The 60000-nt window shown below is 39.3% G+C and overlaps 2 protein-coding genes across 2 annotated transcripts in view; one reads left to right on the top strand and one right to left on the bottom strand.

The window, feature by feature from the left end:
- LOC139758275 (glutamate receptor 3-like) overlaps positions 1-7873 on the top strand; it is a 50715-nt gene extending 42842 nt beyond the window's left edge. The window contains exons 6-7 of the mRNA XM_071679485.1: positions 2630-2759; positions 7727-7873. Of these exons, the coding sequence (XP_071535586.1) occupies positions 2630-2759; positions 7727-7846 (250 nt within the window). The 3' untranslated portion in view covers positions 7847-7873. The remainder of the gene's footprint in view (positions 1-2629; positions 2760-7726) is intronic.
- An 8148-nt stretch (positions 7874-16021) lies between these two features.
- LOC139758578 (uncharacterized) lies at positions 16022-59259 on the bottom strand. The gene is made up of 5 exons (XM_071680098.1): positions 59046-59259; positions 49320-49500; positions 35574-35673; positions 18911-19040; positions 16022-16254 (listed from the first exon to the last, which is right to left on the bottom strand). The coding sequence occupies exons 1-5, from the start codon at positions 59208-59210 to the stop codon at positions 16162-16164; spliced, it is 669 nt and encodes a 222-aa protein (XP_071536199.1). The 5' UTR covers positions 59211-59259; the 3' UTR covers positions 16022-16161.
- Between the last annotated feature and the right edge of the window lie 741 nt (positions 59260-60000).

The following is a 60000-nucleotide window of genomic DNA, read 5'->3' as shown; positions in this document are numbered from 1 at the left end:
AGAAAAGAAGAGTGAATGTTGGGGTGAAGAGGGTGGTGAGAGAAAGTGAGCTTGGGAAGGAGACTTGTGTGAGGAAGTGCCAGGAGAGACTGAGTACAGAATGGAAAAAGGTGAGAACAATGGAAGTAAGGGGAGTGGGGGAGGAATGGGATGTATTTAGGGAATCAATGATGGATTGCGCAAAAGATGCTTGTGGCATGAGGAGAGTGGGAGGTGGGTTGATTAGAAAGGGTAGCGAGTGGTGGGATGAAGAAGTAAGATTATTAGTGAAAGAGAAGAGAGAGGCATTTGGAAGATTTTTGCAGGGAAAAAATGCAATTGAGTGGGAGATGTATAAAAGAAAGAGACAGGAGGTCAAGAGAAAGGTGCAAGAGGTGAAAAATAGGGCAAATGAGAATTGGGGTGAGAGAGTATCATTAAATTTTAGGGAGAATAAAAAGATGTTCTGGAAGGAGGTAAATAAAGTGCGTAAGACAAGGGAGCAAATGGGAACTTCAGCGAAGGGCGCAAATGGGGAAGTGATAACAAGTCGTGGTGATGTGAGAAGGAGATGGAGTGAGTATTTTGAAGGTTTGTTGAATGTGTTTGATGATAGAGTGGCAGATATAGAGTGTTTTGGTAGAGGTGGTGTGCAAAGTAAGAGGGTTAGGGAAAATGATTTGGTAAACAGAGAAGAGGTAGTAAAAGCTTTGCGGAAGATGAAAGCCGGCAAGGCAGCAGGTTTGGATGGTATTGCAGTGGAATTTATTAAAAAAGGGGGTGTCTGTATTATTGACAGGTTGGTAAGGTTATTTAATGTATGTATGACTCATGGTGAGGTGCCTGAGGATTGGCGGAATGCGTGCATAGTGCCATTGTACAAAGGCAAAGGGGATAAGAGTGAGTGCTCAAATTACAGAGGTATAAGTTTGTTGAGTATTCCTGGTAAATTATATGGGAGGGTATTGATTGAGAGGGTAAAGGCATGTACAGAGCATCAGATTGGGGAAGAGCAGTGTGGTTTCAGAAGTGGTAGAGGATGTGTGGATCAGGTGTTTGCTTTGAAGAATGTATGTGAGAAATACTTAGAAAAGCAAATGGATTTGTATGTAGCATTCATGGATCTGGAGAAGGCATATGATAGAATTGATGGAGATGCTCTGTGGAAGGTATTAAGAATATATGGTGTGGGAGGCAAGTTGTTAGAAGCAGTGAAAAGTTTTTATCGAGGATGTAAGGCATGTGTACGTGTAGGAAGAGAGGAAAGTGATTGGTTCTCAGTGAATGTAGGTTTGCGGCAGGGGTGTGTGATGTCTCCATGGTTGTTTAATTTGTTTATGGATGGGGTTGTTAGGGAGGTGAATGCAAGAGTTTTGGAAAGAGGGGCAAGTATGAAGTCTGTTGGGGATGAGAGAGCTTGGGAAGTGAGTCAGTTGTTGTTCACTGATGATACATCGCTGGTGGCTGATTCATGTGAGAAACTGCAGAAGCTGGTGACTGAGTTTGGTAAAGTGTGGGAAAGAAGAAAGTTAAGAGTAAATGTGAATAAGAGCAAGGTTTTTAGGTACAGTAGGGTTGAGGGTCAAGTCAATTGGGAGGTGAGTTTGAATGGAGAAAAACTGGAGGAAGTGAAGTGTTTTAGATATCTGGGAGTGGATCTGGCAGCGGATGGAACCATGGAAGCGGAAGTGGATCATAGGGTGGGGGAGGGGGCGAAAATTCTGGGAGCCTTGAAGAATGTGTGGAAGTCGAGAACATTATCTCGGAAAGCAAAAATGGGTATGTTTGAAGGAATAGTGGTTCCAACAATGTTGTATGGTTGCGAGGCGTGGGCTATGGATAGAGTTGTGCGCAGGAGGATGGATGTGCTGGTAATGAGATGTTTGAGGACAATGTGTTGTGTGAGGTGGTTTGATCGAGTAAGTAACGTAAGGGTAAGAGAGATGTGTGGAAATAGAAAGAGCGTGGTTGAGAGAGCAGAAGAGGGTGTTTTGAAATGGTTTGGGCACATGGAGAGAATGAGTGAGGAAAGATTGACCAAGAGGATATATCTGTCGGAGGTGGAGGGAACGAGGAGAAGAGGGAGACCAAATTGGAGGTGGAAAGATGGAGTGAAAAAGATTTTGTGTGATCGGGGCCTGAACATGCAGGAGGGTGAAAGGAGGGCAAGGAATAGAGTGAATTGGAGCGATGTGGTATACCGGGGTTGACGTTCCGTCAGTGGATTGAATCAAGGCATGTGAAGCGTCTGGGGTAAACCATGGAAAGCTGTGTAGGTATGTATATTTGCGTGTGTGGACGTATGTATATACATGTGTATGGGAGTGGGTTGGGCCATTTCTTTCGTCTGTTTCCTTGCGCTACCTCGCAAACGCGGGAGACAGCGACAAAGCAAAAAAAATAAATATATATATAAACATATATATATATATGTATATATATATATATATATATATATATATATATATATATATATATATATATATATATATATATATATATATATATATATATACATATATATATATATAGCTTGTTTTCAGACCAGGAATAAGGTACCTTGGTTAAGTAAATTGTATTTACTATCTGTACATTTCTCCGATGAACCCCATTGCCGCTGAAGTAATACTTGTAATTTTCTTTGGTATAGGATCATGGTAATGGCGGAGTTTGGACTTATTGACCTGTACCTGAAACAGAGTTCTCCAAATTCAAGTATGTGTGCTCGCCCTCCAACAAAGGTTACAGTTTCCCTGCCGCTGGCCTTTACTAACTTATGGGTAAGATGTGGAATAAACATTAAAGAAACATGTATATCTTACGCTAGTGTAAAGATCTCTACTTTAGAAATATGAAGGACATACGTTTACCTATATATATATATATATATATATATATATATATATATATATATATATATATATATATATATATATATATATATATATATATATATATATATATATATATATGTTGAATGTGTCTGATGATAGAGTGGCAGATATAGGGTGTTTTGGTCGAGGTGGTGTGCAAAGTGAGAGGGTTAGGGTAAATGATTTGGTAAACAGAGAAGAGGTAGTAAAAGCTTTGCGGAAGATGAAATCCGGCAAGGCAGCAGGTTTGGATGGTATTGCAGTGGAATTTATTAAAAAAGGGGGTGACTGTATTGTTGACTGGTTGGTAAGGTTATTTAATGTATGTATGACTCATGGTGAGGTGCCTGAGGATTGGCGGAATGCGTGCATAGTGCCATTGTACAAAGGAAAAGGGGATAAGAGTGAGTGCTCAAATTACGGAGGTATAAGTTTGTTGAGTATTCCTGGTAAATTGTATGGGAGGGTATTGATTGAGAGGGTGAAGGCATGTACAGAGCATCAGATTGGGGAAGAGCAGTGTGGTTTCAGAAGTGGTAGAGGATGTGTGGATCAGGTGTTTGCTTTGAAGAATGTATGTGAGAAATACTTAGAAAAGCAAATGGATTTGTATGTAGCATTTATGGATCTGGAGAAGGCATATGATAGAGTTGATAGAGATGCTCTGTGGAAGGTATTAAGAATATATGGTGTGGGAGGCAAGTTGTTAGAAGCAGTGAAAAGTTTTTATCGAGGATGTAAGGCATGTGTACGTGTAGGAAGAGAGGAAAGTGATTGGTTCTCAGTGAATGTAGGTTTGCGGCAGGGGTGTGTGATGTCTCCATGGTTGTTTAATTTGTTTATGGATGGGGTTGTTAGGGAGGTAAATGCAAGAGTTTTGGAAAGAGGGGCAAGTATGAAGTCTGTTGGGGATGAGAGAGCTTGGGAAGTGAGTAAGTTGTTGTTCGCTGATGATACAGCGCTGGTGGCTGATTCATGTGAGAAACTGCAGAAGCTGGTGACAGAGTTTGGTAAAGTGTGTGGAAGAAGAAAGTTAAGAGTAAATGTGAATAAGAGCAAGGTTATTAGGTAAAGTAGGGTTGAGGGTCAAGTCAATTGGGAGGTGAGTTTGAATGGAGAAAAACTGGAGGAAGTGAAGTGTTTTAGATATCTGGGAGTGGATCTGGCAGCGGATGGAACCATGGAAGCAGAAGTGGACCATAGGGTGGGGGAGGGGGCGAAAATTCTGGGAGCCTTGAAGAATGTGTGGAAGTCGAGAACATTATCTCGGAAAGCAAAAATGGGTATGTTTGAAGGAATAGTGGTTCCAACAATGTTGTATGGTTGCGAGGCTTGGGCTATGGATAGAGTTGTGCGCAGGAGGATGGATGTGCTGGAAATGAGATGTCTGAGGACAATATGTGGTGTGAGGTGGTTTGATCGAGTAAGTAACGTAAGGGTGAGAGAGATGTGTGGAAATAAAAAGAGCGTGGTTGAGAGCAGAAGAGGGTGTTTTGAAATGGTTTGGGCACATGGAGAGAATGAGTGAGGAAAGTTGACCAAGAGGATATATGTGTCGGAGGTGGAGGGGAACGAGGAGAAGAGGGAGACCAAATTGGAGGTGGAAAGATGGAGTGAAAAAGATTTTGTGTGATCGGGGCCTGAACATGCAGGAGGGTGAAAGGAGGGCAAGGAATAGAGTGAATTGGAGCAATGTGGTATACCGGGGTTGACGTGCTGTCAGTGGATTGAATCAAGACACGTGAAGCGTCTGGGGTAAACCATGGAAAGCTGTGTGTGGACGTATGTATATACATGTGCATGGGGGGGGGTTGGGCCATTTCTTTCGTCTGTTTCGTTGCGCTACCTCGCAAACGCGGGAGACAGCGACAAAGTATAAAAAAAAAAAAAAAAAAAAAATATATATATATATATATAATATATATATATATATATATATATATATATATATATATATATATATATATATATAATATATAATATATATATATATATATATTATAATATAAAACTGGAGGAAGTAAAGTGTTTTAGATATCTGGGAGTGGATCTGGCAGCGAATGGAACCATGGAAGCGGAAGTGGAGCATAGGGTTTTTTTTTTTTTTTTTTTTTTTTTTTTTTTTTTTTTTTTTTTTTTTTTTTTTTTGGGGGGGGGGGGGGGGGGGGGGGGGGGGGGGGGGGGGGGGGGGGGGGGGGGGGGGGGGGGGGGGGGGTAAGTAACGTAAGGGTAAGAGAGATGTGTGGAAATAAAAAGAGCGTGGTTGAGAGAGCAGAAGAGGTGTTTTGAAATGGTTTGGGCACAAAGATGAGAGAAGATGAAAAGATAGGTGATGAGGACCAAAGAGGGAAAGGAAGATGAGTGAAAATTGTGTCCGAAGAGTGGAGGAACAGGAGAGGAGAGATGATGGATGGGGATGGAACATAGATGAAGGCAGATGTGATGATCGATGTGGTATACCGGGGTTGACGTGCTGTCAGTGGATTGAATCAAGGCATGTGAAGCGTCTGGGGTAAACCATGGAAAGCTGTGTAGGTATGTATATTTGCGTGAGTGGACGTATGTGTATACATGTGTAGGGGGTGGGTTGGGCCATTTCTTTCGTCTGTTTCCTTGCGCTACCTCGCAAACGCGGGAGACAGCGAAAAAGGAAATATATATATATATATATATATATATATATATATATATATATATATATATATATATATATATATATATATATATTTATATATATATATATTTTTTTTTGTCGCTGTCTCCCGCGTTTGCGAGGTAGCGCAAGGAAACAGACGAAAGAAATGGCCCAACCCACCCCCATACACATGTATATACATACGTCCACACACGCAAATATACATACCTACACAGTTTTCCATGGTTTACCCCAGACGCTTCACATGCATTGATTCAATCCACTGACAGCACGTCAACCCCGGTATACCACATCGATCCAATTCACTCTATTCCTTGCCCTCCTTTCACCGTCCTGCATGTTCAGGCCCCGATCACACAAAATCTTTTTCACTCCGTCTTTCCACCTCCAATTTGGTCTCTCACTTCTCCTCGTTCCCTCCACCTCCGACACATATATCCTCTTGGTCAATCTTTCCTCACTCATTCTCTCCATGTGCCCAAACCATTTCAAAACACCCTCTTCTGCTCTCTCAACCACGCTCTTTTTATTTCCACACATCTCTCTTACCCTTACGTTACTTACTCGATCAAACCACCTCACACCACACATTGTCCTCAAACATCTCATTTCCAGCACATCCATCCTCCTGCGCAAAACTCTATCCATAGCCCACGCCTCGCAACCATACAACATTGTTGGAACCACTATTCCTTCAAACATACCCATTTTTGCTCTCCGAGATAATGTTCTCGACTTCCACACATTCTTCAAGGCTCCCAGAATTTTCGCCCCCTCCCCCACCCTATGATCCACTTCCGCTTTCATGGTTCCATCCGCTGACAGATCCACTCCCATATATCTAAAACACTTCACTTCCTCCAGTTTTTCTCCATTCAAACTCACCTCCCAATTGACTTGACCCTCAATCCTACTGTACCTAATAACCTTGCTCTTATTCACATTTACTCTTAACTTTCTTCTTCCACACAATTTACCAAACTCAGTCACCAGCTTCTGCAGTTTCTCATATGAATCAGCCACCAGCGCTGTATCATCAGCGAACAACAACTGACTCACTTCCCAAGCTCTCTCATCCCCAACAGACTTCATACTTGCCCCTCTTTCCAAAACTCTTGCATTCACCTCCCAAACAACCCCATCCATAAACAAATTAAACAACCATGGAGACATCACACACCCCTGCCGCAAAACTATATTCACTGAGAACCAATCACTCTCCTCTCTTCCTACACGTACACATGCCTTACATCCTCGATAAAAACTTTTCACTGCTTCTAACAACTTGCCTCCCACACCATATATTCTTAATACCTTCCACAGAGCATCTCCATCAACTCTATCATATGCCTTCTCCAGATCCATAAATGCTACATACAAATCCATTTGCTTTTCTAAGTATTTCTCACGTACATTCTTCAAAGCAAACACCTGATCCACACATCCTCTACCACTTCTGACACCACACTGCTCTTCCCCAATCTGATGCTCTGTACATGCCGTCACCCTCTCAATCAATACCCTCCCATATAATTTACCAGGAATACTCAACAAACTTATGCATCTGTAATTTGAGCACTCACTCTTATCCCCTTTGCCTTTGTACAATGGCACTATGCACGCATTCCGCCAATCCTCAGGCACCTCACCATGAGTCATACATACATTAAATAACCTTACCAACCAGTCAACAATACAGTCACCCCCTTTTCTAATAAATTCCACTGCAATACCATCCAAACCTGCTGCCTTGCCGGCTTTCATCTTCCGCAAAGCTTTTACTACCTCTTGTCTGTTTACCAAATCATTTTCCCTAACCCTCTCACTTTGCACACCACCTCGACCAAAACACTCTATATCTGCCACTCTATCATCAAACACATTCAACAAACCTTCAAAATATATATATATTCTTTTTCTTTTAATACTATTCGCCATTTTCCGCATTAGCGAGGTAGCGTTAAGAACAGAGAACTGGGCCTTTGAGGGAATATCCTCACCTGGCCCCCTTCTCTGTTCCTTCTTTTGGAAAAAATAAAATATATATATATATATATATATATATATATATATATATATATATATATATATATATATATATATATATATATATATATATATATATATATATATACGTATATATATATATATATTGTTTTATTTCATATTTCCATTTTCTGTTTACACTATCTTTTTAATCTTTCTCATTCTTTTTCAGGGCATGTTTGTTGTCCTCACTGGCGGGTATGCTGTTAGTCTGTTCATATTCAGCACTGAACTCCTCACCGCTCATCTTATACCGGTGTTTCAGAATGTCATGGATATGATTCCCAAATGACCTGTACTTTTCTGAATAAAGCAAAACTCTAGAGATACTGTGAACTTATTTACAGTAAATAAAACACCATTGGTGTATAGATAACAAAGTAAATAAAAAAATTATTGATTTGAGTGGAGCTACAAATCTTATCAAACAAATCCTCTTCGTGAGGCTGGAATCAAACCTTTTGCATTCCATGTCACGAAAGGATGATCTGTGCCACCAACTCATAATAGAAAACTTAATGTGATTCAACTGCAAATTCTACCGGAGTAACTGTCAGTTTTATGCAGCATGCTAAGGGATGTAAATTTCATCGGCAAAGAAAACTGCTTAAGAAATTCTTATAGCAATAAATATCCAAAAAACACAATTATAAGAATCACTGAATATCAGATTTTACAATATATAAAGAAAAACATACTGCGCGATGATTGAGACGAACGCGCGTAGAATGACAAATATAAAGCTCCATATTGTCTCGTCTATGACTGGTTTTAGAAAATGGAAATAAAAAAGAAAAGAATGGTTTATATATATATATATATTCTTTTTTCTTTTAAACTATTCACTATTTCCCGCGTTAGCGAGGTAGCGCTAAGAACAGAGGACTGGGCCTTTGTGGAATATCCTCACCTGGCCCCCTCTGTTCCTTCTTTTGGGAAAAAAAAAAAAAAAAAAAAAAAGAAAGAAAGAGGGGAGGATTTCCAGCCTCCCGCTCGCTCCCCTTTTAGTCGCCTTCTACGACACGCAGGGAATACGTGGGAAGTATTCTTAATCCCCTATCCCCAGGGATAAATATATATATATATATATATATATATATATATATATATATATATATATATATATATATATATATATATATATATATATATATATATATATATATATATATATATATTTATATATATATATATATATATATATATATATATATATATATATATATATATATATATATATATATATATATATATATATATATATATATATATATATATATATATATATATATATATATATATATATATATATATATATATATATATGGATCTGGAGAAGGCATATGATAGAGTTGATAGAGATGCTCTGTGGAAGGTATTAAGAATATATGGTGTGGGAGGCAAGTTGTTAGAAGCAGTGAAAAGTTTTTATCGAGGATGTAAGGCATGTGTACGTGTAGGAAGAGAGGAAAGTGATTGGTTCTCAGTGAATATAGGTTTACGGCAGGGGTGTGTGATGTCTCCATGGTTGTTTAATTTGTTTATGGATGGGGTTGTTAGGGAGGTGAGTGCGAGAGTTTTGGAAAGAGGGGCAAGTATGAAGTCTGTTGGGGATGAGAGACCTTGGGAAGTGAGTCAGTTGCTGTTCGCTGATGATACAGCGCTGGTGGCTGATTCATGTGAGAAACTGCAGAAGCTGGTGACTGAGTTTGGTAAAGTGTGTGGAAGAAGAAAGTTAAGAGTAAATGTGAATAAGAGCAAGGTTATTAGGTACAGTAGGTTTGAGGGTCAAGTCAACTGGGAGGTGAGTTTGAATGGAGAAAAACTGGAGGAAGTGAAGTGTTTTAGATATCTGGGAGTGGATCTGGCAGCGGATGGAACCATGGAAGCGGAAGTGGATCATAGGGTGGGGGAGGGGGCGAAAATCCTGGGAGCCTTGAAGAATGTGTGGAAGTCGAGAACATTATCTCGGAAAGCAAAAATGGGTATGTTTGAAGGAATAGTGGTTCCAAAAATGTTGTATGGTTGCGAGGCGTGGGCTATGGATAGAGTTGTGCGCAGGAGGATGGATGTGCTGGAAATGAGATGTTTGAGGACAATGTGTGGTGTGAGGTGGTTTGATCGAGTAAGTAACGTAAGGGTAAGAGAGATGTGTGGAAATAAAAAGAGCGTGGTTGAGAGAGCAGAAGAGTGTGTTTTGAAATGGTTTGGGCACATGGAGAGAATGAGTGAGGAAAGATTGACCAAGAGGATATATGTGTCGGAGGTGAAGGGAACGAGGAGAAGAGGGAGACCAAATTGGAGGTGGAAAGACGGAGTGAAAAAGATTTTGTGTGATCGGGGCCTGAACATGCAGGACGGTGAAAGGAGGGCAAGGAATAGAGTGAATTGGAGCGATGTGGTATACCGGGGTTGACGTGCTGTCAGTGGATTGAATCAAGGCATGTGAAGCGTCTGGGGTAAACCATGGAAAGCTGTGTAGGTATGTATATTTGCGTGAGTGGACGTATGTATATACATGTGTATGGGGGTGGGTTGGGCCATTCCTTTCGTCTGTTTCCGTGCGCTACCTCGCAAACGCTGGAGAGAGCGACAAAGCAAGAAAAAAAAATATATATATATATGTATATATATATATATATATATATATATATATATATATATATATATATATATATATATATATATATATATATATATATATATATATATATATATATTTATATATATATATATATATATATATATATATATATATATATATATATATATATATATATATATATATATATATATATATATATATATATATATATATATATATATATATATATATATAATTTTTTTTTTTTCCAAAAGAAGGAACAGAGAAGGGGGCCAGGTGAGGATATTCCCTCAAAGGCCCAGTCCTCTGTTCTTAACGCTGCCTCGTATAGCGGGAAGTGGTGAATAGTATGAAAGAAAATGAAAAAAGTTATATATATATATATATATATATATATATATATATATATATATATATATATATATATATATATATATGTATATATATATATATATATATATATATATATATATATATATATATATATATATATATATATATATATATATATATATATATATATATATATATATATTTATCACTGGGGATAGGGGAGAAAGAATACTTCCCACGCATTCCTCACGTGTCGTAGAAGGCGACTACCGGGGACGGGAGCGGGGGGCTACAAACCCTCCCCTCATTGTATTATAACTTTCTAAAAGGGAAAACAGAAGATGGAATCATACGGGGAGTGCTCATCCTCCTCGAAGGCTCAGATTGGGGTGTCTAAATGTGTGTAGATGTAACTAAGATGAGAAAAAAGGAGAGATAGGTTGTATGTTTGAGGCAAGGAACCTGGAGGTTTTGAGTAGGAGTTAAACGAAGCTCAAGGGCAAAGGATAAGAGTGGTTTGGGAAATTCTTGGGAGTGAGGTGACAAGAGTAAGGGAAGGAGTAGCACTACTCGTCAAACAGGAGTGGTGGGAGTATGTGATAGAGTGTAAGAAAGATTGATATGGGTAAAACTGAAAGTTGATGGAGAGAGATGGGTGATTATTGGTGAATATGCACCTGGGCATGAGAAGAAAGATCATTAGAGGCAAGTGTTTTGGGAGCAGCTGAATGAGTGTGTTAGTGTTTTTGATGCACAAGACCGGGTTATATCGATGAATGATTTGAATGCAAAGGTGAGTAATGTGGCAGTTGAGGGAATAATTGGTATACATGGGGTGTTCAGTTTTGTAAATGGAAATGGTGAAGAGCATGTAAATTTATATGCTGAAAAAGGACTGGTGATTGGGAATACCTGGTTTAAGAAGCGAGATATTCATAAGTATACGTATGTAAGTAGGAGAGATGGCCAGAGAGCGTTATTGGAGTACGTGTTAATTGATAAGTGCGCGAAAGAGAGACTTTTGGATGTTAATGTGCCGAGAGGTTAAATTGGAGTGATGTCTGATAATCATCTTGTGGAGGCGAAGGTGAAGATTTGTATGGGTTTTCAGAAAAGAAGAGAGATTGTTGGGGTGAAGAGAGTGGTGAGAGTAAGTGATCTTGGGAAGGAGACTTGTGTGGGGAAATACGTGGATATACTAAGTACAAAATGGAAAAAAGGTGAGAATAAAGGAGGTAATGGGAATGGTGGAGGTATGGGATGTATTTCGGGAAGCAGTGATGGCTTGCGCAAAAGATGCTTGTGGCATGAGAAGGGTGGGAGGTGGGTTGATTAGAGAGGGTAGTGAGTGGTGGGATGAAGAAGTAAGATTATTAGTGAAAGAGGAGATAGGGGCATTATGTATGACTAAAGATTATTAGTGAAAGAGAAGAGAGAGGCATTAGGACGATTTTTGAAGGGAAAAAATGCAAATGAGTGGGAGAGGTATAAAAGAAAGAGGCAGGAGGTCAAGAGAAAGGTGCAGGAGGTGAAAAAGAGGGCAAATGAGAGTTGGGGTGAGAGAGTATCATTAAATTTCAGGGAGAATAAAAAGATGTTTTGGAAGGAGGTAAATAAAGTGCGTAAGACAAGGGAACAAATGGGAACTTCAGTAAAGGGGGCTAATGGGGAGGTGATAACAAGTAGTGGTGATGTGAGAACGAGATGGAGTGAGTATTTTGAAGGTTTGTTGAATGTGTTTGATGATAGAGTGGCAGATATAGGGTGTTTTGGTCGAGGTGGTGTGCAAAGTGAAAAGGTTAGGGGAAATGATTTGGTGGATAGAGAAGAGGTAGTAAAAGCTTTACGGAAGTTGAAAGCCGGCAAGGCAGCAGGTTTGGATGGTAATGCAGTGGTATTTATTAAAAACGTGGACGAATGTATTGTTGACTGGTTGGTAAGGTTATTTAATGTATATATGATTCATGGTGAGGTGGCTGAGGATTGGCGGAATGCTTGCATAATGCCATTGTACAAAGGCAAAGGGAATAAGAGTGAGTGCTCAAATTACACAGGTATGAGTTTGTTGAGTATTCCTGGTCAATTATATTGTAGGGTATTGATTGAGAGGGTGAAGGCGTGTACAGAGCATCATATTGGGGAAGAGCAGTGTGGTTTCAGAAGTGGTAGAGGATGTGTGGATCAGGTGTTTGCTTTGAAGAATGTATGTGAGATATCCTTAGAAAAACAAATGGATTTGCATGTAGCATTTATGGATCTGGAGAAGGAATATGACAGAGTTGATAGAGATGCTCTCTGCAAAATTTTAAGAATATATGGTGTGGGAGGCAAGTTGTTAGAAGCGGTGAAAAGTTTTTATCGAGGATGTAAGGTATGTGTACGTGTAGGAAGAGAGGAAAGTGATTGGTTCTCAGTGAATGTAGGTTTGCTGCAGGGGTGTGTGATGTCTCCATGGTTGTTTAATTTGTTTATGGATGGGGTTGTTAGGGAGGTGAATGCAAGAGTTTTGGAAAGAGGGGCAAAAATGAATTCTGTTGTGGATGAGAGAACTTGGGAAGTGAGTCAGCTATTGTTCGCTGATGATACAGCGCTGGTGGCTGATTCATGTGAGAAACTTCAGAAGCTGGTGACTGAGTTTGGTAAAGCGTGTGGAAAAAGAAAGTTAAGAGTAAATGTGAATAAGAGCAAGGTTATTAGGTACAGTAGGGTTGAGGGTCAAGTCAATTGGGAGGTACGTTTGAATGGAGAAAAACTAGAGGAAGTAAAGTGTTTTAGATATGCGGGAGTGGATCTGGCAGCGGATGGAACCATGGAAGCGGAAGTGAATCATAGGGTGGGGAAGGGGGCGAAAATCCTGGGAGCCTTGAAGAATGTGTGGAAGTCGAGAACATTATCTCGGAAAGCAAAAATGGGTATGTTTGAAGGAATAGTGGTTCCAACAATGTTGTATGGTTACGAGTCGTGGGCTATGGATAGAGTTGTGCACTGGAGGGTGGATGTGCTGGAAATTAGATGTTTGAGGACAATGTGTGGTGTGAGGTGGTTTGATCGAGTAAGTAATGTAAGGGTAAGAGAGATGTGTGGAAATAAAATGAGCGTGGTTGGGAGAGCAGAAGAGGGTGTTTTGAAATGGTTTGGGCACATGGAGAGAATGAGTGAGGAAAGATTGACCAAGAGGATATATGTGTCGGAGGTGGAGGGAACGAGGAGAAGTGGGAGACCAAATTGGAGGTGGAAAGATGGAGTGAAAAAGATTTTGAGTGATTGGGGCCTGAACATGCAGGAGGGTGAAAGGCGGGCAAGGAATAGAGTGAATTGGATCGATATGGTATACCGGGGTTAACGGGCTGTCAGTGGATTGAATCAGGGCATATATATATATATATATATATATATATATATATATATATATATATATATATATATATATATATATATATATATATATATATATATATATATATATATATATATATACATATATATATATATATATATATATATATATATATATATATATATATATATATATATATATATATATATATATATATATATATATATTTATACATATATATATATATGTTGTTGTTCGCTGATGATACAGCGCTGGTGGCTGATTCATGTGAGAAACTGCAGAAGCTGGTGACTGAGTTTGGTAAAGTGTGTGGAAGAAGAAAGTTGAGAGTAAATGTGAATAAGAGCAAGGTTATTAGGTACAGTAGGGGTGAGGGTCAAGTCAATTGGGAGGTGAGTTTGAATGGAGAAAAACTGGAGGAAGTGAAGTGTTTTAGATATCTGGGAGTGGATCTGTCAGCGGATGGAACCATGGAAGCGGAAGTGGATCATAGGGTGGGGGAGGGGGCGAAAATTTTGGGAGCCTTGAAAAATGTGTGGAAGTCGAGAACATTATCTCGGAAAGCAAAAATGGGTATGTTTGAGGGAATAGTGGTTCCAACAATGTTGTATGGTTGCGAGGCGTGGGCTATGGATAGAGATGTGCGCAGGAGGATGGATGTGCTGGAAATGAGATGTTTGAGGACAATGTGTGGTGTGAGGTGGTTTGATCGAGTAAGTAACGTAAGGGTAAGAGAGATGTGTGGAAATAAAAAGAGCGTGGTTGAGAGAGCAGAAGAGGGTGTTTTGAAATGGTTTGGGCACATGGAGAGAATGAGTGAGGAGAGATTGACCAAGAGGATATATGTGTCGGAGGTGGAGGGAACGAGGAGAAGAGGGAGACCAAATTGGAGGTGGAAAGATGGAGTGAAAAAGATTTTGTGTGATCGGGGCCTGAACATGCAGGAGGGTGAAAGGAGGGCAAGAAATAGAGTGAATTGGAGTCATGTGGTATACAGGGGTTGACGTGCTGTCAGTGGATTGAAGCAAGGCATGTGAAGCGTCTGGGGTAAACCATGGAAAGCTGTGTAGGTATGTATATTTGCGTGTGTGGACGTGTGTATGTACATGTGTATGGGGGGGGGGGGCCATTTCTTTCGTCTGTTTCCTTGCGCTACCTCGCAAACGCGGGAGACAGCGACAAAGTATAAAAAAAAAAAAAAAAAAAAAAAAAATATATATATATATATATATATATATATATATATATATATATATATATATATATATATATATATATATATATATATATATATATATATATATATATATATATATATATATATATATATATATGTATATATATATATATATATATATATATATATATATATATATATATATATATATATATATATATATATATATATATATATATATATATATATACATATATATATATATATATATATATATATATATATATATATATATATATATATATATATATATATATATATATATGTATATATATATATATATATATATATATATATATATATATATATATATATATATACATATATATATATATATATATATATATATATATATATATATATATATATATATATATATATATATATATATATATATATATATATATATATATATATATATATATATATATATATATATACATATATATATATATATATATATATATATATATATATATATATATATATATATATATATATATATATATATATATATATGTATATATATATATATAAACCATTCTTTTCTTTTTTATTTCCATTTTCTAAAACCTGTCATAAACAAGACACTATAGAGCTTTATATTTGTCATTCTGCGCGTTCGTCTCAATCATCGCGCAGTATGTTTTCCTTTATGTATTGTAAAAACTGGTATTCAGTGATACTTATAATTGTGTTTTTTGGATATCTATTGAGATAAGAAATTCTTAAGCAGTTTTCTTTGCCGATGAAATTTACATCCCTTAGCATGCTGCATAAAACTGTCAGTTACTCCGGTAGAATTTGCAGTTGAATCACATTAAGTTTTCTATTAGGAGTTGGTGGCACAGATCATCCTTTCGTGACATGGAATGCAAAAGGTTTGATTCCAGCCTCACGAAGAGGATTTGTTTGATAAGATTTGTAGCTCCACTCAAATCAATAAGGTTTTTATTTACTTTGTTATCTAGACATCGTTGGTATCTTATTTACTGTAAATCAGTTCACAAAATGTCTAGAGATTTGCTTTATTCAGAAAAGTACAGGTCATTTGGGAATCATAACCATGATATTCTAAAAGATCGGTATAAGATGCGCAGTGAGGAGTTCAGTGCTGAATATGAGCAGACTAACAGCATACCCGCCAGTGAGGACAACAAACATGCCCTGAAAAAGAATGAGAAAGATTAAAAAGATAGCGTAAACAGAAAATGGAAATAAGAAATAGAACAATATATATATATACATATTTATATATATATATATATATATATATATATATATATATATATATATATATATATATATATATATATATATATATATATATATATATATATATATATATATATATATATATATATATATATATATATGGAAAAAGGTGAGAACAATGGAAGTAAGGGGAGTGGGGGAGGAATGGGATGTATTTAGGGAATCAGTGATGGATTGCGCAAAAGATGCTTGTGGCATGAGAAGAGTGGGAGGTGGGCTGTTTAGAAAGGGTAGTGAGTGGTGGGATGAAGAAGTAAGAGTATTAGTGAAAGAGAAGAGAGAGGCATTTGGACGATTTTTGCAGGGAAAAAATGCAATTGAGTGGGAGAAGTATAAAAGAAAGAGACAGGAGGTCAAGAGAAAGGTGCAAGAGGTGAAAAAAAGGGCAAATGAGAGTTGGGGTGAGAGACTATCAGTAAATTTTAGGGAGAATAAAAAGATGTTCTGGAAGGAGGTAAATAGGGTGCGTAAGACAAGGGAGCAAATGGGAACTTCAGTGAAGGGCGTAAATGGGGAGGTGATAACAAGTAGCGGTGATGTGAGAAGGAGATGGAATGAGTATTTTGAAGGTTTGTTGAATGTGTCTGATGACAGAGTGGCAGATATAGGGTGTTTTGGTCGAGGTGGTGTGCAAAGTGAGAGGGTTAGGGAAAATGATTTGGTAAACAGAGAAGAGGTAGTAAAAGCTTTGCGGAAGATGAAAGCCGGCAAGGCAGCAGGTTTGGATGGTATTGCAGTGGAATTTATTAAAAAAGGGGGTGACTGTATTGTTGACTGGTTGGTAAGGTTATTTAATGTATGTATGACTCATGGTGAGGTGCCTGAGGAGTGGCGGAATGCGTGCATAGTGCCATTGTACAAAGGCAAAGGGGATAAGAGTGAGTGCTCAAATTACAGAGGTATAAGTTTGTTGAGTATTCCTGGTAAATTGTATGGGAGGGTATTGATTGAGAGGGTGAAGGCATGTACAGAGCATCAGATTGGGGAAGAGCAGTGCGGTTTCAGAAGTGGTAGAGGATGTGTGGATCAGGTGTTTGCTTTGAAGAATGTATGTGAGAAATACTTAGAAAAGCAAATGGATTTGTATGTAGCATTTATGGATCTGGAGAAGGCATATGATAGAGTTGATAGAGATGCTCTGTGGAAGGTATTAAGAATATATGGTGTTGGAGGCAAGTTGTTAGAAGCAGTGAAAAGTTTTTATCGAGGATGTAAGGCATGTGTACGTGTAGGAAGAGAGGAAAGTGATTGGTTCTCAGTGAATGTAGGTTTGCGGCAGGGGTGTGTGATGTCTCCATGGTTGTTTAATTTGTTCATGGATGGGGTTGTAAGGGAGGTAAATGCAAGAGTCCTGGAAAGAGGGGCAAGTATGAAGTCTGTTGGGGATGAGAGAGCTTGGGAAGTGAGTCAGTTGTTGTTCGCTGATGATACAGCGCTGGTGGCTGATTCATGTGAGAAACTGCAGAAGCTGGTGACTGAGTTTGGTAAAGTGTGTGGAAGAAGAAAGTTGAGAGTAAATGTGAATAAGAGCAAGGTTATTAGGTACAGTAGGGGTGAGGGTCAAGTCAATTGGGAGGTGAGTTTGAATGGAGAAAAACTGGAGGAAGTGAAGTGTTTTAGATATCTGGGAGTGGATCTGTCAGCGGATGGAACCATGGAAGCGGAAGTGGATCATAGGGTGGGGGAGGGGGCGAAAATTTTGGGAGCCTTGAAAAATGTGTGGAAGTCGAGAACATTATCTCGGAAAGCAAAAATGGGTATGTTTGAGGGAATAGTGGTTCCAACAATGTTGTATGGTTGCGAGGCGTGGGCTATGGATAGAGGTGTGCGCAGGAGGATGGATGTGCTGGAAATGAGATGTTTGAGGACAATGTGTGGTGTGAGGTGGTTTGATCGAGTAAGTAACGTAAGGGTAAGAAAGATGTGTGGAAATAAAAAGAGCGTGGTTGAGAGAGCAGAAGAGGGTGTTTTGAAATGGTTTGGGCACATGGAGAGAATGAGTGAGGAGAGATTGACCAAGAGGATATATGTGTCGGAGGTGGAGGGAACGAGGAGAAGAGGGAGACCAAATTGGAGGTGGAAAGATGGAGTGAAAAAGATTTTGTGTGATCGGGGCCTGAACATGCAGGAGGGTGAAAGGAGGGCAAGGAATAGAGTGAATTGGAGTCATGTGGTATACAGGGGTTGACGTGCTGTCAGTGGATTGAATCAAGGCATGTGAAGCGTCTGGGGTAAACCATGGAAAGCTGTGTAGGTATGTATATTTGCGTGTGTGGACGTGTGTATGTACATGTGTATGGGGGGGGGGGGTTGGGCCATTTCTTTCGTCTGTTTCCTTGCGCTACCTCGCAAACGCGGGAGACAGCGACAAAAAAAAAAAAAAAAAAAAAAAAAATATATATATATATATATATATATATATATATATATATATATATATATGTATATATATTTATAGGTAAACGTACGTCCATCATATTTCTAAAATAGAGATCTTTACACTAGCGTAAGACATACATGTTTCATTAATGTTTATTCCACATCTTACCCATAGGTTAGTAAAGGCCAGCGGCTGGGAAACTGTAACCTTTGTTGGAGGGTGAGCACACATACTTGAATTTGAAGAACTCTGTTTCAGGAACAGGGTATTAAGTCCAAACTCCGCCATTACCATGATCCTATATCAAAGAAAATTACAAGTATTACTTCAGTGTCAATAGGGTCCATCGGAGAAATGTACATATCGTAAGTACAATTTACATAACCAAGAAATCTTATCCAGATACCCTAACCCTGGTCTGGAAACAAGCTATATATATATATATATATATATATATATATATATATATATATATATATATATATATATATATATATATATATATATATATATATATATATATATATATATATAAATATATATATATATATATATATATATATATATATATATATATATATATATATATATATATATATATATATATATATATATATATATATATAAATATATATATATATATATATATTTTTTTTTTTTTTTTTTTTTATAATTTTTCGCTGTCTCCCGCGTTTGCGAGGTAGCGCAAGGAAACAGACGAAAGAAAATGGCCCCACCCCCCCCCCCATACACATGTACATACACACGTCCACACACGCAAATATACATACCTACACAGCTTTCCATGGTTTACCCCAGACGCTTCACATGCCTTGCTTCAATCCACTGACAGCACGTCAACCCCTGTATACCACATGACTCCAATTCACTCTATTTCTTGCCCTCCTTTCACCCTCCTGCATGTTCAGGCCCCGATCACACAAAATCTTTTTCACTCCATCTTTCCACCTCCAATTTGGTCTCCCTCTTCTCCTCGTTCCCTCCACCTCCGACACATATATCCTCTTGGTCAATCTCTCCTCACTCATTCTCTCCATGTGCCCAAACCATTTCAAAACACCCTCTTCTGCTCTCTCAACCACGCTCTTTTTATTTCCACACATCTCTCTTACCCTTACGTTACTTACTCGATCAAACCACCTCACACCACACATTGTCCTCAAACATCTCATTTCCAGCACATCCATCCTCCTGCGCACATCTCTATCCATAGCCCACGCCTCGCAACCATACAACATTGTTGGAACCACTATTCCCTCAAACATACCCATTTTTGCTTTCCGAGATAATGTTCTCGACTTCCACACATTTTTCAAGGCTCCCAAAATTTTCGCCCCCTCCCCCACCCTATGATCCACTTCCGCTTCCATGGTTCCATCCGCTGACAGATCCACTCCCAGATATCTAAAACACTTCACTTCCTCCAGTTTTTCTCCATTCAAACTCACCTCCCAATTGACTTGACCCTCACCCCTACTGTACCTAATAACCTTGCTCTTATTCACATTTACTCTCAACTTTCTTCTTCCACACACTTTACCAAACTCAGTCACCAGCTTCTGCAGTTTCTCACATGAATCAGCCACCAGCGCTGTATCATCAGCGAACAACAACTGACTCACTTCCCAAGCTCTCTCATCCCCAACAGACTTCATACTTGCCCCTCTTTCCAGGACTCTTGCATTCACCTCCCTAACAACCCCATCCATAAACAAATTAAACAACCATGGAGACATCACACACCCCTGCCGCAAACCTACATTCACTGAGAACCAATCACTTTCCTCTCTTCCTACACGTACACATGCCTTACATCCTCGATAAAAACTTTTCACTGCTTCTAACAACTTGCCTCCCACACCATATATTCTTAATACCTTCCACAGAGCATCTCTATCAACTCTATCATATGCCTTCTCCAGATCCATAAATGCTACATACAAATCCATATATATATATATATATATATATATATATATATATATATATATATATATATATATATATATATACATATATATATATATATATATATATATATATTTATCCCTGGGGATAGGGGATTAAGAATACTTCCCACGTATTCCCGGCGTGTCGTAGAAGGCGACTAAAAGGGGAGGGAGCGGGGGGCTGGAAATCCTCCCCTCTCGTTTTTTTTTTTTAATATTCCAAAAGAAGGAACAGAGAAGGGGGCCAGGTGAGGATATTCCCTCTAAGGCCCAGTCCTCTGTTCATAGCGCTACCTCGCTAATGCGGGAAATGGCGAATAGTACGAAAGAAAAAAAGAAAGATATATATATATATATATATTTATATATATATATATATATATATATATACTTATATATATATATATATATATATATATATATATATATATATATATATATATATATATATATATATATTTATATATATATATATATTTGTTTATGGATGGGGTTGTTAGGGAGGTAAATGCAAGAGTCTTGGAAAGAGGGGCAAGTATGAAGTCTGTTGGGGATGAGAGAGCTTGGGAAGTGAGTCAGTTGTTGTTCGCTGATGATACAGCGCTGGTGGCGGATTCATGTGAGAAACTGCAGAAGCTGGTGACGGAGTTTGGTAAAGTGTGTGGAAGAAGAAAGTTAAGAGTAAATGTGAATAAGAGCAAGGTTATTAGGTACAGTAGGGTTGAGGGTCAAGTCAATTGGGAGGTGAGTTTGAATGGAGAAAAACTGGAGGAAGTGAAGTGTTTTAGATATCTGGGAGTGGATCTGTCAGCGGATGGAACCATGGAAGCGGAAGTGGATCATAGGGTGGGGGAGGGGGCAAAAATTTTGGGAGCCTTGAAAAATGTGTGGAAGTCGAGAACATTATCCCGGAAAGCAAAAATGGGTATGTTTGAAGGAATAGTGGTTCCAACAATGTTGTATGGTTGCGAGGCGTGGGCTATGGATAGAGTTGTGCGCAGGAGGATGGATGTGCTGGAAATGAGATGTTTGAGGACAATGTGTGGTGTGAGGTGGTTTGATCGAGTAAGTAACGTAAGGGTAAGAGAGATGTGTGGAAATAAAAAGAGCGTGGTTGAGAGAGCAGATGAGGGTGTTTTGAAGTGGTTTGGGCACATGGAGAGAATGAGTGAGGAAAGATTGACCAAGAGGATATATGTGTCGGAGGTGGAGGGAACGAGGAGAAGAGGGAGACCAACTTGGAGGTGGAAAGATGGAGTGAAAAGGATTTTGTGTGATCGGGGCCTGAACATGCAGGAGGGTGAAAGGAGGGCAAGGAATAGAGTGAATTGGAGCGATGTGGTATACAGGGGTTGACGTGCTGTCAGTGGATTGAATCAAGGCATGTGAAGCGTCCGGGGTAAACCATGGAAAGCTGTGTAGGTATGTATATTTGCGTGTGTGGACGTATGTATGTACATGTGTATGGGGGGGGGTTGGGCCATTTCTTTCGTCTGTTTCCTTGCGCTACCTCGCAAACGCGGGAGACAGCGACGAGGTATAAAAAAAAAAAAAAAAAAAAAAAAAAAATATATATATATATATATATATATATATATATATATATATATATATAAATATATTTATATATTTCGCTTTGACGCTGTCTCCCGCGATAGCGAGGTAGCGCAAGGACAAAAAAGAAAGAATGGCCCAACGCAACCACATGCACATTTATATACATACACCTCCACAAACGCAAATATACATACCTATACATCACTACGTATACATATATATACACACACAGACATATACATATATACACATGTACATAATTCATACTGTCTGCCTTTATTCATTCACATCGCCACCTCGCCACGCATGAAATAATAGTCCCCCCCCCCTCCTCTCCTCATGTGTGCGAGGTAGCGCTAGAAAAAGACAACAAAAGCCACATTCGATCACATTCAGTCTCTAGCTGTCATGTAATAATGCACCGAAACCACAGCTCCCTTTCCACATCCAGGCCCCACAAAACTATCCATGGTTTCCCATAGACACTTCACATGACCTGGTTTAATCCACTGACAGCACGTCGACTCCGGTATACCACATCGTTCCAATTCACTCTATTCATTGCACGTCTTTCACCCTCCTGCATGTTTAGGCTCCGATCACTCAAAATCCTTTTCTCTCCATCTTTCCACCTCCAATTTGGTCTCCCACTTCTCCTCGTTCCCTCCACCTCCGACACATATATCCTCTAGGTCAATCTTTCCTTACTCATTCTCTCCATGTGACGAAACCATTTCAAAACACCCTCTTCTGCTCTCTCAACCACACTCTTTTTATTACCTCACATCTCTCTTACCATATCATTATTAACTCGATCAAACCACCTCATACCATATATTGTCCTCAAACATATCATTTCCAGCACATGCACCCTCCTGCGCACAACTCTATCCATAGCCCACGCCTCGCAACCATACAACATTGTTGGAACCACTATTCCTTCAAACATACCCATTTTGCTATCCGAGATAATGTTCTCGACTTCCACACATTCTTCATGGCTCCCAGAATTTTCGCCCCCTCCCCCACCCAATGATTCACTTCCGCTTCCATTGTTCCATCCGCTGCCAAATCCACTCACATATATCTAAAACACTTCACTTCCTCCAGTTTTTCTCCATTCAAATTTACCTCCCAATTGACTTAACCCTCAACCGTACTGTACCTAATAACCTTGCTCTTATTCACATTTACTCTTAACTTTCTTCTTTCACACACTTTACCAGACTAAGTCACCAGCTTCTGCAGTTTCTCACATGAATCAGCTACCAGCGTTGTATCATCAGCGAACAACAACTGACTCACTTCCCAAGCTCTCTCATCTACAACAGACTGCATACTTACTCTCTCTTTCCAAAACTCTTCCCTTCACCTCCCTAAGAACCCCATCCATAAACAAATTAAGCAACCATGGAGACATCACACATATGCCTTCATCAGATCCATAAATGCTACATACAAATCCATTTGCTTTTCTAAGTATTTCTCACATACATTCTTCAAAGCAAGCACCTGATCCACACATCCTGTTCAACTTCTGTAAACACTACACTCCACTTCCTCCAGTTTTTCTGCATTCAAACTTACCGTCTAATTGACTTGTTCCTCAACACTACTGTACCTAATAGCCTTGGTCTTATTCACATTTACTCTCAGGTTTCTTTTTTCACACACATTACCAAACTCAGGCACTAGTTTCTGCAGCTTCTCTCCTGAGTCAACCACCAGCGAACAACAACTGACTCACTTACCGAGTTCTCTCGTCCACAACAGACTGCATACTTGCCCCTCTTTCCATCATTCTTGCATTCACCTCCCAACAACCCTATCCAAAAACAAATTAAACAACCATGGAGACATCATGCACCCATGCCGTAAACCAACATTCACCGAGAACGAATCACTTTCCTCTCTTCCTACACGCGCGCATTCCTTACATCCTCGATAAAAAACTTTTCACTGCTTCTCGCAACTTTCCTCCCACACCTTATATTCTTAATACCTTCCACAGGACATCTGTATCAACTCTATCATATGCCTTTTCCAGATCCATAAATGTTACATGCAAATCCATTTGCTTTTCTAAGTATTTCTCACATATTTTTTTCAAAGCAAACACCTGATCCACAAATCCTATACCACTTCTGAAACCACACATCCTCTACCACTTCTGAAACCACATTGCACTTCCCCAATCTGATGCTCTGTACCTGCCTACACCTTCTCAATCAATGCTCTCCCATTAATTTCCCATTAATACTCAAAAAACTTATACCTCTGTAATTTCAGCACTCACTCATCCCATTTGACTTTGTATAACGGTACTATGGAAGCATTCTGCCAGTCCTCAGTCACCCCACCATGAGTCATACATACATTAAATAACCTTACTAACTAGTCAACAATACAGCCACCCGCTTTTTAGATAAATTCCACTGCAGTGCCATCCAAACCCACTGCCTTGCCTGCTTTCGTCTTCCTCAAAGCTTTTACTACCTCTTCTCTGTTTACCAAATCATTCTCTCCAACTGTCTCACTTTGCACACCACCTCGACCAAAACACCCTATATCTACCACTCTATCATCAAATATATTCAACAAACCTTCAAAATACTCACTCCATCTTCTTTTCACATCACCACTATTTGTTATCACCTCCCCAATCGCCCCCTTCAATGATGATCCCATTTGGTCCCTTGTCTTACGCGCTTTATTTATCTTCTTCCAAAACTTCTTTTCATTCTCCCTAAAATTTATTGTTTTTTTCACTGCATATCTCATTTGCCATCTTTTTTGCCTGTTCCGCCTTTCTCTTGACCTCCTGCCACTTTCTTTTATACATCTCCCAGCCATTTATATCATTTCCCTGCAAAAATCTTCACTAATAATCTCACTTCTTCATCTCAACACACACTACCCTTTCTAATCTGCCTACTTCCCACGCTTCTCATGCTACAAGCCATTACTGCTTCCCGAAGTAAATCCCCTTCCTTCCCAACTCACCTTACGTCCTTTGTTCTCACCTTTTTCCATTCTATACTGTCTCTCTTGGTACTTTCTCACACAAGACGCCTTCACAACCTAACTTACCCTCACCACTCTCTTCACCCCAACATTCTCTCATATTTTCTGAAAACGTCTACAATTCTTCCCCTTCGCCTCAAAAAGATAATGATCAGACATCCCTCCAGTTGCACCTCTCAGCACACTAACATCCAAAAGTCTCTATTTCGCGCGCCTAAAAACCAACACGTAATTCAATATATATATATATATATATATATATATATATATATATATATATATATATATATATATATATATATATATATATATATATATCCCTGGGGATAGGGGATTAAGAATACTTCCCACGTATTCCCTGCGCGTCGTAGAAGGCGACTAAAAGGGGAGGAGGGAGCGGGGGGCTGGAATTCCTCCCTTCTCGTTTTTTTTTAATTTTCCAAAAGAAGGAACAGAGTGGGGCCAGGTGAGGATATTCCATAAAAGGCCCAGTCCTCTATTCTTAACGCTACCTCGCTAACGCGGGAAATGGCGAATAGTTTAAAAGAAAGAAAAATATATATTATTGTGGCATGAGAAGCGTGTGAGGTGGGTTGATTAGAAAAGGTAGTGAGTGGTGGGATGAAGAAGTAAGATTATTAGTGAAAGAGAAGAGAGAGGCATTCGAACGATTTTTGCAGGGAAAAAATGCAAATGAGTGGGAGAGGTATAAAAGAAAGAGGCAGGAGGTCAAGAGAAAGGTACAAGAGGTGAAAAAGAGGGCAAATGAGAGTTGGGGTGAGAGAGTATCATTAAATTTCAGGGAGAATAAAAAGATGTTTTGGAAGGAGGTAAATAAAGTTCGTAAGACAAGGGAGCAAATGGGAACTTCAGTGAAGGGGGCAAATGGTGAGGTGATAACAAGTAGTGGTGTTGTGAGAAGGAGATGGAGTGAGTATTTTGAAGGTGTGTTGAATATGTTTGATGATAGAGTGGCAGATGTGGGGTATCTTGGTCGAGGTGGTGTGCACAGTGAGAGGGTTAGGGAAAATTATTTGGTAAATAGAGGTAGTAAAAGCTTTACGGAAGCAGCAGGTTTGGATGGTATTGCAGTGGAATTTATTAAAAAAGGGGGTGACTGTATTGTTGACTGGTTAGTAAGGTTATCTAATGTATGTATGATTCATGGTGAGGTGCCTGAGGCTTGGCGGAATGCTGGCATAGTGCCATTGTACAAAGGCAAAGGGGATAAGAGTGAGTGCTCAAATTACAGAGATATAAGTTTGTTGAGTATTCCTGGTAAATTCTATGGGAGGGTATTGATTGAGAGGGTGGAGGCATGTACAGAGCATCAGATTGGGGAAGAGGAGTGTGGTTTCAGAAGTGGTAGAGGATGTGTGGATGAGGTGTTTCCTTTGAAGAATGTATGCGAGAAATACTTAGAAAAACAAATGGATTTGTATGTAGCATTTATGGATCTGGAGAAGGCATATGATAGAGTTGATAGAGATGCTCTGTGGAAGGTTTTAAGAATATATGGTGTGGGAGGCAAGTTGTTAGAAGCAGTGAAAAGTTTTTATCGAGGATGTAAGGCATGTGTACGTGTAGGAAGAGAGGAAAGTGATTGGTTCTCATTGAATATAGGTTTCCGGCAGAGGTGTGTGATGTCTCCATGGTTGTTTAATTTGTTTATGGATGGGGTTGTTAGGGAGGTGAATGCAAGAGTTTTGGAAAGAGGGGCAAGTATGCAGTCCCCTGTGGATGAGAGAACTTGGGAAGTGAGTCAGTTGTTGTTCGCCGATGATAGAGACATGGTGGCTGATTCATGTGAGAAACTGCAGAAGCTGGTGACTGAGTTTGGTAAAGTGTGTGAAAGAAGAAAGATATGAGTAAATGTGAATAAGGGCAATGTTCTTAGGTACAATAGGGTTGAGGGTCAAGTCAATTGGGAGTTAAGTTTTAATGGAGAAAAACTGGAGGAAGTAAAGTGTTTTAGATATCTGGGAGTGGATCTAGCAGCGGATGTACCCATGGAAGCGGAATTGAATCATAAGGTGGGCGAGGGGGCGAAAATCATGGGAGCCTTGAAGAATATGTGGAAGTCGAGAACATTATCTCGGAAAGCAAAAATGGGTATGTTTGAAGAAATAGTGGTTCCAACAATGTTGTATGGTTGCGAGGCGTGGGCTATGGATAGAGTTGTGCGCAGGAGGGTGGATGTGCTGGAAATGAGATATTTGAGGATAATACGTGGTGTGAGGTGGTTTGACCTAGTAGATAATGTAGGGGTAAGAGAGATGTGCGGAAATAAAAAGAGTGTGGTTGAGAGAGCAGAAGAGGGTGTTTTGAAATGGTTTTGGCACATGGAGAGAATGAGTGAGGAAAGATTTACCAAGAGGATATATGTGTCGGAGGTGGAGGGAACGAGGAGAAGTGGGAGACCAAATTGGAGGTGGAAAGATGGAGTGAAAAAGATTTTGTGTGATCGGGGCCTGAACATGCAGGAGGGTGAAAAGCCGGTAAGGAATAGAGTGAATTGGATTGATGTGGTATACCGGGGTTGACGTGATGTCAATGGATTGAATCAGGGTATATGAAGCGTCTTGGGTAAACCATGGAAAGTTGTGTGGGGCCTGGATATGGAAAGGGAGCTGTGGTTTCAGGCATTATTACTTACATGACAGGTAGAGACTGAGTGTGAACGAATGGGGCCTTTATTGTCTTTTCCTAGCGCTACCTCGCACACATGATGGGGGAGGGGGATGTTATTCCATGTATTGCGAGGTGGCGATGGGAATAAATAAAGGCAGGCAGTATGAATTATATACATGTGTATATATGTATATGTCTGTGTGTTTATATATATATGTACATTGAGATGTATAGGTATGCATATTTGCGTGTGTGGACGTGTATGTATATACATGTGTATAGGGGTGGGTTGGGCCATTTCTTTCGTCTGTGTCCTTGCGCTACCTCGAAAACGCGGGAGACATCGACAAACCACGATAATACATTTGTTTTTTTTTTCTTTTTTTTGCTTTGTCGCTGTCTCCCGCGTTAGCGAGGTAACGCAAGGAAACAGACGAAAGAATGGCCCAACACGCCCATATACACATGTATATACATACATGTCCACACACGCACAATATACATACCTATACATCTCAACGTACACATATATATACACACACAGACATATACATATATACACATGTACTTAATTCATACTGTCTGCCTTTATTTGTTCCCATCGCCACCTCGCCACACATAGAATAACAACCCCCTCCCCCCTCATGTGTGCGAGGTAGCGCTAGGAAAAACACCAAAGGCCCCATTCGTTCACACTCAGTCTCTAGCTGTCATGTAATAGTGCACCGAAACCACAGCTCCCTTTCCACATCCAGGCCCCACACACATAGCATGGTTTACCCCAGACGCTTCACATGCCCTGGTTCAATCCATTGACAGCACGTCGACCCCGGTATACCAAATCGTTCCAATTCACTCTATTCCTTGCACGCCTTTCACCCTCCTGCATCTTCAGGCCCCGATCACTCAAAATCTTTTTCACTCCATCTTTCCACCTCCAATTTGGTCTCCCACTTCTCCTCGTTCCCTCCATCTCTGACACATATATCCTCTTGGTCAATCTTTCCTCATTCATTCTCTCCATGTGACCAAACCATTTCAAAACACCCTCTTCTGCTCTCTCAACCACACTCTTTTTATTTCCACACATCTCTCTCACCCTTACATTACTTACTCGATCAAACCACATCACATCACATATTGTCCTCAAACATCTCATTTCCAGCACATCCACCCTCCTGCGCACAACTCTATCTATACCCCACGCCTCGCAACCATAAAACATTGTTGGAACCACTATTCCTTCAAACATACCCATTTTTGCTTTCCGAGATAATGTTCTCGACTTCCAAACATTCTTCAAGGCTCCCAGGATTTTCGCCCCCTCCCCCACCCTATGATTCACTTCCGCTTCTATGGTTCCATCCGCTGCCAGGTCCACTCCCAGATATCTAAAACACTTTACTTCCTCCAGTTTTTCTCCATTCAAACTTACCTCCCAATTGACTTGACCCTCAACCCTACTGTACCTAATAACCTTGCTCTTATTCACATTTACTCTTAACTTTCTTCTTTCACACACTTTACCAAACTCAGTCACCAGCTTCTGCAGTTTCTCACATGAATCAGCCACCAGCATTGTATCATCAGCGAACAACAACTGACTCACTTCCCAGTGAACCTACATTCACTGAGAACCAATCACTTTCCTCTCTTCGTACACGTACACATGCTTTACATCCTCGATAAAAACTTTTCACTGCTTCTAACAACTTGCCTCCCACACCATATATTCTTAATACCTTCCACAGAGCATCTCTATCAACTCTATCATATGCCTTCTCCAGATCCATAAATGCTACATACAAATGCACTTGCTTTTCTAAGTATTTCTCACATACATTCTTCAAAGCAAACACCTGACCCACACATCCTCTACCACTTCTGAAACCACACTGCTCTTCCCCAATCTGATGCTCTGTACATGCCTTCACCCTCTCAATCAATACCCTCCCATATGATTTACCAGGAATACTCAACAAACTTTTACCTATGTAATTTGAGCACTCACTCTTATCCCCTTTGCCTTTGTACAATGGCACTATGCACGCATTCCGCCAATCCTCAGGCACCTCACCATGAGTCATACATACATTAAATAACCTTAACAACCAGTCAATAATACAGTCACCCCCTTTTTTAAAAAATTCCACTGCAATGCCATCCAAACCTGCTGCCTTACTGCCTTTCATCTTCCGCAAAGCTTTTACTACCTCTTCTCTGTTTACCAAATCATTTTCCCTAACCCTCTCACTTTGCACACCACCTCGACCAAAACACCCTATAGCTGCCACTATATCATCAAACACATTCAACAAAACTTCAAAATACTCACTCCATCTCCTTCTCACATCACCACTACTTATTATCACCTCCCCATTTGCGCCCTTCACTGAAGTTCCCATTTGCTCCCTTGTCTTACGCACTTTATTTACCTCCTTCCAGAACATCTTTTTATTCTCCCTAAAATTTAATGATACTCTCTCACCCCAACTCTCATTTGCCCTCTTTTTCACCTTTCTCTTGACCTCCTGTCTCTTTCTTTTATACATCTCCCACTGAATTGCATTTTTTCCCTGCAAAAATCGTCCAAATGCCTCTCTCTTCTCTTTCACAAATAATCTTACTTCTTCATCCCACCACTCACTAACCTTTCTAATCAACCCACCTCCCACTCTTCTCATGCCACAAGCATCTTTTGCGCAATCCATCACTGATTCCCTAAATACATCCCATTCCTCCCCCACTCCCCTCACTTCCATTGTTCTCACCTTTTTCCATTCTGTACTCAGTCTCTCCTGGTACTTCCTCACACAAGTCTCCTTCCCAAGCTCACTTACTTTCACCACCCTCTTCACCCCAACATTCACTCTACTTTTCTGAAAACACATACAAATTTTCACCTTAGCCTCTACAAGATAATGATCAGATATCCCTCCAGTTGCACCTCTCAGCACATTAACATCCAAAAGTCTCTCTTTCGCGCGCCTGTCAATTAACACGTAATCCAATAACGCTCTCTGGCCATCCCTCCTACTTACATACGTATACTTATGTATACTTATATATATATATATATATATGTATATATATATATATATATATATTTATATATATATATATATATATATATATATATATATATATATATATATATATATATACGTATACATATATAGAGATATATATATATATATATATATATATATATATATATATATATATATATATATATATATATATATATATATATATATATTTATATATATATATATATATATATATATATATATATATATATATATATATATATATATATATATATATATATATATATATATATATATAGATATATATATATATATATATATATATATATATATATATATATATATATATATATATATATATATATATATATATATATATATATATATATATATATATATATATATATATATATATATATATATATATATATATATATATATATATATATATATATATATATATTTTTTTTTTTTTTTTTTTATACTTTGTCGCTGTCTCCCGCGTTTGCGAGGTAGCGCGAGGAAACAGACGAAAGAAATGGCCCAACCCCCATACACACGTACATACACACGTCCACACACGCAAATATACATACCTACACAGCTTTCCATGGTTTACCCCAGACGCTTCACATGCCTTGATTCAATCCACTGACAGCACGTCAACCCCTGTATACCACATCGCTCCAATTCACTCTATTCCTTGCCCTCCTTTCACCCTCCTGCATGTTCAGGCCCCGATCACACAAAATCTTTTTCACTCCATCTTTCCACCTCCAATTTGGTCTCCCTCTTCTCCTCGTTCCCTCCACCTCCGACACATATATCCTCTTGGTCAATCTTTCCTCACTCATTCTCTCCATGTGCCCAAACCATTTCAAAACACCCTCTTCTGCTCTCTCAACCACGCTCTTTTTATTTCCACACATCTCTCTTACCCTTACGTTACTTACTCGATCAAACCACCTCACACCACACATTGTCCTCAAACATCTCATTTCCAGCACATCCATCCTCCTGCGCACAACTCTATCCATAGCCCACGCCTCGCAACCATACAACATTGTTGGAACCACTATTCCTTCAAACATACCCATTTTTGCTTTCCGAGATAATGTTCTCGACTTCCACACATTTTTCAAGGCTCCCAAAATTTTCGCCCCCTCCCCCACCCTATGATCCACTTCCGCTTCCATGGTTCCATCCGCTGACAGATCCACTCCCAGATATCTAAAACACTTCACTTCCTCCAGTTTTTCTCCATTCAAACTCACCTCCCAATTGACTTGACCCTCAACCCTACTGTACCTAATAACCTTGCTCTTATTCACATTTACTCTTAACTTTCTTCTTCCACACACTTTACCAAACTCAGTCACCAGCTTCTGCAGTTTCTCACATGAATCAGCCACCAGCGCTGTATCATCAGCGAACAACAACTGACTCACTTCCCAAGCTCTCTCATCCCCAACAGACTTCATACTTGCCCCTCTTTCCAGGACTCTTGCATTTACCTCCCTAACAACCCCATCCATAAACAAATTAAACAACCATGGAGACATCACACACCCCTGCCGCAAACCTACATTCACTGAGAACCAATCACTTTCCTCTCTTCCTACACGTACACATGCCTTACATCCTCGATAAAAACTTTTCACTGCTTCTAACAACTTGCCTCCCACACCATATATTCTTAATACCTTCCACAGAGCATCTCTATCAACTCTATCATATGCCTTCTCCAGATCCATAAATGCTACATACAAATCCATTTGCTTTTCTAAGTATTTCTCACATACATTCTTCAAAGCAAACACCTGATCCACACATCCTCTACCACTTCTGAAACCGCACTGCTCTTCCCCAATCTGATGCTCTGTACATGCCTTCACCCTCTCAATCAATACCCTCCCATATAGTTTACCAGGAATACTCAACAAACTTATACCTCTGTAATTTGAGCACTCACTCTTATCCCCTTTGCCTTTATACAATGGCACTATGCACGCATTCCGCCAATCCTCAGGCACCTCACCATGAGTCATACATACATTAAATAACCTTACCAACCAGTCAACAATACAGTCACCCCCTTTTTTAATAAATTCCACTGCAATACCATCCAAACCTGCTGCCTTGCCGGCTTTCATCTTCCGCAAAGCTTTTACTACCTCTTCTCTGTTTACCAAATCATTTTCCCTAACCCTCTCACTTTGCACACCACCACGACCAAAACACCCTATATCTGCCACTCTGTCATCAGACACATTCAACAAACCTTCAAAATACTCATTCCATCTCCTTCTCACATCACCACTACTTGTTATCACCTCCCCATTTACGCCCTTCACTGAAGTTCCCATTTGCTCCCTTGTCTTACGCACCCTATTTACCTCCTTCCAGAACATCTTTTTATTCTCCCTAAAATTTACTGATAGTCTCTCACCCCAACTCTCATTTGCCCTTTTTTTCACCTCTTGCACCTTTCTCTTGACCTCCTGTCTCTTTCTTTTATACTTCTCCCACTCAATTGCATTTTTTCCCTGCAAAAATCGTCCAAATGCCTCTCTCTTCTCTTTCACTAATACTCTTACTTCTTCATCCCACCACTCACTACCCTTTCTAAACAGCCCACCTCCCACTCTTCTCATGCCACAAGCATCTTTTGCGCAATCCATCACTGATTCCCTAAATACATCCCATTCCTCCCCCACTCCCCTTACTTCCATTGTTCTCACCTTTTTCCATTCTGTACTCAGTCTCTCCTGGTACTTCCCCACACAGGTCTCCTTCCCAAGCTCACTTACTCTCACCACCTTCTTCACCCCAACATTCACTCCTCTTTTCTGAAAACCCTTACTAATCTTCACCTTAGCCTCCACAAGATAATGATCAGACATCCCTCCAGTTGCACCTCTCAGCACATTAACATCCAAAAGTCTCTCTTTCGCACGCCTGTCAATTAACACGTAATCCAATAACGCTCTCTGGCCATCTCTCCTGCTTACATAAGTATACTTATGTATATCTCGCTTTTTAAACCAGGTATTCCCAATCATCAGTCCTTTTTCAGCACATAAATCTACAAGCTCTTCACCATTTCCATTTACAACACTGAACACCCCATGCATACCAATTATTCCCTCAACTGCCACATTACTCACCTTTGCATTCAAATCACCCATCACTATAACCCGGTCTCGTGCATCAAAACCGCTAACACACTCACTCAGCTGCTCCCAAAACACTTGCCTCTCATGATCTTTCTTCTCATGCCCAGGTGCATATGCACCAATAATCACCCACCTCTCTCCATCAACTTTCAATTTTACCCATATTAATCGAGAATTTACTTTCTTACATTCTATCACATACTCCCACAACTCCTGTTTCAGGAGTATTGCTACTCCTTCCCTTGCTCTTGTCCTCTCACTAACCCCTGACTTCACTCCCCAGACATTTCCAAACCACTCTTCCCCTTTACCCTTGAGCTTCGTTTCACTCAGAGCCAAAACATCCAGGTTCCTTTCCTCAAACATACTACCTATCTCTCCTTTTTTCACATCTTGGTTACATCCACACACATTTAGGCACCCCACTCTGAGCCTTCGAGGAGGATGATCACTCCCCGCGTGACTCCTTCTTCTGTTTCCCATTTTAGAAAGTTAATACAAGGAGGGGAGGATTTCCGGCCCCCCGCTCCCGTCCCCTCTAGTCGCTTTCTACGACACGCGAGGAATACGTGGGAAGTATTCTTTCACCCCTATCCCCAGGGATAATATACATATATATATACATACACACACACACACACACATACACACACATACGCACATACACACACACACACACACATACATATATATACATATGAAAAATGTAAGAAACAATTTAGAAAACAAACTTTTAGCTTAAAATGAATGAAAAAATGAATGTCACATAATGGTTCAACCTCTGGCTATGGAAAAGGAAATGTACAATTTATTCACACAAACGTCAATAGCAGTTCTCATCAATTTCACCACTGTATCAATAAGCTTCAATGTCTAAGCTACATTTTTCTCCAACTTCACTATCTTCACATATATATATATATATATATATATATATATATATATATATATATATATATATATATATATATATATATATATATATATATATATATATATATATATATATATATATATATATATATATATATATATATATATATATATATATATATATATATATATATATATATATATATATATATATATATATATATATATATATATATATATATTTATACATATATATATATATATATATATATATATATATATATATATATATATATATATATATATATATATATATATATATATATATATATATATATATATATATATATATATATATATATATATATATATATATATATATATATATATATATATATACCGAGAGAGAAAGAGAAAGAGAGAAAGAGAGAGAGGCCATTCTATATTGTTCAATATCTGCAGCACTTACAGATAATCTCAATAATCTCAAAGTGCTTCCAAACTATTTTGTAAATGTGTATTATGTAGCAGATTAATACTTTATAACAACCTTCTACTTAACGACGGGACTAAGGGACTGTACTTCTGACCACCCATGCTGTGCAGGTTTGGGTAGAATCCTTCACTGGACGTGTAGAAATCACAGCTTCCTGTTGATAATTTTAGTCATTAAAAACTTCCAAGAAAAGGTGCATTGTGGGAAAATATATCAATGAAATTATTAGGATATGAAAATCAAAACATTGCTACACAAACTTCATCGTTAAAGCTAAATAAGCAAGAGAGAGGACAGTCTTTACTTTCTTAAAAATTTTCTTTCTAATAAGCACGGCCTTAGTCTTCAAAATTTCTTAATCAAATTATACTTTTCTTTCTTTGATTGTTTCTAGACTCCACTTTATTATTCAACCACAGCGTCCTTTCGGACAGATGTGTGCTTCCCTGAAGAAAACACAGCTAGTATCTACAGTGAAATCTACGAATAAATCCGACTAGATACATAAATTTGTATCTGGTTCAATTTTAAGTGCCTGGACCAGTGACAGCATTTCTGAGTGCAGTGACATGTGACATAGGTCTCTGAGAGACAACTAAAATCTCAACAAAATTAAAGATTTTGTTGACGCAAAGTCAGAAGAGACTAATCAGTTTGTGATTCTGAATTTAGTCAACTATAGATATAAACTTAAGGATCCTTCAATGAATCTGTGAAATATATGAAAGATTAATATCCTTCAACTTTCAATTAGATCCATTGTTAAATAAGCAACATAATGCTTTGAAATCAGTAAGGATCGTTAATCCATTTTATACTCATTTCATTATCATTGTTATCATTATCCCTAGTATTGTTGTTGTTATGATTATGATTATCATTATTGTTGTTATTATTTTTTTCCACTATCATCATTGTTATCATTATTGTTGTTATTATTATTATAATTATTATTATTATCATCATCATTATTATCATCATTAGTTATTATTATTATTATTATTATTATCATTATCATTATTATTATTATTATTATTGTTATTATTATTATTGCCATTATTATTATTACTATTATTATTATTATTATTTTTATAACTATTATTATTATGTTACTACTATATCATTATCATTATCATTTTCCTTTGTCGCTGTCTCCCGCGTTAGCGAGGTAGCGCAAAGAAACACAAGAAAGAATGGCCCAACCCACCCACATACACATGTATATTACATCTTACACGTCCACACACGCAAACATACATACCTATATAACTCAACGTATACATGTATATACACACACATAGATATACATGTATACACATGTACATAATTCATACTGACTGCCTTTATTCATTCCTATCGCCACCTCGCCACACATGAAATAACAACCCTCTCCCCCTCATATGTGCGATGTAGCGCTAGGAAAAGACAACAAAGGCCCCATTCGTTCACACTCAGTCTCTAGATGTCATGTAATAATGAACCGAAACCACAGCTCCCTTTCAACATCCAGGCCCCAGAGAACTTTCCATGGTTTCCCCCAGACGCTTCACATGCCCTGGTTCAATCCATTAACAGCACGTCGACCCCAGTATACCACATCGTTCCAATTCACTCTATTCCTTGCACGCCTTTCACCCTCCTGCATGTTCAGGCCCCGATCACTAAAAATCTTTTTCACCCCATCTTTCCACCTCCAATTTGGTCTCCCACTTCTCCTCGTTCCCTCCACCTCTGACACATATATCCTCTTGGTCAATCTTACGTCATTCATTCTCTCCATATGACCAAACCATTTCAAGACACCCTCTTCTGCTCTCTCAACAACACTCTTTTTATTACCACACATCTCTCATACCCTATTATTACTTACTCCATCAAACCACCTCACACCACATTTTGTCCTCAAACATCTCATTTTCAGGATATCCACCCTCCTGCGAACAACTCTATCCATAGCCCACCCCTCGCAACCATACAACATTGTTGGAACCACTATTCCTTCAAAAATGCCCATTTTTGCTTTCCGAGATAGTGTTCTCGACTTCCACACATTTTTCAAGACTCCCAGAATTTTCGCCTCCTCCCCAACCCTAAGATTCACTTCCGCTTCCATGGTTCCATCCGCAGCCAAATCCACTCCCACATATCTAAAACACTTCATTTCCTCCAGTTTTTTCCATTCAAACTTACCTCCCGATTGACTTGACCCTCAACCCCACTGTACCTAATAACATTGCTCTTATTCACATTTACTTTTAGCTTTCTTATTTCACACACTTTACCAAACTCAGTCACCAGTTTCTTCAGTTTTTCACATGAATCAGCCACTAGGGCTATATCATCAGCGAACAACAACTGACTCACTTCCCTACCTTTCTCATCCACAACAGACTGCATACTTGCCGCATTCACCTCCCTAACAACCCCATCCATAAACAAATTAAAAAGCCAAGGGGACATCACACAATCCTGCAACAAACCTACATTCACTGATAACCAATCACTTTCCCCTCTTCCTACGCGTACACATGCCTTACATCCTCGATAAAAACTTTTCACTGCTTCTAACAACTTTCCTCCCACACCATATATTCTTAATGCCTTGCACAGAGCATCTCTATCAACTCTGTCATATGCCTTCTGCAGATCCATAAATGCTACATGCAAATCCATTTGCTTTCCTAAGTATTTCTCACATACATTCTTCAAATCAAACACCTGATCCACACATCCTCTACCGCTTCTGAAACTACACTGTTCTTCCCCAATCTGATGCTATGTACATGCCTTCACCCTCTCAATCAATACACTCCCATATGATTTTCCAGTAATACTCATGAGACTTATTCCTCTGTAATTTGAGCACTCACCTTTGTACTCTTTGCCATTGTACAATGGCACTATGGAAGGATTCCGCCAATCCTCAGGCACCTAATCATAAATCATACATACATTAGATAACCTTACCAACCAGTCAAAAATACAATCACCCCCTTTTTTAATAAATTCCACTGAAATACCATCCAAACCCGCTGCCTTGCCGGCTTTCGTCTTCCGTAAAGCTTTTACTACCTCTTTTCTGTTTACCAAATCATTTTCCCTAACCCTCTCACTTTGCACACCATCCTCGACCAAAACACCCTATACCTAGCACTCTATCATCAAACACATTCAACAAACCTTCAAAATACTCATTCTATCTCCTTCTCACATCACCACTACTTGTTGTCACCTCCCCAGTAGCCCCCTTCACTGAAGTTCCCATTTGTCCCCTTGTCTCACGCACTTTATTTACCTCCTTCCAAAACGTCTTTTTATTCTCCCAAAAATTTAATGATGCTCTCTCACCCCAACTCTCATTTGCCCTCTGTTTCACCTCTTGCACCTTTCTCTTGACCTCATGCATCTTTCTTTTATACATCTCCCACTCATTTGCATTTTTTCCCTGCATAAGTAGTTCAATTGCCTCTCTCTTCTCTATCACTAACAATTTTACCTCTTCATCCCACCACTCACTACCCTGTCTAATCTGCCCACCTCCCACGCTTCTCATGCCACAAGCATCTTTTGCGCAAGCCATCATTCTTTCTCTAAATACATCCCATTCCTCCCCCACTCCCCTGACCTCCTTTGTTCTTATCATTTTCCATTCTGTACTCAGTCTCTCCTGGACCTTCCTCACATAAATCTCGTTCGCAAGCTCACTTACTCTCACCATTCTCTTAACCCCAACATTCTCTCTTCTTTTCTAAAAACATCTACAAATCTTCACCTTCGCCTCCAGAAGATAATAATCAGACATCCCTCCAGTTCCACCTCTCAGCACATTAACATCCAAAAGTCTCTCTTCCTAGCGCCTATCAATTAACACGTAATTCAATAACGCTCTCTGGCCATCTCTCCTACTTACATACGTATACTTATGTATATCTCGCTTTTTAAACCAGGTATTCCCAATCACCAGTCCTTTTACAGCACATAAATCTACAAGCTCTTCACTATTTCCATTTACAACACTGAACACCCCATGTATATCAATTATTCCCTCAACTGCCATATTACTCACCTTTGAATTTAAATCACCCATCACTATAACCCGGTCTCCTGCATCACAACCACTGACACACTCATTCAGCTGCTCCCAAAACACTTGCCTCTCATGTTCTTTTTTCTCATGCGCAGGTGCATACACACCAATAATCACACATCTCTCTCCATCAACTTACAGTTTTACCCTTATCAATCTAGAGTTTACTTTCTTACTCTCTGTCACATACTCCCACCACTTTTATTTCAGCAGAAGTGCTACTCCTTTCCTTGCTCTTGTCCTCTTACTAACCCCTGACTTTACTCCCAAAACATTCCTAAACCACTCTTCCCCTTTACCCTTGACCTTCGTTTTACTCAGAGCCAAAACATTCAGGTTCCTTTCCTCAAACTTACGACCTATTTCTCCTATATTCTCATCTTGGTTACATCCACACACATTTAGACACCCCAATCTGAGCCTTCGAGGAGGATGAGCACTCCCCGCGCGACTCCTTCTGTTTCCCATTTTAGAAAGTTAAAATACAAGGAGGGGAGAGTTTCTGACCCCCCGCTACCATCCCCAAAAGTCGCCTTCTACGACAAGTGAGGAATGCGTGGGAAGTATTCTTTCTCCCCTATCCTCAGGGATTATTATCATTATCATTATTATTATTATATTATCATTATCATTATCATCTTTATTATTATCATCTTTACTATCATTATCATTACTATTATTATCATTATTATTATCATCATTATCATTATTGTTATTATTATCATTATATTTATTATTATTATAACTATTATCATTATTATTATTATTATCATTATTTTTATTAATAATATTATCATTGTTATTAGAATTATCATTATTATTATTATTATTGTTATTATTATTACTATGATTATAATTGTTATTTTTAACATTATTGTTATAATTACTTTTTTATTATCATTCTTATTATTATCATTATTATTATTACTAATATCATTATTATTATCACTATCATTATTCTTATTACTATTATTATTAATATTATTATTATCATTATTATTATTATTATGATTATTATTATTATTATTATTATTATTATTATTATTATTATTATTATTATTATTATTATCATTATAGTTATCATTATCATTATTATTATACTTATTATCATTGTTAATATTAATAATGTTGTTATTCTTATCATTGCTTTTATCATTGTACTTAATCGTCGTTTCTCGCGATAGCAAAGTAAAGTCATGAAACAGACGAAAAATGGCCTATCCACCTATATATACACGCACACACACACACACACACATATATATATATATATATATATATGTGTATTCCTCGCGTGTCGTAGAAAGCGACTAGAGGGGACGGGAGCGGGGGGCCGGAAATCCTCCCCTCCTTGTATTAACTTTCTAAAATGGGAAACAGAAGAAGGAGTCACGCGGGGAGTGATCATCCTCCTCGAAGGCTCAGAGTGGGGTGCCTAAATGTGTGTGGATGTAACCAAGATGTGAAAAAAGGAGAGATAGGTAGTATGTTTGAGGAAAGGAACCTGGATGTTTTGGCTCTGAGTGAAACGAAGCTCAAGGGTAAAGGGGAAGAGTGGTTTGGAAATGTCTGGGGAGTGAAGTCAGGGGTTAGTGAGAGGACAAGAGCAAGGGAAGGAGTAGCAATACTCCTGAAACAGGAGTTGTGGGAGTATGTGATAGAATGTAAGAAAGTAAATTCTCGATTAATATGGGTAAAATTGAAAGTTGATGGAGAGAGGTGGGTGATTATTGGTGCATATGCACCTGGGCATGAGAAGAAAGATCATGAGAGGCAAGTGTTTTGGGAGCAGCTGAATGAGTGTGTTAGCGGTTTTGATGCACGAGACCGGGTTATAGTGATGGGTGATTTGAATGCAAAGGTGAGTAATGTGGCAGTTGAGGGAATAATTGGTATGCATGGGGTGTTCAGTGTTGTAAATGGAAATGGTGAAGAGCTTGTAGATTTATGTGCTGAAAAAGGACTGATGATTGGGAATAGCTGGTTTAAAAAGCGAGATATACATAAGTATACTTATGTAAGCAGGAGAGATGGCCAGAGAGCGTTATTGGATTACGTGTTAATTGACAGGCGTGCGAAAGAGAGACTTTTGGATGTTAATGTGCTGAGAGGTGCAACTGGAGGGATGTCTGATCATTATCTTGTGGAGGCTAAGGTGAAGATTAGTATGGGTTTTCAGAAAAGAGGAGTGAATGTTGGGGTGAAGAAGGTGGTGAGAGTAAGTGAGCTTGGGAAGGAGACCTGTGTGGGGAAGTACCAGGAGAGACTGTGTACAGAATGGAAAAAGGTGAGAACAATGGAAGTAAGGGGAGTGGGGGAGGAATGGGATGTATTTAGGGAATCAGTGATGGATTGCGCAAAAGATGCTTGTGGCATGAGAAGAGTGGGAGGTGGGCTGTTTAGAAAGGGTAGTGAGTGGTGGGATGAAGAAGTAAGAGTATTAGTGAAAGAGAAGAGAGAGGCATTTGGACGATTTTTGCAGGGAAAAAATGCAATTGAGTGGGAGAAGTATAAAAGAAAGAGACAGGAGGTCAAGAGAAAGGTGCAAGAGGTGAAAAAAAGGGCAAATGAGAGTTGGGGTGAGAGACTATCAGTAAATTTTAGGGAGAATAAAAAGATGTTCTGGAAGGAGGTAAATAGGGTGCGTAAGACAAGGGAGCAAATGGGAACTTCAGTGAAGGGCGTAAATGGGGAGGTGATAACAAGTAGTGGTGATGTGAGAAGGAGATGGAATGAGTATTTTGAAGGTTTGTTGAATGTGTCTGATGACAGAGTGGCAGATATAGGGTGTTTTGGTCGAGGTGGTGTGCAAAGTGAGAGGGTTAGGGAAAATGATTTGGTAAACAAAGAAGAGGTAGTAAAAGCTTTGCGGAAAATGAAAGCCGGCAAGGCAGCAGGTTTGGATGGTATTGCAGTGGAATTTATTAAAAAAGGGGGTGACTGTATTGTTGACTGGTTGGTAAGGTTATTTAATGTATGTATGACTCATGGTGAGGTGCATGAGGATTGGCGGAATGCGTGCATAGTGCCATTGTACAAAGGCAAAGGGGATAAGAGTGAGTGCTCAAATTACAGAGGTATAAGTTTGTTGAGTATTCCTGGTAAACTATATGGGAGGGTATTGATTGAGAGGGTGAAGGCATGTACAGAGCATCAGATTGGGGAAGAGCAGTGCGGTTTCAGAAGTGGTAGAGGATGTGTGGATCAGGTGTTTGCTTTGAAGAATGTATGTGAGAAATACTTAGAAAAGCAAATGGATTTGTATGTAGCATTTATGGATCTGGAGAAGGCATATGATAGAGTTGATAGAGATGCTCTGTGGAAGGTATTAAGAATATATGGTGTGGGAGGCAAGTTGTTAGAAGCAGTGAAAAGTTTTTATCGAGGATGTAAGGCATGTGTACGTGTAGGAAGAGAGGAAAGTGATTGGTTCTCAGTGAATGTAGGTTTGCGGCAGGGGTGTGTGATGTCTCCATGGTTGTTTAATTTGTTTATGGATGGGGTTGTTAGGGAGGTAAATGCAAGAGTCCTGGAAAGAGGGGCAAGTATGAAGTCTGTTGGGGATGAGAGAGCTTGGGAAGTGAGTCAGTTGTTGTTCGCTGATGATACAGCGCTGGTGGCTGATTCATGTGAGAAACTGCAGAAGCTGGTGACTGAGTTTGGTAAAGTGTGTGGAAGAAGAAAGTTAAGAGTAAATGTGAATAAGAGCAAGGTTATTAGGTACAGTAGGGTTGAGGGTCAAGTCAATTGGGAGGTGAGTTTGAATGGAGAAAAACTGGAGGAAGTGAAGTGTTTTAGATATCTGGGAGTGGATCTGTCAGCGGATGGAACCATGGAAGCGGAAGTGGATCATAGGGTGGGGGAGGGGGCGAAAATTTTGGGAGCCTTGAAAAATGTGTGGAAGTCGAGAACATTATCTCGGAAAGCAAAAATGGGTATGTTTGAAGGAATAGTGGTTCCAACAATGTTGTATGGTTGCGAGGCGTGGGCTATGGATAGAGTTGTGCGCAGGAGGATGGATGTGCTGGAAATGAGATGTTTGAGGACAATGTGTGGTGTGAGGTGGTTTGATCGAGTAAGTAACGTAAGGGTAAGAGAGATGTGTGGAAATAAAAAGAGCGTGGTTGAGAGAGCAGAAGAGGGTGTTTTGAAATGGTTTGGGCACATGGAGAGAATGAGTGAGGAAAGATTGACCAAGAGGATATATGTGTCGGAGGTGGAGGGAACGAGGAGAAGAGGGAGACCAAATTGGAGGTGGAAAGATGGAGTGAAAAAGATTTTGTGTGATCGGGGCCTGAACATGCAGGAGGGTGAAAGGAGGGCAAGGAATAGAGTGAATTGGAGCGATGTGGTATACAGGGGTTGACGTGCTGTCAGTGGATTGAATCAAGGCATGTGAAGCGTCTGGGGTAAACCATGGAAAGCTGTGTAGGTATGTATATTTGCGTGTGTGGACGTGTGTATGTACGTGTGTATGGGGGTTGGGCCATTTCTTTCGTCTGTTTCCTCGCGCTACCTCGCAAACGCGGGAGACAGCGACAAAGTATAAAAAAAAAAAAAAATATATATATATATATATATATATATATATATATATATATATATATATATATATATATATATATATATATATATATATATATAAATATATATATATATATATATATGTGTGTGTGTGTGTGTGTGTGTGTGTATTTTAACTTTCTAAAATGGCAAACAGAAGGAGTCGCGCGGGGAGTGCTCATCCTCCTCGAAGGCTCAGACTGGGGTATCTAAATGTGTGTAGATGTAACCAAGATGAGAAAAAAGGAGAGATAGGTAGTATGTTTGAGGAAAGGAACCTGGATGTTTTGGCTCTCAGTGAAACGAAGCTCAAGGGTAAAGGGGAAGAGTGGTTTGGGAATGTCTTGGGAGTAAAGTCAGGGGTTAGTGAGAGGAAAAAGAGCACTACTCCTGAAACAGGAGTTGTGGGAGTATGTAATAGAATGTAAGAAAGTAAATTCTAGATTAATATGGGTAAAACTGAAAGTTCATGGAGAGAGATGGGTGATTTTTGGTGCATATGCACCTGGGCATGAGAAGAAAGATCATGAGAGGCAAGTGTTTTGGGAGCAGCTGAATGAGTGTGTTAGTGGTTTTAATGCACAAGACCGGGTTATAGTGATGGGTGATTTGAATGCAAAGGTGAGTAATTTGGCAGTTGAGGGAATAATTGGTATACATGTGGTGTTCATTGTTGTAAATGGAAATGGTGAAGAACTTGTAGATTTATGTGCTGAAAAAGGACTGGTGATTGGGAATAACTGGTTTAATAAGCGAGATATACGTAAGTTTACATATGTAAGTAGGAGAGATGGCCAGAGAGCGTTATTGGATTACGTGTTAATTGAGAGGCGCGCGAAAGAGAGACTTTTGGATGTTAATGTGCTGAGAGGTGCAACTGGAGGGATGTCTGATCATTATCTTGTGGAGGCGAAGGTGAAGATTTGTATGGGTTTTCAGAAAAGAAGAGAGAATGTTGGGGGGAAGAGGGTGGTGAGAGTAAGTGAGCTTGGGAAGGAGACTTGTGTGAGGAAGTACCAGGAGTGACTGAGCACAGAATGGAAAAAGCTGAGAACAGAGGAGGTAAGGGGAGTGGGGGAGGAATGGGATGTATTTAGGGAATCAGTGATGGCTTCCGCAAAAGATGCTTGTGGCATGAGAAGCGTGGGAGGTGGGTTGATTAGAAAGGGTAGTGAGTGGTGGGATGAAGAAGTAAGATTATTAGTGAAAGAGAAGAGAGAGGTGTTTGGACGATCTTTGCAGGGAAAAATGCAAGTGAGAGGGAGATGTATAAAAGAAAGAGACAGGAGGTCAAGAGAAAGGTGCAAGAGGTGAAAAAGAGGGCAAATTAGAGTTGGGGTGAGAGAGCATCATTAAATTTTAGGGAGAATAAAAAGACGTTCGGGAAGGAGGTAAATAAAGAGCGTAAGACAAGGGAGCAAATAGGAACTTGAGTGAAGGGGGCTAATGGGGAGGTGATAACAAGTAGTGGTGATGTGGGAAGAAGATTGAGTGAGTATTTTGAAGGTTTGTTGAATGTGTTTGATGATAGAGTGGCAGATATAGGGTGTTTTGGTCGAGGTGGTGTGCAAAGTGAGAGAGTTAGGGAAAATGATTTGGTAAACAGAAAAGAGGTAGCAAAAGCTTTGCGGAAAATGATTGCCGTCAAGGCAGCAGGTTTGGATGGTATTGCCGTGGAATTTATTAAAAAAGGAGGTGACTGTATCATTGACTGGTTAGTAAGGTTATTTAATGTATGTATGATTCATGGTGAGGTGCCTGACGATTATCGGAATGCGTGCATAGTGCCATTGTACAAAGGCAAAGGGGATAAGAGTGAGTGCTCAAATTCCAGAGGTATACGTTTGTTGAGTATTCCAGGTAAATTATATAGGAGGGTATTGACTGAGAGGGTGAAGGCATATACAGAGCATCAGATTGGGGAAGAGCAGTGTGGTTTCAGAAGTGGTTGAGGATGTGTGGATCAGGTGTTTGCTTTGAAGAATGTATGTGAGAAATACTTAGAAAAGTCAATGGATTTGTATGTAGCATTTATGGATATGGAGAAGGCATAAGATATAGTCGATAGAGATGCTCTGTGGAAGATACTAAGACTTTACGGTGTGGGAGGCAAGTTGTTAGAGGCAGTGAAAAGTTTGTATCAAGGATGTAAGGCATGTGTACGTGTAGGAAGAGAGGAAAGTGATTGGTTCTCAGTGAATATAGGCTTGCGGCACGGATGTGTGATGTCTCCATGGTTGTTAAATTTGTTTATGGATGGGGTTGTTAGGGAGGTGAATGCAAGAGTTGTGGAGAGAGGGGCAAGTATGCAGTCTGTTGTGGATGAGAGAGCTAGGGAAGTGAGCAAGTTGTTGTTCGCTGATGATAGGGCGCTGTTAGCTGATTCATTTGAGAAACTGCAGGAGCTGGTGACTGAGTTTGGTAAAGTGTGTGAAAGAAGAAAGTTAAGAGTAAATGTGAATAAGAGCAAGGTTATTAGGTACAGTAGGTTTAAGGGCCAAGTCAATTGGGAGGTAAGTTTGAATGGAGAAAAACTGGAGGAAGTAAAGTGTTTTAGATATCTGGGAGTGGATCTGGCAGCGGATGGAACCATGGAAGCGGAAGTGAATCATAGGGTGGGGGAGGGGGCGAAAATTCTCGGAGCCTTGAAGAATGTTTGGAAGTCGACAACATTATCTCCGAAAGCAAAAATAACTGTTTGAAGGAATTGTGGTTTCAACAATGTTGTATGGTTGCGAGGCGTGGGGTATGGATAGAGTTGTGCGCAGGAGGGTGGATGTACTGGAAATGAGATGTTTGATGACAATATGTGGTGTGGGGTGTTTTGAGTGAGTAAGTAACGTAAGGGAAAGAGAGATGTGTGGATCTAAAAAGAGAGTGGTTGAGAGAGCAGATGAGTGTGTTTTAAAATGGTTTGGGCACGTGGAGAGAATGGATGAGGAAAGATTGACCAAGAGGACATATGTGTCGGAGGTGAAGGGAACGAGGAGAAGTGGGAGACCAAATTGGATGTGGAAAGATGGTGTGAAAAAGATTTTGAGTGATCGGGGCCTGAACATGCAGGAGGGTTAAAGGCGGGCAAGGAATAGAGTGAATTGGATCGATGTGGTATACCGGGGTTGACGTTCCGTCAATGGATTGAATCAGGGCATGCGAAGCATCTGGGGTAAACCATGGAAAGTTGTGTGGGGCCTGGATGTGTAAAGGGAGGTGTGGTTTCGGGCATTATTGCATGACAGCTAGAGATTGAGTGTGAACGAATGGGGCCTTTGTTGTCTTTTCCTAGCGCTACCTCGCACACATGAGGGGAGAGGGGGATGGGATTCCATGTGTGGCATGGTGGCGATGGAAATAAATAAAGGCAGACAGTGTGAATTGTGTGCATGGGTATATATGTATGTGTCTTTGTGTGTATATATATGTGTACATTGAGATGTATAGGTATGTATATTTGCGTGTGTGGACGTGTATGTATATACATGTATATGGGGGTGGGTTGGGCCATTTCTTTCGTCTGTTTTCTTGCGCTACCTCGCAAACGCGGGAGACAGCGACGAAGCAAAATGAATAAGTAGATATATATGATATATATATATATATATATATATATATATATATATATATATATATATATACATATATATAATATATATATACATATATATATGTATATATATATATATATATATATATATATATATATATATATATATATATATATATATATATATATATATATATATATATATATATATATATATATATATATATATATACATATATATATATATATATATATATATATATATATATATATATATATATATATATATATATATATATATATATATATATCTTTTCTTTCATACTATTCGCCATTTCCCGCATTAGCGAGGTAGCGTTAAGAACAGAGGACTGGGCCTTTTAGGGAATATCCTCACCAGGCGTGATCAAGATATTCCTATGAGTCCACGGGGAAAATGAAACACGAAAAGTTGCCAAGTGCACTTTCGTGTAATAATCACATCATCTGGGGAGACACAAGAGAGAAATATAACAGTCAGTTGATGTAAATCGAAGAGACGAAGTTAGGACGCCATTTGGTAAACATGTTGAGGCCTTTTGTAACTCTTCCCTAGAAATTACTTATGTAACATCTAGTCAAGTTGAATTTTTTTCGACCACGAATAATTGGGTATTGTAAATTAAGCATAGATTACACAAGCAAAATATTTTTCTTTCATTTATTGTCTCCTCTTTCGGCATGTAGATCCTACCAGTCTTCCTCTCTTCTCTCCATATGTTCAAGCTATATTAGCACACGATGGTCAGCCATCTAAGTCATATCATGTTTACTTTTCTCTCTCTCTCTCTCTCTCTCTCTCTCTCTCTCTCTCTCTCTCTCTCTCTCTCTCTCTCTCTCTCTCTCTCTCTCTCTCTCTCTCTCTCTCTCTCTCTCTCTCTCTCTCTCTCTCTCCTAAACTGTCGTTCCTCACAACGTCACTTGCCTTACACCACAAATCCTTCTCGAATATCTTATTTGTAACTCATGCACTTTCATCGTTTCTTAAACCTGAATCCATACGAAGCTGCCACAACCGTTAAACCTTCAACTCTACCCACTTTTACCCTGAAAAACTTTTATCTCTCCTTCCAAATGCAGGCAGGATCTTTCGCATTACCCCTGTAGATATGATCACAACCGTGTCCACCCCCAGGTGCATACAGCATTCCATTTTCTCCTCTCCATTCAAACCGATAATGAAACCAAGCTGCCGAGTTCCTGTTTCAACTCCTACCTCAGATCTATTCACGTTATTTCTTATTTTTTCCCTTTTTCTCACTATCTGAGACACAAGCTTCCCGATTCACCCATTCAGAAAGAAGTCTAAAAAATGTAATGGAAACCTTGAGCCAGAATCTTCAAGTATTCACTTTACCAATAAGGATGTTCTCACATAACATTCTAGGAGATGTGCGTCATATATTTACACCCTAACACGGTTTTAAAAAGATAAACATTCAGACCTTAATATATGACTGAAATTAGATGAATGTGAACTAATCTTATCAGTGGCAGAAAATATCAATATCCATTTACGTCAACTGTGATGCTGCTGAAACTTGATTAAAAGATGTTGGGTAATGACCTGTTTTGGAGAAGGCTTCACCAGTGATGATTTTCATGAAGGACTCCGACTCCACAAGGGCGTGTCTGCCTTGCTTCACCAACGTGTTTATGCTGGTTCGAAAGTCACTACTCTTCTGAAGTAGAATACGTCCTGCTGCTTCTGCCTCGGAAATATCTTTCGCTATGCTAGACTCTGCTGACTGACATTAACAATACATATATATATATATATATATATATATATATATATATATATATATATATATATATATATATATATATATATATATATATACATTTATTCATTTATTATATTGATGAACTTTTCATATGTTACGGAAGTAAGGCCAGGAAACAGGAAAAACGACCAATCCACTCATATACGAAAATATATACATGCAGGTATATGTAAATTCATTTCTATTCACTATATGTGATCGACATTCCCTGCGTCAGCATGGTAGAGCCATGAAATAGACGAAAAATGGCCCATCCACACACAAAACCAGACAAACACACACACACACACACACACACACACACACACATTTATATATATATATATATATATATATATATATATATATATATATATATATATATATATATATATATATATATATATATATATATATATATATATATATATTTATGTGTGTGTATTAATTCATTTATTTATCTATTTTGCTTTGTCGCTGTCTCCCGCTTTGGCGAAGTAGCGCAAGGAAAAAGACGAAAAAAAGTGGCCCAACCCACCCACAAACACATGTATATACATACCCGTCCACAGAAGCAAATATACATATCTATACATCTCAACGTTTACATATGTATACACACACAGACATATACATGTATACACATGTACATAATTCATACTGTCTAACTTTATTCATTCCCATCGCGACCCCGCCACACATGAAATAAAAACCCCCTCCCCCCTCGTGTGCGCGAGATAGCGCTAGGAAAAGACAACAAAGGCCACATTCGTTCAAACACACACACACACTCACACACACACACACACACACACACATATATATATTTATATATATATATATATATATATATATATATATATATATATATATATATATATATATATATATATATATATATATATATATATATATATATATATATATATATATATATATATATATATATATGAATTATATGGGAGGGTATTGATTGAGAGGGTGAAGGCATGTACAGAGCATCAGATTGGGGAAGAGCAGTGTGGTTTCAGAAGTGGTAGAGGATGTGTGGATCAGGTGTTTGCTTTGAAGAATGTATGTGAGAAATACTTAGAAAAGCAAATGGATTTGTATGTAGCATTTATGGATCTGGAGAAGGCATATGATAGAGTTGATAGAGATGCTCTGTGGAAGGTATTAAGAATATATGGTGTGGGAGGCAAGTTGTTAGAAGCAGTGAAAAGTTTTTATCGAGGATGTAAGGCATGTGTACTTGTAGGAAGAGAGGAAAGTGATTGGTTCTCAGTGAATGTAGGCTTGCGGCAGGGGTGTGTGATGTCTCCATGGTTGTTTAATTTGTTTATGGATGGGGTTGTTAGGGAGGTAAATGCAAGTTTTGGAAAGAGGGGCAAGTATGAAGTCTGTTGGGGATGAGAGAGCTTGGGAAGTGAGTCAGTTGTTGTTCGCTGATGATACAGCGCTGGTGGCTGATTCATGTGAGAAACTGCAGAAGCTGGTGACTGAGTTTGGTAAAGTGTGTGGAAGAAGAAAGTTAAGAGTAAATGTGAATAAGAGCAAGGTTATTAGGTACAGTAGGGTTGAGGGTCAAGTCAATTGGGAGGTGAGTTTGAATGGAGAAAAACTGGAGGAAGTGAAGTGTTTTAGATATGTGGGAGTGGATCTGGCAGCGGATGGAACCATGTGAGCGGAATTGGATCATAGGGTGGGGGAGGGGGCGAAAATTCTGGGAGCCTTGAAGAATGTGTGGAAGTCGAGAACATTATCTCGGAAAGCAAAAATGGGTATGTTTGAAGGAATAGTGGTTCCAACAATGTTGTATGGTTGCGAGGCGTGGGCTATGGATAGAGTTGTGCGCAGGAGGATGGATGTGCTGGAAATGAGATGTTTGAGGACAATGTGTGGTGTGAGGTGGTTTGATCGAGTAAGTAACGTAAGGGTAAGAGAGATGTGTGGAAGTAAAAAGAGCGTGGTTGAGAGAGCAGAAGAGGGTGTTTTGAAATGGTTTGGGCACATGGAGAGAATGAGTGAGGAAAGATTGACCAAGAGGATATATGTGTCGGAGGTGGAGGGAACGAGGAGAAGAGGGAGACCAAATTGGAGGTGGAAAGATGGAGTGAAAAAGATTTTGTGTGATCGGGGCCTGAACATGCAGGAGGGTGAAAGGAGGGCAAGGAATAGAGTGAATTGGAGCGATGTGGTATACCGGGGTTGACGTGCTGTCAGTGGATTGAATCAAGGCATGTGAAGCGTCTGGGGTAAACCATGGAAAGCTGTGTAGGTATGTATATTTGCGTGTGTGGACGTATGTATATACATGTGTATGGGGGGGGTTGGGCCATTTCTTTCGTCTGTTTCCTTGCGCTACCTCGCAAACGCGGGAGACAGCGACAAAGTATAAAAAAAAAAAAAAAAATATATATATATATATATATATATATATATATATATATATATATATATATATATATATCACGCTTCACATGCCATGATTCAATCCATTGACAGCACGTCGACCCCGGTATACCACATCGATCCAACTCACTCTATTCCATGCCCTCCTTTCACCCTCCTGCATGTTCAGGCTCCGACCACTCAAAATCTTTTTCACTCCATCTTTCCACCTCCAATTTGGTCTACCACTTCTCCTGGTTCCCTCCACCTCCGACATATATATATATATATATATATATTTCTCCTCACTCATTCTCTCCATGTGCCTAAACCATTTCAAAACAACCTCTTCTGCTCTCTCAACCACGCTCTTTTTATTTCCACACATCTCTCTTACCCTTATATTACTTACTCGATCAAACCACCTCACACCACATATTGTCCTGAAACATCTCATTTCCAGCACATCCATCCTCCTGCGCACAACTCTATCCATAGCCTACGCCTCGCAACTATACAACATTGTTGGAACCACTATTTCTTCAAACATACCCATTTTTGCTTTCCGAGATAATGCTCTCGACTTCCACACATTCTTCAAGGCTCCAAGGATTTTCACCCCCTCCCCCACCCTATGATTTACTCCGCTTCCATGGTTCCATCCGCTGCCGGATCCACTCCCAGATATCTAAAACACTCTACTTCCTCCAGTTTTTCTCCATTCAAACTTACCTCCCAGTTGACTTGACCCTCAACCCTACTGTACCTAATAACCTTGCTCTTATTCGCATTTACTCTTAACTTTCTTCTTTCACACACTTTACCAAACTCAGTCACCAGCTTCTGCAGCTTCTCACATGAATCAGCCACCAGCGCTGTATCATCAGCGAACAACAACTGACTCACTTCCCCAAGCTCTCTCATCCACAACAGACTGCATACTTGTCCCTCTTTCCAAAACTCTTGCATTCACCTCCCTAACAACCACATCCATAAACAAATTAAACAACCATGGAGACATCACACACCCCTGCCGCAAACCTACATTCACTGAGAACCAATCACTTTCCTCTCTTCCCACACGTACACATGCCTTACTTCCTCTATAAAAACTTTTCACTGCTTCTAACAACTTGCCTCCCACACCATATATTCTTAGTACCTTCCATAGAGCATCTCTATCAACTCTATCATATGCCTTCTCCAGATCCATAAATGCTACATACAAATACATTTGCATTTCTAAGTATTTCTCACATACATTTTTCAAAGCAAACACCTTATCCACACGTCCTCTACCACTTCTGAAACCACACTGCTCTTCCCCAATCTGATGCTCTGTACATGCCTTCATCATCTCAGTCGATACCCTCCCATATAATTTACCAGGAATACTCAACAAACATATACCTCTGTAATTTGAGCACTCAGTCTTATCCCCTTTACCTTTGTTCAATGGCACTATGCAAGCATTCCGCCAATCCTCAGGCACCTCAACATGTATCATACAAACATTCAATAACTTTACAAAGCAGTCAACAATACAGTCACCCCCTCTTTTAATAAATTCCACTGCAGTACCATCCAAACCTGCTGCCTTGCCAGTTTTCATCTTCCGCAAAGCTTTTACTACCTCTTCTCTGTTTCCCAAATCATTTTCCCTAACCCTCTCACTTTGCACACCACATCGAACAAAACGCCCTATATCTGCCACTCTATCATCACACACATTCAACAAACCTTCAAAATACTCACTCCATCTCCTTTTCACATCACCACTACTTGTCATCACCTCCCCATTAGCCCCCTTCACTAAAGTTCCCATTTGTTCCCTTGTCTTACGCACTTTATTTACCTCCTTCCAGAACATCTTTTTATTCTCCCTAGAATTTAATGATACCCTCTCACTCCAACTCTCATTTGCTCTCTTTCTCACCTCTTGCACTTTTCTCTGACCACCTGTCTCTTTCTTTTATAAATCTCCCACTCATTTGCATTTTTTCCCTGCAAAAATCGTCCAAATGCCTCTCTCTTCTCTTTCACTAATAATCTTACTTCTTCATCCTTTTACTACCCTTTCTAATCAACCCACCTATCACGCTTCTCATGCCACAAGCAACTTTTGCGCGAGCGATCACTGCTTCCCTAAATGCATCCCATTCCTCCCCAACTCCCCTTACCTCCTTTGTTCTCACGTTTTTTTCCATTCTGTACTCAGTCTCTCCTGGTACTTCATCACACAAATCTCCTTCCCAAGCTCCCTTACTCTCACCACTCTCTGCACCCTAACATTCTATCTCTTCTTTTCTGAAAACCTTTACAAATAATCACCTTCGCCTCCACAAGATAATGATCAGACATCCCCTCAGTTGCACGTCTCAGCATATTACTATCCAAAAGTCTCTCTTTTGCGCGCCTATCAATTAACACGTAATCCAATAACGCTCTCTGGCCATCTCTCCTACTTACATACGTATACTTATGTATATCTCTCTTTTTAAACCAGGTATGCCGAATCACCAGTCCTTTTTCAGCATATGAATCTACAAGCTCTTCACCATTTCCATTTACAACACTGAACACCCTACGCATACCAATTATTCCATCAACTGCCACATTACTCACCTTTCCATTGAAATCATCCATCACTATAACCCGGTCTCGTGCATCAAAACCACTAACATACTCATTCAGCTGCTAACAAAACACTTCCCTGTCATCATATTTCTTCTAAAGCCCAGGTGCATATGCACCAAAAATCATCCATCTCTCTCCATTAACTTTCAGTTTTACCCATTTCAATCTAGAGCTTACTTTCTTACACCCTATCACATACTTCCATCACTCTTGTTTCATGAGTAGTGCTACTCTTTCCCTTGCTCTTGTCCTCTCACTAACTCCTGACTTTACTACCAAGACGATCCCAAACCACTCTTCCCCTTTACCCTTGAGCTTGGTTTCACTCAGACCCAAAACATCCAGTTTAATTTCCTCAAACATACTACCTATCTCTCCTTTTTTCTCATCTTGGTTACATCCACACACATTTAGAAACCCCAATCTGAGCCTTCTTGGAGGATGAGCACTCCCCGCGAGACTCCTTATTCTGGTTCCCCTCTTAGAAAGTTAAAATACAAGGAGGGGAGGGTCTCTGGTCCCCCGCTCCCGTCCCCTTTAGTCGCCTTGTACGACACGTGAGGAATGGGTGGGAAGTATTCTTTTTCCCCTCTCTCTCTCTCTCTCTCTCTCTCTCTCTCTCTCTCTCTCTCTCTCTCTCTCTCTCTCTCTCTCTCTCTCTCTCTCTCTCTCTCTCTCTTATACATATATATATATATATATATATATATATATATATATATATATATATATATTCTTTCTTTCAAAATATTCGCCATTACCCGCGTTAGCGAGGTAGCGTTAAGAACAGAGGACTTGGCCTTTGAGAGAATATCCTCACCTGGCCACCTTCTCTGTTCCTTCTTTTGGAAAATTAAAAAAAATGATGAGAGGGGAGAATTTCCAGCCCCCCACTCCCTCCCCTTTTAGTCGCCTTCTTCGACACGCAGGGAACACGTGGGAAGTATTTTTTCTCCCCTATCCCCAGGGATATATATATATATATATATATATATATATATATATATATATATATATATATATATATATATATATATATATATATATATATTCCCTGGGGATAGGGGAGAAAGAATACTTCCCACGTATTCCCTGCGTGTCGTAGAAGGCGACTAAAAGGGGAGGGAGCGGGGGGCTGGAAATCCTCCCCTCTCGTTTCTTTTTTTTTTTTTTAATTTTCCAAAAGAAGGAACAGAGAATTGGGCCAGGTGAGGGTATTCCCTCAAAGGCCCAGTCCCCTGTTCTTAACGCTACCTCGCTAATGCGGGAAATGGCGAATAGTTTGAAAGAAAAAGAAAATATATATATATATATATATATATATATATATATATGAGGGGGGAGGGGGTTGTTATTCCATGTGTGGCGAGGTGGCGATGGGAACAAATAAAGGCACACAGTATGAATTATGTACATGTGTATATATGTATATGTCTGTGTATGTATATATATGTGTACATTGAGATGTATAGTTATGTATATTTGCGTGTGTGGACGTTTATGTATATACATGTGTATGTGGGCGGGTTGGGCCATTCTTTCGTCTGCTTCCTTGCGCTACCTCGCTAACGCGGGAGACAGCGACAAAGCAAAATAAATAGATAAATAAATAATGCTGGTATGTTCAGCATATGTGTGTTGCATTCTTAAGGTGGGAGGAGAGCATTTTAGGGAGGGAAATGAGTGGTGGGATGACCTAGAATAGCAACCCAAAGAGAATTGAGAGGTATATGAACGGTACTTTGAGGAAGCATGTACAAATGAATAGGTAATGCTCAAGAGAAAGCGGCAGGAGGTCAAGGGGAAGATGCAGGGGTTGAGAAAGTGGGCAAATGAGAGCTGGGGTGAGCGAGTATCACTAAACTTCAATGAGAATAGACAGATGTTTTAGAGGAGGTTTTACAGTGTGAGAAAAACATGAGAACAAACTGGAACATAAGCGAATGGGGCAAATGGGAAGAAGTAAGAGATTGTGGTGAAGCTGGGAGGAAATGGAGTTAGTATTCTGAAGAACTGTGTAATGTGTTTGATGACAGGATTACAGATGTAGGTTGTTTGGATCATGGTGGTATGCGAAGTGAGAGTTATAGAGAATGATCTGGTGAAGAGATAGAGGAGGTGGTGACCACCTTGCGTAAGATGAAATGTAGCAAGACGGCTGGAATAGACGGTATTACAATTGATCTTTTTAAAATATGGGTGACTATGTCGAGGAATGGTTATTTAGGATTTTCAATGAATGTATGCATTATGGCAAAGTGCCTGGGGATTGGAGGAATGTATGTATAGAGTCACTTTACAAGGGCGAGGGGGACAAAGATGTACCGGGTAAGTTGTATAGGAGAGTGTTGACTGATAGGATAAAGGTATGTAAAGAACATCATACTGGTTAAGAACAGTATGGTTTCAGAAGTTTCACAGTATGTGTGGATCAGGTGTTTCCTTTAAAGGTTGTGTATGAAAATAAAGAGAAACAGAAGGATTTGTATGTAGCCTTAGGGATCGGGGAAAACATATGCTAGGGTTGATAGAGATGCAATCAAAAGTGTAAGACGATTGTACGATTAAGAGTAGAGGAGAGTAAATGGTTCCAAGTAAAGGTTGGACTACGGCAGGGTATGTGATGCTGTTTAATTTTCTTTTAGATGTGCTGGTAATGGAGGTAAATGCAAAAGTCTAAGGGAGAGATGCAGTCTGTAGGGGATGACAGGGGCTTAGGAAGTGAGTCGGTTGTTGCTTGCTGATGACGCAGCACTGATGGCAAACTCGAATGAGTTACTGTAGAAGTCTGGAAGCGAGTCTGGAAGAGTGTGTGAAAGGATAAAGTTGGGAGTAAATGTGAACAAAATCAAGGTTTTTATTTTTAGCAAGCTAAACGTACAAGTTAGTTGGGGTTGTGAGCATGAATGGGGAAAATATGGCAGAAGCAAAGTTTTTTGATACCTGGTAGTGGGCATGGTGGCAAATGAAATCATGAGTACGGGAATGGATGAGGAGGCAAAGATTCTATAAGCATTAAAGAAAATGCAGAAAGAGATGTCGTTATCTGGGAGAACAAGAAAAAAAAATGCTGTGTGAAAATATTATAGGCCCAACAAAGCCGCATGGATTTGAGGCAGGGGCTATAGAAAAGATGTGCGGAGGAAGAGTAAATTTATTGGACATGAAATTATGAAGGACAATTTGTGGTACGTTGAGATTTGATCGAATATGTAACAATCCCGCAACGCAAGCAAATCTTTGCATTTCCGTCCCTCACCACCCTATTCATCAACTGATTAAACAGTCACGTTGACATACACACCTGCCGCAGACCCACATTCACCTTAAACCATCCACACTTTTCTCTACCTACTCGCGCAAATCAACCACTAATTTATTATGCCTCCCGATTTGTAACTCAGTTAGTCCTTACATTCTGAGTCTGTAGTAGAATTCTTAGGTGCATCATCAAAAGGAATTAGTGAAATAAATGATTAACCTTGCTTTTGGTCCGGTAGGCAAGTATACCTTCCAATCGAAGGTGGAAATCTATTAACCTTTATCTCGCTCGTAGGATTCCATCATTCATCAGGCCTCTTCTTATCCGTATTCTTTTTGTGCATCAAAAGGGAATGATACTGGCATCAGATACATTGCCGCTGGCAACACTTCTCCATCGCGTATCGTGGACGACCAACAAACGTGTCCTTGGTGAGGTAGCCAGCGTTCTGATACCTGAAGAATTTTGTGTCAGTAGGCTCTCAGAACCTGAGATGTGCTAGCGTACGTTTGTACCCTTGTCCACAACAAATCCTTGGTCGAATCAGAGCTCAAAAAACGCTCCCTCCCCTGCCCTGTGAAATGAGGCAATGTCTTTGGAGAAGCTCAACATGCACTGTCTTCCTCTCTATGATTTTGCTCTAATTTGCCAAAACGTATCATTGACTCAGGTTTTGAATGAGTATGAGATCAGTCCTTATGAAATATGATTAACCTTCACAAACACAGTAAACAGCTTTTCCAATGATGTGATCAAATGGTTCTTGTATGATGCCACCATAGCAGGTAATGCAGAGCTCCTGTCTGCTGATAACGCTTGTGGGATCGCGGGGCCTCTCCTTAAACCGTCCAGAGTAAAAGGTCATCACCTCCACACATGAGTCTGTACGACAGAATATCTGTAATATCTCCGGAAGTTTCAACTATCGATTCTGAAAACGGAATTCTCACCATCGTGCTCTTAGGTTCCAGGGCTTTCAATACCATTGTGGATGAAGAAAGGTCTTATAAAGGAAGGAATACATAATAATCTTTCTTTCATTATCAAGGGTTTAAGTTTGCCGATATAAACCTACTTCCTGGGGACATCGCCATCAATTAGTCGGGACGGACTTGGTGAATATGAGGAAGTAATTCGGTCTACAATTGACGAAATCCTTGAAACCCCGTTAATATGACGTTCAATGGCACCATGATTTTTAAGAAAGACAATAAGTTATAAAGAATGATTAACATACACGATAAAAGAAAAAAGAGGTTGAGTTAGTCATCCATATCAAAGAGGCAGATGGATCATCCAATACGTCACGGAGGTTCTGGTAAGGTTGTGGGATGTGTCTCACGGCCAGAAGAGACATAAGGTTACCGGCGTAGCTCCGTGTTAACACCAGCGTCATAATCATCCACGCCCCCAGTACCAGCCGATACCACCACCACCTCCCGGCCTCAACGATGTCTGTTGGAGGTTAGAAAGGGCTTCATCTACAATGTGTAGCGTACATATGTCGGTATATATCACCCAAAACCTTCATATTTCCTAAATATAAGTTTATTATTCACATTGAGTCAGAGGAATGCTTTCATTTCATATGATACGAAGAAATAAAATGCAAGAATGATCTTAATTGATGTATAATTCTGAGAGAAGCTGTTTTCTCTTGTCTTAGGCAAAAAGATAAGATTCTCTTTGATATTGATCTATGGTGAAATGTCCCAAAGAGAAACTAACAAAATACTTTCAGTATTCACAATACTGAAAATGAATTCCAGACGCTCTTATTTCATCTATTAATACTATCAATATGCAGGGGCTTTAAACTTAATGTATAACCTGATCTACGTATACATTCGTTATAACTAAAATGGCGAAGCACACCCTAGAAAACTAGAAAGTGTATGTGTATATATGTATATATATATGTGTGTATATATATATGTGTGTATATATATATATATATATATATATATATATATATATATATATATATATATATATATATATATATATATATATATATATATATATATATATATATATATATATATACATATGTATATATATATATATATATATATATATATATATATATATATATGTGTGTGTGTGGATCAGGTGTTTCCTTTGAAGAATGTATGTGAGAAATACTTAGGAAAGCAAATGGATTTGTATGTAGCATTTATGGATCTGGAGAA

The sequence above is a fragment of the Panulirus ornatus genome, chromosome 30 (assembly GCF_036320965.1).
Source record: "Panulirus ornatus isolate Po-2019 chromosome 30, ASM3632096v1, whole genome shotgun sequence".
Lineage (NCBI taxonomy): Eukaryota > Metazoa > Arthropoda > Malacostraca > Decapoda > Palinuridae > Panulirus > Panulirus ornatus.
This window is presented reverse-complemented; position numbering and strand designations above follow the sequence as displayed.

Excerpts from the sequence above, each read along its gene's own strand:
- LOC139758578 (XM_071680098.1), bottom strand. The coding sequence starts at position 59,210 with ATGATTATGACGCTGGTGTTAACACGGAGCTACGCCGGTAACCTTATG. Across the intron at positions 49,501-59,045 it reads CCTCTTTTTTCTTTTATCGT|TCAGCAGAGTCTAGCATAGC; the intron begins GTATGTTAATCA and ends TGTTAATGTCAG. Across the intron at positions 16,255-18,910 it reads TGGCCTTTACTAACCTATGG|GGCATGTTTGTTGTCCTCAC; the intron begins GTAAGATGTGGA and ends ATTCTTTTTCAG.